The sequence below is a fragment of the Amblyomma maculatum genome, chromosome 10 (assembly GCF_055883805.1).
Source record: "Amblyomma maculatum isolate TAMU_Amacu chromosome 10, ASM5588380v1, whole genome shotgun sequence".
NCBI classification, from domain to species: domain Eukaryota; kingdom Metazoa; phylum Arthropoda; class Arachnida; order Ixodida; family Ixodidae; genus Amblyomma; species Amblyomma maculatum.
The window spans coordinates 58,794,299-58,866,387 of record NC_139353.1 but is presented as its reverse complement, the minus strand read 5'-3'; the positions used below and the strand labels follow the sequence as shown (position 1 = coordinate 58,866,387).

The following is a 72,089-nucleotide window of genomic DNA, read 5'->3' as shown; positions in this document are numbered from 1 at the left end:
AAGCCTGACGCGCCTCGAAGAGACACAGCACGCTCCGATGTAGAGCGGCTACGTTGAAGCATAAATTTATTTTTCATTATTTTTTAAGCATTTTTGCGCTACCCCAATTAGTTATGGTAAGAGGCTCAAGATACGTTAGATAAATTCGTATTAAGTCCCGAAGGAGCATAGAGCGTTGCCTGTCTAATCGGCTTAACTGACTAAGGGATCACGAAGAAAAAAAAAGATATGCAAATGCTAAACGGAAAGGAAGCCGATTTCGCTTCGGAGGCGACTTTCAAAAACAAGAAGATGGAAGGAGATGAACTACTCCGTTTCTCGGTGTCACTTCGCGACCGAATTATGGAACAAGACGCCCGCTTGCCATATGGTTCCATTATAATTTACGTCGACGCAAGCATCAAAGCCTGTGAAGTGATAACAGCAGTTTACTGTCCTAGCAAATCTTCATTGAACAAGACGTCAACATTTCAATTACCGGAACCTCCATCTTCTTTTTGTGCGGAACTGCTTGCAGTGCAAGAGGCGCTTCGCTCTGTGACCGCCATTCCCATGCTTCCCACGGCCCGTATTATCATACGTACAGATGCCCTCCAGGTGACAAAGCTACTTAGACGCGTTAGTAGTAGCCCGGAAATCTGCCAGAACATAGTCTAGCGGCTCGCATACCAAATCCAATTCGTATTGAATGGACCCCGCGTGACCTTTTAAGTGCTCAAAGCCAAGTGGATTCTGCGACCCGCCTTTCAAACTCAACCTCGACATCGCCAAATCTCATAAAATTGGACAGTGCCACCCTGCTTTTAACAAGAAAGGAGCACCTCCGGCGCCGTACACGTGCTCTTATACCTCCGTGTACGGTAAGCCTCCTCCGCGGTCTAACCCCTGCAGAGGAGGTGGCGCTTCGGAGGATTAGAGTTGGGGTGGCCCTAACACCAGCAGTGATCCGAAAGTGACCACAATTTCGGTATTTATATCCACACCCTGGGTGCCCCATCTGCAAGTCTAGAAATATAGAAGCGGACATCCATCACCTACTGTGAGATTGTCCAGCGTTGAAGCCAACGCGGATCCGGCACCCCCATAATCCGCAGTCATATGCTGTTTGGACACTGGGACCGCATCATCGTTCACTCCTCAATTTCATTGCATTAGCCAACCTTTTTTCATTTATTTGACCACACCCTTCATCCATCATAACATCCCTTTTATGCCCTGAGGCAATAAACTTCGCAAAAAAAAAACTACTCCGTTTCTCAGTTTATGACATCACTTTTTTCCCACAACGTGCTGGGGTTCTTTTAGCCGTCGAGCCTCCTCAGAGGTCTTGACAGCGAATTTTGGGCTTCCCGTAGCGCACGCCGCGTGCTGCTGTTCGCGGAGGCAAAGCGATAATGTGAGGTAGGATACAAAACAAAATATGATACTTTTCCCGGAAACAGACGTTTATTGCGGTTTCCCGAAATCGCCAGCTTCTGTGTTAGGTTGAGCTGCGACCCTTGCCGTCTGGCTTGGTCGCGCGGCTGACGAGGACAAGATGGTGACAACAAAGATTGGTTTGGGTTGTTTTGTGGGGTTTAACGTCCCAAAGCGACTCAGGCTATGAGAGACGCCTTAGTGGAGGACTTCGGAAATATCGACCATCTAGGTTTTTTTAACGTGCACTGACATCGCACAGCACACGGACGCCTCTTCGTTTCGCCTCCACCGAAACGCAGCCACCGAGGTCGGGTGCGTGACTGCGTAGTAATTTTTTATTATAATTGATTCACAGGAAGGGAAAGGAGCAGTATCTGTCACACTTGTCTTTGCGACACCTTAACCGCGCCGTAGGGGAAGGAGGAAGGTGGGAGTTAAAGTGGAAAGAGAGAAAGAGTAGCCGTAGTGGAGGGCTATACCGTCGCCGTCATGCAGAAAGAGGAGGAGGGGGTCCCCCCTCTTACTGCGGGGCGGCGAGGGTGGTCTCCGGTTGCCGAAACGTGCGTGCATCCCGTTCTCACTCGCTTCCCTCGCTAGCGGCGTCAGCGGCATCAGTCAGTCGCTGCTATCTGTTCGTCGTGCAGTGTTCCTAAGGGCCCACGCGCTACTTCCCGCAACCTCCCGATAACTCAATTGCTCTCTTCTTTGCTCCTCTTTCTCTCTTTCCACTTTCACTCTCACCTTCCTCCCTTCTCTTACGGCGCGGTTGCGGTGTCCACAGAAAACAAGTGAGGCAATTACCGCGCCTTTCCCTTCATATAAATAAATCAATCATGACAGCCAAGAACGCACACACTGGTACACAAACCCCGCTAAACAAAGCCTAGAATATAAGATGCGAAGAAGGCAACTTTATTTGCAAGTTGGCGCTTCGCAACATTCATTAGCGTAAAAGCCGCCATGACAGCTACTGCCATGGCAGATATCCGCCGAGAACTGCCGCATGAGCGCTACCTTCGTTGCAGTCTTAGTGTAATTGACAATTTCAAGCAGAAATACCGATATTTAACTTGTGTACACCATTATAAATTTTGACACTGTGCCAAGCATACACACACACGTTGCCAGGGCAGAGAGAATATCGACGGCACATCAATGTAAAGTACACAATGCTGCTATTCCTGTTTCTTTACGTGGCCTGGCTCCACCGCTCTGACTTTATCCTCTTTACGTGGCCTGGCTCCACCGTTCTGACTTTATCCAATGCAAGAAAGCAAAACAAGGTCCTCCTGAGTTTTGTTTACAGAAAACATGTTGGGACACACAGCACGGTATTGTACACCCGGTGGTTCGATGCGATCGATTCAAACAAAATACACCGGCAGAAAATGACATGACACATTTCCCCATGAAACAATAGAAGTTACACTAAAAGGGCAACATATAAAAATTCATCGCGTTAAAAGAAGCGACTGTACAACCGGCACTGAGATTTCCGAGAACCGCAGCACAAATGAAGCGAACATTGCGTCTAACCCCGATCGGAGCTGAGAGCTTTGAGTTTTGCATGTACTGGAAAATAAACGCGGCTTTCGCATATAACAGATAGTACAGGGAAAATTCCTTGAACTTTTAACAACCTTTAAACAGCAGTTTGCTCGACTGTTCCGTAGTTCTACTTCTCGCTGGAAACTTGAACATAACAAGCCCCCACCGCGATGCATCAAACCAAACCATTCACTTCCAAAGAGGTGCGATCCTACTCGCCCTCGATTCGTCAGATGTAGTTGCACATGTCCAGAGGTCTCACACTAGATCCGTTTGCACATGCGAAGGCTTTAAGGAAAGGGGCAAACCTGCTGAATGCTGTCGTACTGTCACAATTATGGAGGCCGTCGGCAGCGACACCGTCATAACACTCGCCGCGGCATGTGGTCATAAAAAAGAGCTGGTTAACGCTGTATAATTCGAGGCCTTTCAGAGGCAGATCTGTGGCTTCATCTCGAAAGCGAACGTACGCTGAATAGGCAATGTCAACGGCTTGCAACTCCGGAAACAGCCGATTGCGGCGCTCGGCGCGAGGACACCAAAGAGGGCAGGGTATGCTTTTTGGGGCAAATCGGCTGCTTTTGTTAGCGTGCGAAGGGATTTGACCGTCTTTCAGCAGGCACAACATTGTGTTGATAGCGTAAAGCAACTCTCTGGCATACATGTATCCAAGGCCCGCATAGACCATCGCGCTCGTGCCGCTGGGGTAGTAATACGGTGGCGCAAGAAGTGCCATGGACATAGATATCACGTCCAGGCCAGGGATATATCGGCCCAGCGACTCTGCGTCCAACCTAAACACGCTAATCGCTTCAGCATACTCATTTTTGCTCATAGCGCTCTGCACGCGCTCTCGTGCATGGATCCATTCACGAAAGAAGCCCCCCGAATGGTTGGAAGGTGGCCCATAGAACATTTCTAGCTCTTCGACGGTTTCGAGGCCTTTGCCAGGCCAGAAGACTGTCCTTGTTTGATTGAGCATATGAGTGAGCGCTGCTTTTGTTGCTGGATTCAATCTGGACGATTCACGCACTTTTAACAATGTGACATCTTCGATGTTCCGCAGCACACTATTGATGAAGCTTTGCTCAGCAGTTGGAAGACTCGCCTTGAAAAGAGCCGCTAGAAGAGGGCCGTACGAAGAGTCTAGATGGAAGACGCAAACTGCACTATGGAACGACGGCCACTGTGGATGCGTCTTGGCTATCGTGAACAGCGAGTCACTGGTTAGGAGGCCCATAATTTGCACAAACCACCAAGATATGTGGAACCAGATCTCTTTTGATGTGTACGCTCTGAAGATAGTGTCCATCGCCAGCAGAATCGTTTCGCTTGCCAGGAGCAAGCTATCACTTGACAGCGGATTAATGAGGACAGACCGCAACGCTATCTCCCAGTCCACATTCAGGTTACCGATCGACGCGAGCCCTCGCATCGGGAAAACTTTGGGCACGTTGTATCGGACATCGGAGGTTGCGCTGATGTTGCCAAAGACGTCATTTTGCATCTTTTCACTTTTCCGAAGGAATGTTTCGAATGCAGGGGCGCTTGGCCGTTTGCTGAATATCAGATTGATAAACGCGTCGACATAGAAAGAGTAACCTCTATCGTGGAACGTAATTTCATCTTGAATCTGCTTAAAGACTACCGCCGGTGGCGATGGGCTCAGGATAACCTGAACACGTTGTGGTCTTTCCAAATTCGGCAAGAGGTCGACGTAAAACCACAAGGGCAGTCCCCAGAGCACGGCCAGCTCCACTAGCGCCCGTAGAGGTCTCCAGTACGGGACCACTTCTTCCTCCCAGTCACGAGTCGGCCACGCGAAGATGCGACCATCGACAAACTTGATCAATTCCTGCACGTTGTCGCTGCCCTCGTGGTTTCTCTCCTTCTTCAAACAGCTGTGCATCAACTTCAGTGGTCTGTCCATTGCGGCTGTCTTTACGCCCGTCTGTATGCTGAGCTTCTGTATGCGTAGCAGCCAATTGGCTATGGCCTCTCCGCGCACGCTGAACACCAAGTCGCGGTATTTCCTGGTCCATCCCGAGCAAACAAAGCGGCCGAAGTTGAAGCATAGCTCTGTTCCCTGGGTCAGGTTGACCATTAGGATGTACGCATGTTCCACGCAGCCAACTGTCGAGCAGACGCTTTTCCTATCACTTGGGGCGCCATCAGAGTTCCGCTTTAACACGGCTATCAAAACTGCAGCGGCAACAACGAGAACTGCCGCACAAATGCATATCATGATGATTGCCTTGGCCGCACTTCGTCCTTTAACTTTGGCTGGCGGCCTACTGATCTTCGCTTCGGTGATAGGCTGAAACCATTAGAAGCAGAAATTGAGACAAACTTAGAAGCACATGGAAAAGGCTCGTTAATATGGTAATATAAATTTCTGTGGTAATAAAGTATTTTCTAGCATTACTGCACGAATATACTATAAGCGGAAACAACTGCTTAAATTTTTGCACATGATATTAGCGCCAGTTTAAGAGCTTGCGATAGCATTATCGCCACTGAACCACTCCAAGGTGTGGCGACAAGGTGCATTACCGAGATTATAAATTGGTAAACTGTAAATTGTTTTATAGGAAACGGTGGGAGACTATACTGGCCAACTCAGACTCATTGACGCAAGTTCGGGTAACTGAGTGGGCTCAAAAGGTCGCCGAGAGCAACGGACATGAGGCCATCTAAGTGTTGCACCCACAAATCGCTCATTGCTGACAATAAATGTTTTTCAATCCAATCCAAAATATAGGCAACGAAAGGCGCTGTATGTGTCACAGTGACACCTCTACGGCACCGTGGGGGAAGGGAGGAAGGTGGAAGTGAAAGCGGAAAAAGGTGCCGCAATGGAGAGCTCCAGATCAATTTCGACCAACTGAGGATATTTAACGTGAGCTGACATCGCACAGCACAAACCGCCCGGTCAGATGGCTGTTCCTATCTGGCTCTCCTGGACTGGAAAACAGAGTGGGGTTCTTGCCACTGGTGAATCTGTTATTGTTGTGGCTGTAGGAAGAAGGAAAAAATGCACGGGCCTGCTACTGGCTCTGTAGCCGAGCGGCGTATTTGGGTTTGTTCGGTACGGTGGCTTCGCAAGAGAGAAAACGACAGAAGAGACGAAGAAAGCAGGCTGTTCCGACTAGCATGTATACTGCCCCCAGGAGCCGAGCAGCCTAGCGATTAGCGGCGCTTGCTTTTTCAATGGGCGTCATATTGGACGCGGCACTACTTTCAGAGAGCAAATAATAATAATAATAATAATAATAATAATAATAATAATAATAATAATAATAATAATAATAATAATAATAATAATAATAATAATAGAAGCAGTTGTAGTAATATAACTGTTGTTATTATTATTATTATTATTATTATTATTATTATTATTATTATTATTATTATTATTATTATTATTATTATTATTATTAATTGCTTCACAGGAAGGGAAAGGAGCAGTATCTGTCACACTTGTTTCTCTGGACACCTGGGACACCTGCCTCTGGGGGCGGTAGCTGCTAGTCGGAACAACCCGCTTTCTTCGTCTTTTTGTCGCTTTCTCTCTTGAGGAGCCACTGTACCGAGCAAACCTAAACACGCCTCCGGGAAGCCCATTTGACAAACCAATATACACGTCTCCCGAAAACATCGTCGGGTCGCCGCCTTCTTGCCCGACTACATATCCAACACCACTCTCATAGAAGAGCGTGTACGCATTCCAATCCAGTGAAGATGCCCCCTTCACGGGCGCCCTCTTCCCGCAAACATGACCCGTGAGGACCATAATGGCCGGCGTCTGGCGCAGGCGGAAGCCCTGGCTCGTCACTATGGATCGAAACCCGGCGTATTATACGTAGACGCCTGCGATCCCCACCATGCTGGATGGTATACGGCTGCAGTCGTCCACCAATCCGAACTAGTGAACGGGCTTACTTTTCGAGCTCGTAACATAACACATGCGAAGGAGGTCGCCATTTCATTAGCTGCAGCTCATCTCACTTCCAAAAGAATTATTTCCGACTCGCGGGGGGCCTGTCGGAACGTCGCGTAGGGCTGGGTACCGTACCTAGCCTATCACCTTCTCCAAAGCAGCGTCTACACCAAGGACCCCGTTCACCGGAATATCATCTGTACTCCTGCTCACATGGGCCTTGAGGGAAATGAGGCAGCTGACGCCGCCGCCTGCGCGCTCTCTCACCAGGCACTCCCCCCCCCCCCCCGACCTCGGTGATCAGGAACTCGAATTCACTCTAGCTTATTCTTTCAAAGATATTGTTTTACTATATAAATCTGGCCACGGCATTTATCCCCGCCCATGTAAAGGCCTCTCAATGACAGAGGAGCGGCTTCTGCTGCGCCTTTATACAAATACTTTGCTGTGCCCGGCAGCTCTAAAACACTTCGACCACTCTTTCTCGGGCCACTGTCCGCACTGTGCGGAGAACTCTTCGCACATTTACCACGTGATGTGGGCCTGCCCCTCCAACCCTGCTATTCTCCCTTAACCCAACCCCGCCCGGTAGGACTGGGAGGCGACCCTGCTCGGATACTCTGACCTACATGCCCAAAATTCCTTGGTTGAGCACGCCTGGGCAACGGTCGATGCCACTGGAGTCCCGTACTACGGACCCCACCTAGTAATTGCGAGGACTGGCCTCTTAAGGGCTGGTCTAATCATACCTCCCTGTGAATGGTCTTTCGAGTCAATAAATGCCTTTCACCACCACCACGACCTCTCGCACTGGAACTCCGTAGCCTCACTTTACCACCTCCTGCAATCCCTGAACACGCCAACGACCAAGGCATCCAAGTGACCTCGGCAGTCGTTTCTGCCGGCTGTCTAAGCCAGCGGGACCCCGCCATCTTAAGCGGCATCGATGACCATGGTGTGGAGGACTAGCTCACATCCTATCAGCTGGTGCGCTAACAACGAGTGGGACGCGAAAACGAAACTTAGCATTATTTTTTACCTGACTGGCCTGGCGAAAAACGAAACTTAGCATTATTTTTTACCTGACTGGCCTGGCGAAGTTATGCCGGAACCATGAGACAGACATTACGATATGGCCAGTTTTCAAGACAAGCGTATCACAGGCCTTCGGCCAGCCGGTGTCCGAAACCTCCGCGCGGAACAGCGTTTCCGAGCGTGGTGTCAGCAGGTCGACGAGACGGTTACGAGTTGCATCGAGATGTCGTCGACCTCTGCAACCGAGTCAACGCACAGATGACACTAGCTAAAAAAATTAAACCCGTTCTCAAAGGAAACGATGACGATGCATTTCAGATGTTGGTGCGAGATATGAGTGCACCGTCGTTAAAGTCGTCAAACTTTGCTAAAGCTTCGACGAACTATGCAAGCAGCGGGTTCTGTCTGGCGAGAACACAACGCTTGCCGAGTCACTTGCTGCACTGACAGATACAGGTGACCAGTCTTCGCTCCTGCCGCCCGCAGATCAAGAGCTTCATTTGATAAGTTGATTGGCACCTCTCTCTCATTAACCGCCATCAAAAGCCTCCAGCACACCTGGATCCTAATCTGCGCCACCTTATTGAAGAAAAGGTCGCTGAGACCCTTCTTTCATCTCCTCACCCCCCCCCCCCCACCCCCGCTTGTTGCGCGACTCCACTGGCGTATGCGGAAATTGCTGCCAGACCACCTACCAACGCTCCACCTCGACAAGCTACTATCTATGCTCCGACCCATGGAGGAAGGAAACAACTTAGGAGAGGCCCTTGCCATTCCCAATGCATTGGAGAAAGTGTGGCGGAAGTGACGTCAAAAGTTAGGGTTAGCCAAGTCGGGCCATTAGCAACGGCGACGCTGTTGCTATGAAAACTCGGGCCACTAGCAACAGCGTTGCTAAGGGTCCTAGGTACGTGAGCGTCGCGGAGAAAGGGTAAAGGAGGAGGAGAGACGTTGCAGTGTCCGGTCGCGGCGCGGCCGCGCCGGCTTAAAAAAAATGACGTCAGGGCCTCTCCTAAGCTTTCCTTCCTCCATGCTCCGACCCCTGTTTCCGTTAGAGCACCCAGAGTTTTACTCGGCATCCTACTCAACTTGGACACATCTGACGCGTGAGGGACAGTCGACCCACCTGCTACTTTTGAGGCTTTCCAGGTCATTTGGTGAGGAATCACCACCGTCACATGATCATCTCTCTGCCTACCGAAGTTTCCGGTTACTGACACCAGAGTCGGTACTTACTACCTTCTGAGCCGCCTCTAAGCGGTCCTCGGTGGCCTGACCGTAACACTTCTCTGGTCGTCGTTCACCTTCCCCACGTTGTCGCCCCATTTATCCGATAAGACGTCGCTCCTCCGCAGCTCAAGGGAAAGCTAGGTGCCGCAGTTTCCGAGGCAACCGGCGTGACGTCGAAATTTGGAAGGCCTCGTTTATCTGCTGCTAACTTAATTGATGTATTCGTCAAGGGTGTTTCTGTGATGGCGCTTGTAGACCCCGGTGCTTCGGTCTCTGTGATGGATGCAGCGTTTTGCCGCTCTTTGAGGGAAGAGAAGGTGCCCTTTCTGAGCTTTCGTTATGGACATGCGAGTGCGCATCATATTCAACTGTCAGTGGCGTGTTCTTCTCGAATACTCATTCAAGATATTTTATACACGATCCATCCAATTCCTCGTTTTGCCGTCATATTCACATGCGATAATCTTAGGATGGCTGTTCTTATCGTTCCACGACGCGGTTATCGATTGTGCGCGGGCTCAAGCAGCGCTATCAGCGCTGCCTAATCCCGTACCGGGCGCTGAACGTTGCAGTGCCACTGTTTCTGCTAAATCTTTTGTTGCTGAAGGTGCTGATATATCTGAGTGCTCATCCTTATTGTGCCCCTCTCCTGTGACTTTCGCAAGCAGGTGTTGTCATCACGCCGCCTCATATTTTTCTTCGTCGTCACTATCTGCCGTTGCCCTATGCTCTGCTCACCATATCAACTAGCCTCACCTCATAATGGGTCTAGAACCCGTTTTCGAACGTCTTCGCTTTACGCCGCTCTCAGCCCACCTCCCACTACGCCCGCTCCATTGTCGATCGGCCTATTCCTTCGCTGCATTGACACCTCTCTTCCTCCACGTCAGCGAGTGGAAATGACTGGTTTGGTTTGGTTTGTGGGGTTTAACGTCCCAAAGCAACTCAGCCTATGAGAGACGCCGTAGTGGAGGTCTCCGAAAATTTCGACCACCTGGGGTTCTTTAACGTGCACTGACATCGCACAGCACACGGGTGCCTTGCTTTTCGCCTCTATCGAAAAGCGGCCGGCGGGGCCGAGATTTGATCTCGCGTCCTTGGGAACAGTAGTCGAGCGCCGTAACCACTGCGCCACCCCGGCGGGGGTGAGTGGAAATGAGTAAACATGCTCAGGTATGAGTGATAATGACCAAAATGACTAGAAATGAGTCAGCATGAGTAGAGGACGACCGTATGTCAAACGACGATTGTAATGGCGTATATAACTGACGACATAAGCAAACATGCTTTGTTATGAGTGGATAACGACTAAAATGACTAAGCACGACTCAACATCACAATGGAATGTCAAATGATTCATGATCATGTCAAATGACTTCTAATGGCCGAAACTGACTGAAAATGAGTAAATACACTTAGCTGAGAGGAGTAATGACTATAATGACTAGGCATGATTCAGCATGACTACTCAATGACCAGTATGTAAAACGACGACTAGTAATGGTCGCAACTGACTGCAAATGAGTAAATACGCTCAACTGTGAGCAGTAATGAATATACAATGACTAGGAATCACTCAGCATGACTACGTAAGGGCCACACGGAGCACAGTAAAGGAAGAGACTGCACAGGACAAGCGCTCGTGCTGTATGGTCTCTTCCTTCAGTGTGCTCATCTTTTTTGCACTTTAGTTTCCATTACGAATATTTACCTGCATGCCTAACGTTTTGCCCTCCATCGCATAAGATGTCGGGAATTAAGCATCGAAATTACATTTCTGGTCATACCCAAGCAGTAGTCGGCACTTTAGGATAACGGCCTGGGGGGGGCGAGTTGGTGCATGATGGAATTGAACGGCGGCGCAACACGGAAACGGACACAGACAAGACGGGACACCACATGCGCACACTACCAACTACCACTACCAGTTGGTAGTGTGCGCATGTGGTGTCCCCTTCTTGTCTGTGTCCGTTTCCGTGTTGCGCCGCCGTTCAATTCCATCAGGCACATTAGGAGTGCATTGAAACCGCAATGAGCAGCAACGCTGTCGAAATAGTGAAAAACGACGAAGAGCCGAGAGCACGTGTCATAGAAACTACGCAGTCAGGTAAACGTGCTTCGTTGTTGGTATACCAAAAGTGAGCGAAAAAAAAAAGAAAAATGGCTTAGCTCTGGTATGCCTGGATATACGTAGTGAAAAGCAGTGACTACCTCTGGTTCCGAAGAATTTATTTTCTCCAGTCTTCTGCGCCATTCGCCAGCAGCTAAACTCTCCTTGGCTTCCATGTCGAGCGTGTCTAAGTTCGCTGGCGTTCTATGTGACGTCATGATGCCGCCACATCCGGTCATGACGTCACGGCCGACGACGTCACAACATGACGGCTATGGACATCTCGAAACGTGAAACCATTACATAGGTTAGTGATAGTTAACCATTACTTGCACTTTAGGAGCACTAGTTAATGTCTGATTAGTGTTAGTTAAACACCCCTTAACTAGTAAGTGATGGTGAGTGATAGCTACGATGACCTCCAAATTCCTCGGTTCCTATGGGCATCTGTAACGCAGGTAGAGCTTGGCGAAGGAGCTGCGCAGCTGCCTTGGCTGTGACGAGCATACGGCATGCGCATCGGTCGCAGCATACGGCATGCGCGAAGCTCGGCTCCGACCATCGTAGTGAAGCTTTTCGCTTCAAAACATGTAACCTACGAGCACGGCTGCTGCAACTTTTGCACATCCAAAATGAAGCCGGTTTGCAGGGAGATAATACCGAGTCTGCTGCGAAGTTCCTTAAACCACTGTCATACCTCTCTCTCTACACACGTATTCTAACGACGATTGTAACCATTCTAATACGCTTCCTGGTAGTCTACAGCTCAGCGTAGAAGAGTGACATGAAGAGGGACTGTGTGACAAAAGCGTCTTTTTTTTTTTCAGAAGACGTGGTTCTGACCTGTACGAGGATGCTCGTCGCTATCATAAGACAAACTTAGAACATGTCAACTAACCATTTATACCAATAAATTTTGACCGGTCACATGCAGCAATAGGAATTCGCGCAGTACAAACTTTAATTAGTTTTTTTCCACGCGCTAGAAGACAGTTCTCATTGTACTGATCATAACATTTTATGGTATCCAAGAGTTTGCTAAGAAATAAAAGTTAACTCTCCATGAACCAAGGTCGATTTGACACTGCTGCAACATTTTGAGGCTACAGATGCCCGAAAAAAGCATTATCTTTAAACTGTGCAGGAAGATTATATTGAGAGGGCAGGCCACGACACCACTGACTGCGAAGCTTCTCGTCGAATACCAATTTCCGTCCCTCCGTATGAGCCCTGAAACAGCTCTCTTCTCTCTGGACCGCCACAACATCCCTTGCTATCAATGACGTCGATAGCATTCGACATTAAAACAAGCATAGCAATGACACGTGACTACCCTCCAACCCCGCACAATGAATCTAGAATGCATCTCCTCGTTTTCCGCCTTCATGTCTTAATCACTGTCCAGTGGCTTTTTAAACAGATCCGCTAATTTAGTGTTGCTTATGGCGCAACCCCTCTCTGGAGCACGCTATGATACCGCTGCATAGCTACCACGACATACTCTCTGCGCTCTGCTCGCATCAGAGCCGCGCTTTAAACATTGCTTGAGTCTCCAGCATGCACGGCAATTCGTCATGGACTGACCGGGTGCCGGTATTTGGCCCAACGTTGAAGTCCTAGCCAGGTGTCCTGGGCCGACTTGGAGGAGCCTTGGGCCGTACTAGAGAACAATGTTCCTGGAAGAGTCTCATCGTGGGAGGTCATTTTTGTCGCCCCCGACATCGCCACGTGGATTTCGGAGTGTGGTCGATTTTCGTCCGCTGAAGCTGCACAAGTAAAAGATCGTGTTCCAAAGAGCTATATAATTTTGCCGTTTTGCAAAGGCAGGACAATATTTACATTTATTATCTCTGCTTCAGTTTCTTGCTATGTTCGGTAAGTGGTAAGCAGCGTTGTATAAAGCACTCAATTAATGTTGCGTTGAAAGAAAAAAATATTAAGAGGGACTTTAGCGACTAAAGTTGTGAAATGCGAAAGCTTCTACGCAACTGGCGCTAATAAATAATTAGCATTAAGTAGGTAATTGAGTACTGACCTAATTACTAAGTCATAATTTAGTAAATTATGAATTCCTTAATCACTCATTATTAGTCATTGATCATTCATTGGCTTATGGACATATAATTCATGCATTCGTGCATACTGTGATGGTGCTCTGCGATTAGTCGAGACCTCTGTGACGTCATCCCACCTCAGCCAATCAGAGGCGCTGCAAAAGCGGGACACATTTTGTCCACGACAGCCTGAGCCATTAAAGGCTTTCGCCTTAATTATTATATTTGGCGGGTACGGTTAACACAGCCATGTTGTAATGTTGCGTGGCCGGTTTTCTTTCACTGAGGCTTTTTCCACGAAGTGGTTCATGTGTGCGGTTGGTTGTGCACAATTACTGGGCTACAGGCACACGCTCAAAACTTCGAGTGGCACAGCTATTAGAGGAGACGAATCACACTGTGGCAGGTGTTTAATCTCCATTTTGTACTCGCATTTGTCACGTCCTTATTGCCCTGGCTGCTAAACGATCCCGCTGCGGCCTCTCAACTATATAGCGTACTGGCTATAGTGTCGTTACGGCGGCTGATTCCACATTAAGGGGGATCAGTCAAGTGTCACCACGCGCGCGCCACTACTCCCGCTCATCTGTCCGGCTTCCTCCGAGTCGAAGCCCAAAGGGCTTTCTTTTGCTTTATAAGAGCCCCCTCCGTACATGGAGGGGGCTCTCAAATGCCATGAAGGAGGCAACGCCCCCACCCTCTGTAATATTGGCAGTAATTATTTATACCACCACCACCAAGTGGGTTCCCCCGGCTGTCCACGGGCGCTTCGATCGGCGCCGACTCAAGTTAGCGTGGGCAATTAAAAAGATATATATATATATATATATATATATATATATATATATATAGGGTGGCGTCAAGATGGCTTTTTCACCAAGCGAAGCAAAGAAGCTGGCAGCCCAGATGATTGGTTATACACTGCGCACCAAGCAGACGGGCGAGCGAGGCATACGGGTGGACAAGGTGATGGTCACCGAGCGCCTCTACAACCGCCGCGAGTACTACTTTGCCCTCATGATGGAGCGCGAGTACAATGGCCCCGTGATCGTGGCATCATCCCAAGGTGGGGTCAACATCGAGGAGGTGGCCAAGGAGAACCCCGAGGCTATCCTCAAGCTCCCTATTGACATCACCCAGGGCATCGATAGAGCGCGCACTGCCGAGCTGGTCCAGGGACTCGGCTTCCACCCGGCCGCTGTCGATGGGGCGGTGTCACTGATTGAGAACCTGTACAACGTGTTCCTCAAGTACGATGCCACATTGCTTGAGATCAACCCTCTCATTGAGGACAACAACAACAAAGTGTACTGCCTGGATGCCAAGTGCCGCTTCGACGACAACGCGGCATTCCGGCAGAAAGAGCTGTTCGACCTGCGGGATTGGGCGCAACAGGACCTGCGTGAGAAAGAGGCCCATGAGAGCAACCTGAACTACATCGCCCTGGACGGGGACATTGGCTGCCTCGTGAATGGTGCAGGACTGGCCATGGCGACCATGGATATAATCAAGCTACATGGCGGCAGCCCAGCCAACTTCTCGGATGTGGGCATATATATATATATATATATATATGCAAAGAAAACCTTTTTTTTTTGCCGATATTAGTTTCTATATTAGTTTAACCCGGTTGGGCTGGGCAGCATTATATATATATATATATATATATATATATATATATATATATATATATATATATATATATATATATATATATATATATATATATATATATATATATATAATGCTGCCCAGCCCAACCGGGTTAAACTAATATAGAAACAAATATCGGCAAAAAAAAAAGGTTTTCTTTGCAGAAAACAAAAAATGAATAAAAAGGGAAAAAAAGGGGGCGGATGTACGTCGAAGCGATGGAGGTGTTGGAAGATTACATTTTCCTTGTACATGTCTACCCTCTCTTTTTCATATCTGGGTTGCCTTCCCGCTTGTGTATTTTACTATTGCTGGATAATTAGCCCTTTGGCTCGTTCATTGCTTTTTTTCCTTGAGTATAAATCATTTTACGTTTGTGTTCCCGAATTATCTTCGTCTACCTTGACTAAATATTACTAGGAGCTCGTCGGCACATATTTATTCCCTGATGCACTAAGCCACTCTACCCTTGGTTTCTTAATATCATATATTCAGTTTTCTTATCATGGTTCGCTGCTGTCCTCAAAGTGCATCATCCCGGAAGCCTCAATAACTGTCTCCAGATTGCGCATAAGGGTATATGGTGTAGTTGTTACATACGTTTCTCTTTAGGGATACTTCAAAACTGCAGTTCGTCATCTTAACAAATCACAGCACCTTATCCCTATTATTAAAGCTACTTTCTACTCCCGTTGCCCAGATCTGAACCCACTACCTGCCCTTAGTAAAGGTAGGACCTGCGCGGAGTACACGACATATGGTGGCTCGCAAAAAAGATGAAGCGCCACTCAGCTAAGAACGCCATTCTTGGCACCCGTTACAAGTGATGGTGCTGCGCGTTCGATCCACATACACCGAGCATCTATCTTGGCTCATCATCATAATCATGAGCAGCAGCCTGACCATACCCACTGCAGGGCAAAGGCCTCTCTCATATTCCCCCAATTAACTCAATCCTGTGCTAACTGCGTCTACTTGATCCCCGCGAACTTGATCCTTAACCGCATCCGCGCACCTAACTTCCTGCAGCCCCTTGATACGCTTTCCTTCCCTTGCAATCCAGTTTGTTAAATCTCTTTGCACTACATGTTATGCTCATGCCCATTTCTTCTTGACTTTCCCGAATCTCAGTAACACGAGTTGTATCTCTGACCCACTCTGCACGCTTCCTATCTCTTAACATTACACTTGCAATTTTTCATTCCATAGCCCTCTGCTTTGTCATCAGCTTAAGTAGAAACTTCATCGCTAACCTCCACGTTTCATCCCCTTAGGTGAGTACAGGTAAGATGCAACTGTTGCATACTTTCCTCTTGATACCGTTAAGCTGCTAGTCATATGTGCGAGTGCTTGCCAAATGCGCTCAATCCATATCTTATTCTGCTTATTTCCCTTTCATTGTCAGGATCTGCGGTTACTACCTGTCCTAACTAGACATATTCGCCTACTACTTCCAGTGCTTCGCTACCTAACGTAAACTGCTGTTCCTTCCCGAGGCTTTTGGACATTACCTTAGCCTTCCGCATATTGCTTTCTTATCTTGATTACTTGTGCAATAAATCTCCCTATTCTGTTGCTGTCCCGGCAAAGTACAAGAAACACTATGGTACTAACCTGACATCCCCGTTTTCTGGAGTGTCTCATTGTGGACTGCTGGGCCTTCTCGTGAAGTTGGTTGCAGGGATAATTCCCTGGATTGCCTGACTGCCGGTGGTGAGTCCGGACCACGTACCGCACTTTGACGGCCGCTAGCCTCCGGTTCTGGAGCTGGCGTCCAGGTCTCGTCTGCAGCCAGCTGCCAACGTGGAGCTATAGGTGACTCGTTGGAGTGCTGCGAGGACTGCAGACAGAAAAGGGTTGTCTTCAAACCGAAAGAGGCACTTTTAATCCAGGAGCGCCTTAAATGTTGATTATTTCCGTCTTACACAACTGAAACTACAAAAACTAAAATATAGGTAACAGTATCTTTCCGCACATCAGAGCAAAGGCATATTTTTAGAGAGATTAACTTTTGGAAACTCATTATGCTATGATGGCATAAGGGGGGATGTCTTTAGGAGATGGCACGTTCCGGAAAGTCTACTCGCACCACCCCTAGCCGCCTCTACACTAATCGACTTGCTCAGCATCAAGAATTGGTGTTCTTGGCTACGACATGCCACTAAACGCCCTTTATCACGAAGAATATTCCCATACCTTTTTTCTCCCGGAAGAACTCTTGTCGTTACATTTAATTAAGGCCCATTTCTCATATTAGCTCACAGGTTTGTTAATGTTCAATTATCATATTAGCTCACAGGCACTCAGTAAACGATATCCTATAGAGCAAACGGCGTCGCAAATCAAACGGTCCTTAACTATACGGAGGCGTATTGCTCACTGCATGGCGTCAGGATCACACTGACGAATAGTGATATATCTATATTTGGCCATGGCACCAATGAGAGGCATCGGTCACGTGACTATCTTTAGCTGATATAATTAACCGTTTTAGCAATACAACCTGAATTGTCAACGCCCGTCACATCCGAAAAACTGTCGGATTAATCTCTTCCTTATTCCTATCTCCTTCCCTCATCAGATTGTTAACTCTCGCAATTACGGCTCAGGCTCAACTATTAAGATACCTCCATTGTTTTTGGCATTGTGCGTAGAATGTAAACGAAGAGTAAAACCTGCTCTCCTTTTAAATGCGGCGATTCGTTAAGCCCCGAAATTTCGGAAACCTCACGTCAGATTTTACGTCCCCTGCAAAGCGACGATCACGACACTGGTGGCGGAGTTGAAAGTAAATCCCGGAGCGGTGCCGGCCGCGTCGTCTGCTAGCCGTGTGTTTCTATGCAGTCCTCGCGTCATGGATTAGGTTTCCCGCGGCTTTTGCATCGTTGTATAAACGGCATCCGCTCCCTATTCACGGTGACACAAACAACGGGGAATCTCCAGCAATCATTTTTCCTTGGATCTGCATGGTCGAAAGCTATAAACATTGCGCTCCAGATTGTATTTACTCCTCCCTGCTCGGCAAGCAATGCGACCGAGTGGGCACTGTTCGGGTTCAGGATATTAAGCCACCTGTCATTCCTGTCTTATATTTCGATATGAAATCACTTCAATCAATATCGGCCCATTATCGGGAATTTTCTGACAACTGTTACCATTCGCGGTTAGACACAGGAAAATATATGCTGGTTAGTGCATAAAAGTGTAATAGTTGACTCCCTTAATTCAGTGCTGCGTATTTTTGTGGTGCTTAATTTTTGTAGCGATGTTTGTTAGGAGCCGCGTCTCTATATTTTGTGCTTTTACCTAAGCGCATAAGCTTTGAGAAGCGGAGGTTGTAAACGCTTGCTTTTCTCGGGGTTCCCCCATTTCCGACGGTATACACTGTAAAACATATCATTGCCACGATCCAATCTGTAGTTAAGGCCAACCCTTTTGAGGATGCTTTAAACATCTGGGTCTTATATAAGTATCGCCTGTTAAAATCAGAACACGACTGCTTTGTCGGACCTCGTTCGCATCGCGATTTCAGTAGGCCAACCTTTATTCAGATTGAACCAGAGAGCATTCGCGACCTATGAGCGTGTGTGTGTGTGTCTATCAACCGGAAAGGCTTGGGTTCGACTTCTACCCCCTCAAAGTTGACTCAGTTTTCATTTCTGCCCAATTATATTCCTTAAGTTACAGAGCATCCTTGAGAAATGAAGCGTTAATCTGAACATTTCCAAACTGCTCTTGAATTTTCCAGCGAGCTTTTTCGTTGCCGGCCAACGACAACGACGACGACGCCGAATTTTCTGAGACTAGGGTCTCTTAGCGACACCGCATTAAAGTGTGAATTAGGACGATAAAGTGATATGAATCTAAGGCAGCGGTACTGAAACGATATTGCGGCAGTTGGCGCAAAATGTCTATATATTAGATTGAGGCGCGGCATCATGAGCACGTATCAAAAGAGCTTGCAAAGCAAAGACAGTGCAAATGAAAAAGAAAAATAGCGATTACCCGATAAAGTAATTGGTCAGTCAATGCAGCATACCCACAGTAAAGCAGGGCTCAAAAATGCAGCTGGTGATTTAGCACTTGATGGTAGAAGGCACCCGGCGCATGTACGCACTAGTTTCTTCCATACGGCTGCAGATAATCGTTTTCGCTTCTAACCTTAACTTAATACTTGAGGCCGGTGTGGCGACACTCGGTAAGAGCTGAAAAAAAAAAAAACGCTGCCGCTAACATCGCCATTTCTCGCAGCAACGCATGAGCAAAGGCAACTCGTATCCCGGAAGAACTTTTGAAAACGACCGCTAGGCGGCTTTCAGTGCACATCTCGTTGAATACCTACATTTACCAGGCTAGAGACACTTCTCACACAGGATCATAGCCTTCTTTCAAAGTTGAATATGACACTCGCCTCATGCTAATATTTTAGGCTTTTCAATGCTCACCAGTTGCGCGTGCCGATCGAGCGGCTCTGCGGCGACGCTTGGTTCACTTAGGCCCTTCGTAGTCGATGGAGGTCGTTCTGTTGAGCCACTAGGATTGCTCGTCTCTGGCGCCGACTGCCGCGACGTGTCGCTCGGTCGGGTAGATTGGCTGGAAGACGAGGATGACGGGTGCCGGTGCGGTCGACGCTGCATACGGGATCGCGTCTCAGGTGTGGCAGCCGGAGCATTTTCTGAAGCGGACAGAACTGTCGTTGTTTGTGTCGGTGGAGACCGCCCTTTTGAGCCACCGGGCTGCTCGCCCGAAGAATGGCTCGGCGCTGGCGCCGAATGCCGCGACGACGTGTCACTCGATGGGGCAGATACGTTGGAAGACGCGTGTGACGGGCGTCGGCGCTGTCGACGCCGCATGCGGGATGGCGTCTGAGCTGTGGCAGCCTGGGAGTTTTCTGACCCGGACAGAAATGCCGTGGTTGACATTCCTGGATCTGAGACGAGCGACGGGGCTTCAAGAGGAGGCGCTTCCGCAGCTGGCGCTTCGGACCGGTCCGGAGGCGAACTTGTTCCCGGGGGCGCCATTCGAAAAGGTGTCTGTTCGGAAGTCAGCGGGCAATATTTTTTCGGGGCGGCAAAAATAAAATGGCGGTGCTAGCCAGTACAATGCTTCTTCGTTCTGAAGCACGCGAACTCGAGACAGCGACGAATTGCACGCGCACGCGGTAGCATGTCTTTCTCTTTATCAATGGGAGCTTGACAGAAAATACCTGGATTTCCTACCATCGCTATCGGTAATGTTTATATTCCATCTGGAGTTCTTAACGCGCGTCCTCTAGATTCCCTAATCTCCTTCAGCAGGTCGCAGGTGCTTTTGGTAGGAGACCTCAATTCACACCTTACCACTTTGGGATTCCGAACAGATTAATGTGGCTCTCGTTTATAGGAAAATAAAGTGCCGTGGACGATTATGGTTGGAGGTTACCGAAGCAAGTACTTTCTTTACAAGAAGAAGTACGAGGTTTGCGAGGCCTGCGGTAGACTTGGTCACAGAGCGGGCGTTTGCCCGGATCCGGCCAGGGTCCCATGTAGAGGGTGCGGCATGGAAACCCCACCTGACGGCCACACTTGTACACCGAGATGCCAACTTTGTGAAAAGGAGCATATTCTTGGAGACAAGAAACGCAAGCAAATCCACAGGACTCCCTGCGAGCTCAAGAAGCGGAAATGGGAGAAAAAAACAGAGACAATAGGAAGAGGCTGCAGCGAGAGCAAAAAATCTGCAACAACAAAGGGACCAACACCAGAGTCACTCCAGAGTCAAACTGGGTGGCCCGTCCACGGCCAAGGAGAAGCTGTTTCCGAGACTTGAGGAGGCGCGCAAACAACGGAACCAGTTCAAGGGAAGAAGCGCCTCGAGGGGAGGTGCGCCTGGAGCCAAAGCTGATACGAGAGGACCTGCTGCGTGGAGCGAGGTCGTCACAGGAAACGTCTAGCAGGGTGGGCAATGCAATGGCAAGGCCTCCCAGGCAGGTGTTAAAGATGATAACGACATAAAGATTGAAAAATTAGAGAAAGAGAGTAGGGAACTTCGAGACCAAGTGGCAACGTTAAATAAGAAAATGGATGAAATGATCATGATGGCAAAACAGGGGGGATTGAGCAGGAACAGTAACTTGCCCAAAAGTCTCAATAGCACTGCAAGCCGGATGCCGTTAGTCAAGGATGGGATGGGAGATATTAAGGTGACTACAGGGAATAACCCTCCCCCTCAAAAGAGGAAAATTAGATAGAAGTAAAATGAGGAGTCTCTTGAGGACAAAATAACTAGAATAGTAGGGGCCATGGGGTCTTTGGAAGCAAGGCTGGAAGGAGCCTTCGCTAAGATAGATTATAGACTTAATTTCATAGACGAGAGCAATAGAAGAAGAGATGAAGAGATGGCTGCTATAAAGAGCAGAATAGATGAAATCACTATTCAAATTCAAAATGGACAGAAGGCCCAATAAGAAGTGCGTGGCTGAAATCTGGCAGTGGAACTGTGGCGGTTTCTGGCGCAAGCGGGGGATAATGCAACAGATTTTATTCAGACTAGAGAAGAGACCTCTCGCTATTGCCTTGCAGGAGGCAAGGGGGGGATGAAATTAATAGGGTACAAGGGCTACCATAGTGATAAAAAGAAGAACTCGAGAGTTACTACCTTTGTAATACGTAATGTAGACACAGTAGTGCATGACCTAGGAGATAAAGATGTGGAAAACGTGTTTGCAGAAATTCTTGCAGGCAAGAAGGGCGACTCTAACACTTTCATTCTAAACATATATAACCCGCCTAGGCAACAAGACTAGGATTAGGGCCATTATTGGAAAAGCCTTGAAGGTAACGGGAAAACAGCCCCTGATAGTTATGAGGGACTTTAATGCATGCCACCCTGAGTGGGGCTATGATAGAGAACAAATTAAGTAGAGAATGTTATGGGAGGATTATTACAATTTGGGATTAACCCTCAAGACAAATCCGGACTTCCCAACGAGGGAGGGTAATAGTGTATGCAAAGACCCGTCTCCAGATCTTAAGTTAAGCAAGAATGTAGGTGAATGGGAGTGATCACTGTGTGCTGATAGGGCGGATTTGAAAGGTAATCTTAAGCATAGGAAGAAGGCCCCTTTGTATGTGACAGAGTGGGATAGCTTCGATCAGAGAGATTAGAAGCAACAGAGATGATGAGTCCAAAATTATAGACTATGAGCTGTGGTGTGACAACCTCAAGAAGGATGTCAAGGATGCCACCAAGAATATTGAGAGGAATAGCGCCCCGGATGTTGCAGAAAGTCCGCTGCTGCATATGTGGGAGGCCAAGGAGAGCATGGAATGCCATCTGAAAAGGCAAGGCAGGCGGACTCCCAGCTTGAAAAGGCGCTTGGCCAGATCAGACTCAACAAGGAGATCGAAGCTATGCCTTCAGGCTATGCGAACAGCAATGGTACAAAAAATGTGGAGATACGGAAAGAGGCATGAATCTCCCTAAAACATGGGACTTGTTAAGGCGGTTGCTTGACCCAGAAAAATCCAAAGGGCACACAAGGGTAAACATGGCCAAAGTTAGACATGCGCGTGGGGATCTCAGTTATCAGCCATTCATTGAAAAATTGGTGGATACATATATAAGGGACACCAGCTCGACACAGCTTCAAGACTACGAGGGGGAAGAAAATTTGGAATCAGATTCGGGTTTCGCAGAGGCGGAGGTAAGGGCGAAATAGTTAGACTTAAGATTAGGTCGGTACCAGCCCCGGATGGCATTACTAACAAAATTCTAAGAAATCTAGATTATAGCTCTATTAGAGATATCACTAGATTTATGAACGTATGCTGGATGAAGGGGAAAATTTCTGATTAGTGGAAAATGGTGAAGGTGATACTAATTCATAAGCCAGAAAAGAAACCTGGAATAGGAAATCTTTGTCCAATCTCATTGACCTCGTGCACCGGGAAATTGATGGAACATGTAGTGCAGACTAGGTTATCTAGATTGATGGAGAGGAATCAGCTATGGCCGGATGAAATGTTCGGTTTTAGGCCGCACCTTAGCACGCAGGATGTTATGCTGCTCTTGAAGCTTGACATTGTGGAATCTAAGACGAAGGATGCGAAGGTGATATTAGGGCTGGATCTAAAGAAGGCCTTCAATAATGTAAAGAACTCGGCGGTCCTAGATGGACTGAATGAGGTAGGAGTAGGGCTAAGAACCTATGCCTACATCAAGGATTTCTTGAGAGAAAGGAGAGCCGAGATAGTGTTTCAGGAGAACACTTCGGAAGGGATTCAGCTAGAAAGTAGGGGGACACCACAGTGGGGGGGGGGGGGGGGGGGGGGAGGGGTCCTGTCGCCTCCTGTGGCCACGAGGAAGTTGCCAGGGCAGCTAAAGGCGCTTGGTCACCCGAATCTTAAATTCAGCATGTATGCAGATGCCATTAATTTGTGGATAGATAAGGGATTGAGATTGAGCAAACTCTCCAGGCTGCAGCCGACTGTATTGTAGCATACGCGGCGGAAAGGGGCCTGGAATGCTCTCCGGAAAAGTCGGAATTATTCCTATACAAGGACAGGGCGGTTAGAAATAAACCGGCTTCAAAAAATCAATTTCTAGTAGGTGGGTTGCAGGTTTCGGAGGTGGAGACTATTAGGATCCTGGGCTTACATCTGCAGGCGAATGGCCATAATGCAGTTACCATCACAAAAGCTGAAGGCTATGTCATGCAGGCTTTGGGTCTCTTTAGGAGAATATCAAGTAAGAAAGGGTGTCTTAGATAGAATAATTTTATTAAATTGGTTCAGGCTTTTATTACGAGTAGAGTGAGGTATGCGACACCTTACTTGAACTTAAAGGCTGCAGAAAGGAGCAAAATTGATGCGCTTATGAGAACGTGAATCAAGAGGGCTTTGGGGCTGCCAATGACGGCATCCACAGAGAGATTGTTGACTATGGGAATACATAATACTTTGGCGGAACTGATTGAGGTGGTAAATGTCTCGCAGCTAGACAATGTCAGCACCACAAGGGTGGGGAGGGTAATTTTGGAAAAAGCGGGGCTGAATCCGGTTAGGGGAAGTGGCATGCAGGCCACCATAGGGTGGAAGGCACGAGAGTGTATTCTAGTCCCCCCATTTTCAAGAAACATGCACCTGGAATACAGTAAAGAGAGAAGGCTGAAAAGGGCTGAGGCTCTGGAAGGCATATATTCAAGCAAGCCGAGGGAGCAGGTTGCATTTGCAGATGGGGCGGCCGGAAATAGGGGAAAAGGCATCTTAGCGGTTGTGGTTGACGGGGGAAGGGGCTCGATCTCGGCACTATCGATTAAGAGTGATGATATTGATGTGGCAGAGGAGGTCGCAATAGCTCTTGCTTGCGTCGGCAGGAAGGCCACGTAATGTGTTGGGCGACAGAAAAACTGCAATTCAAAATTTTGGGTAGTCGGAGTATATCTCCCATGCCATGAAACATTCTGAGACAAAAAGGATTGGTTAGGACAATTAATCTGATTTGGACCCCAGCGCACGAATTTGTTAGTAGCAACGAGGCTGCTCACAACCTGACTCGGGATCTCTACTACCGAGCAGGTCGGAATGAGCAACCTGAGGAAGGCTACAACTGAGAAGGGCGTCTGCTGTCGTATTATCATGTGACGCAGTATTACAGAAGGCAGCGTTTGAAACTAAGATGAAGGGCTCCTTTCGGTGGAAATAAAGTTTTCATTCATTCATTTACCCCCTCCAGACAAGACACTAGAGGGGAAACAGATGACGGCATGGAGGCGTCTGCAAACAGCTGTTTATCCAAATCCGGTTCTAAATAAATATATATTCCCAGATTTTGAAGATGAGAGCTGCAGGATTTGCGGGCAGAGGGGCACCCTTAACCATATAATATGGGAGTGTTTGCATTCCCCAGGCAGGGCAAACAAAATTGATCGTAGAGAAGCCTGGGAGGCTTTGCTGGAAAGCCCTATCCCGGAACACCAGCTACTGGCGGTTCGACTGGCTGAAGAGGCCGCCGAGATCCAGGGGATTTTGGCCAGCATCTGAAGCGGATTCTCACCGGCCCCAAGGCGCCTCTCGTCTAGAGGAGAAGACCTAGGGTAGAAAAGAGCCTTTTCTGTCGGACAATAAAGTTGACTCACTCACTCACTCACTCACTCACTCACTCACTCACTCACTCACTCACTCACTCACTCACTCACTCACTCACTCACTCACTCACTCACTCTCGTTTATAGGAGTAGACCTGTGATAATAGCCTGAACTGTGAGAGCTCGGGTTGTTCAACTTTCCGCAGGGGCCAATCGCGATCAGTGTTAGATTTAACTTGCTCCTGCACGGGAGTACCAGTCTCTACCTGGATGCCTATAGATTCTGCAACAAATAGTGATCATGTTCCAGTCAGGTTTGAAATTGTGTGTTTTATAGTTTTCTTTGGTAGACTCAGGTACTCTAATCAATTATCAGAATTTTAAAAGATCACTCCCTATCGAACAAAAAAACAGTCCCAAATTTTTCTACTGACTGTAGGGCGTCAAGCATTTGCTCCGCTATAGATCGAGTGCAAGAGCAACCTGAATTTGTAGTTTGGAGTGATAAAAACATTTTTCCTAGCCCTTGGTGAAACGCAGAATGTACTCGGGATTATAGATGGCAAAAGGTAGCTTGCAAAACACGAATTCAAAATCAATGCCCCCAAAATTGGATAGATTATAAATTTATTGCCGTTTAAGTGAACAGTCTCTCGGGCAAAGGAAGAATATGATGAACCGAATTATGAGTATTTATCTCGATCAGAAAACAGACGAGCCATGTTTCGCTTCCTGAGATGAAGGAATAAGTTGCCAATACCTTGCAATACACCCTCAACTATCTTAACCCCGGCGGAACTAGGAAAGGCATTAAAAGAAATAGGGAGAGGTCTGGAGCGTAACTTTTCTGTGGTTGTTCCCCGATCCCTCAAGGTAGGTAATCATTATGACGACTTTGTTAAAGTCTCTATTTCTGAGCTCTTCTAAAGTTGTGAATAAATTATCTGCTACCGCTCCTGGCCCCGACTGGTTCACCTCTCGTATGATTAAGCTAATATTTTACGAATCACCCAACGATTTACTAGAGTTTGTAAATTACTTTATTAGGACCCCATGAATTCCGGATGTCTGGCGTCTATCAAAAGTTGTCCCTGTTCTTAAAAAAGCAAAGTCAAGGGTTAGTCTAAGATAATATTAGATTATATTTCTTTATTATCGAATATAGTGAAATTGGTGGAACGTGTGCGGTATGGCCGAGTCATGCCCCTCATCACCGAAAAGGCAGTGCTGAGTTTCTGTGAAATTGGTTTTAGGCCAGGCTGCTCAATATGGTGTGCGCATACTGATCAAGAAATCCGCGTCCGATTAGCTCGCCTTCGTCACCAATATGCCGCACTCGTTACTCTGGACATCAATAACGTGTATGACAGTGTTGAACATAGGCCCCAAATGAGCAGACTGGAAGTTCTAGGCTTGCCAAATTACTTTGTTGGATAGGTATCAGCATTCCTGACTGACAGGATATTTTACAGCTGTCAACGTGGTACCCTCACCAAATTTCAAAAACCCGTGGGGGGAATTAAGGTGCGGTTTTCTCTCCCGTGCTTTTCAATCTTTCTTTTACTCAGTTATATTCCGACCACTCCTGATGTGTCTACATATGTGTATGCTGATGACAGAGCTTTTTTGCAGAAGCGGGCGACTTACATTTCCTTTACAGGGTGTAGCACACATACTTAGATGACCTTGACCAACGATTACCGGATATCCACCTAAGCCTTAATGTGCATAAGTGTGCATTATTAGTTTTTCCCATTACTAATCAGGCTCAGCAAGTTAACATCTCACTAACGTACCGGTACAATGTAATACCACGATGTGCTCTATAAAGTATACCTTAGTGTTACATATGACGCCTATATTACTTGGCAGACTCATACAGAGCAAGTTACAGCGAAAGGAGTCAGGGCGCTTGGAATGCTTTATAGGCTGAGTAGCCCCCGCTGTGGTATGCGTAGGCACGCTCTGTTGATGATGTATAAAATGTATATTCGCTCAATTTTAGGATTTGGCTGTGTCCTGTTTTCTGCAGCGGTTGCATATAAACTCCGCCTTCTTTACTGCTACAATCAAAATCTCTCTCTCTCTTACTTTTCATATCTGTTTGGAACTCCCTGCGTTTTTGTCCAACAATGTTTTATATCTTGAAGCACGGGTACCATCTCTCACCTCAAGGTTTCGGCTTGTGACGGTCCAAGCATTCTTGAAAATATGTGATTCGGAGCGGCATGTGACCAGGTTGATTCTCACTCATTCAGGGGAATAATTTCGTGTAAGGTGATCTCACTTTCGGTGTCCTCAAATTTGTTTCGTTGAATCCTTGCTGGGACCATTAAATGTGATACTGCCTGAAATTATTCCGGTGGGATCAATCACATCATTTGTGAACATAATCTCCAATTACATTTAACCACATAATGCCAAATCACTACTTTTCCACTTGATAAACGACATACTATAGGTCTACTTGAGGACCTTTCTCTCACATGTTATATTTGCGACCGATGCCACAACGTGTGAAGAAAAAGCAGGTGGGGGCATTTTCTCTCAGTCCCTTGAGTGCTCTTTTTCCCTCCATCTTCCAGATTTCACCTCTGTTCATTTTTGAGATGAGAATTCCAAGCCAATTTTGTTCGTCTCTTCCACCACCATTCGGCCCTGGCGTTTCATCTCGAACGCCGCCGCGACCAGTGCACAGGTCAGCTGTCACGTGATCCTCTCCGAGGCGATCTACTCAGCCTGACACGAAGCGTCACACAGCGGCGTGGTCACTGGCGGCGGTGACACGCTGTCGGCACTCGTCCAACTTACTTCTAACACCGTGGTCCAACTGTTCATTCGGGGCAGGCAATTCGTGGCGCTGGCCTGCGTAACGTCTGTCTTCAGTGCGTGGCAGCGGGACCTGACGAAAAACTCACCGTGCTGCACGTATTCACGCTGGGGAGCTGTGAGAACGTTCTCACGAGACCGGTGCACGTCAACGGGACGGAGAAGCTGGTGTTGGAGCGCTGACGGCCTGACTTCCGCGTGAAGATGGCGAAGCAGCTGGAACCGCAGAGTGTCCAATACTTCGTCCCGGAATGCGGTGAGTGCTGTTTCTTTGCGATCACTCTACTCCGTGTAACTCTCGTGGTTGAACACCAACTTGTGCTTTGTAGTCTTTATCTTTGGCATTTTCCTATCCAGCAGGAAGCGCAGCGTTCTGTAAATGAACTGCAGAATAGCCCCCACTGCGCTTATTCTGATACAAAAACAAATGTTTTCAAGCTGAAAGCTGAGCGAACTAGAGCGAAATGTTTCGAAAAATTACAATGAAAATTGGTTTAGTAAGGGAAAGAAAGGCGCTATACCTGTCTTAATTATTGGTGGACGAGCCAGCCGCAAAGTGAGGAAGGGAACAAACTGGTTTAGTTTGTAGGGTTTAGCGTCCCAAATCCACTGAGGCTATGAGAGACGCCATAGTGGAGGACTCGGGAAATTTCGGCCATCTATCGTTTTTTAACACCCACTGATATCGCGCAGAACGCTGATGCCACTCCTTTTCGCTTCCACCGAAACGCAGCCGGCGACGGTCGGGTTTGAACCCAGGTACATCGCACAGTATTCGGGCGTTTAAACCACAGTCAAAGCGGCAGCATAATTAAGAACCTGCCGAACTTATTTGAAGCGAAAAGCTTCACTACGAGGGTCAGAGCCGAGCTTCGCGTGTGCCATATGCCGTGTGCCGTGACGTCACAGCCAAGGCCAAATGGGCAGCCCCCTCACCAAGCTCAGCCGGCGTTGCCTAGCAACGCTTAAGAGGTGTCTGACTCCTCCTCAATAAAAAAAAAGTTAGTATCCATCCGGGAATCGAGCCTCCTGCCCTTGGATCCCCAGCCAAGCGCTTCACCGCTGTGCCACGCCGCGTGTCATGAAGCGCTGCTCATAATTCCGCTTGGGTACCGTGATCCATTGTTAATTTAAACAGCGCGAGCAGGAAGACACAGGACCAGATACAAGGAAGCCACAGTACAAGCGCTGATACACAACTCATCCTAAGCCTTTACTCCGAGGCCCAGATAAAAACAAACATGAAGGAAACGAAGCAATCACGTGAAACAACCCCTGGGTTCACCTGCTAGACAAAAAGTCAATCAAAGAAGAAATCTCTTTGCTTGAAAGAGCAAGAGAAGTCTTTTTGACGCAGTTATTGCTCCTTGACATAGTTTAAAATAACAATGGATGTTTACCAACTCGCCCAACAAAGTATCTTGGGAAGTGTATACCGTGAAGATGATAGCGAGATCCCGCGCGTGACAGATACTGCAATTGGCGCGCAATTTGAAAGTACCAAAGACTAAAATAGTTACGTCACTCAATTAGGGTGACGTCAAGGATGTGATGTCACTCATCTGTCGTCAGCTATGAGGACCAAGCGGGAATGAGTGCACTCCAACGCCACCGGGCGGCGCTTCTTGCCTTCCACGAGTGACATATGCTGCGCCTTTCCTTTCCTGTAAACGAATTATAGAACGCCGGTGAACTTAGACGCGCTCGACACGGAAGCCAAGGAGAGTTTAGTTGCTGACGAACGGCGAACTGCAAAGGAAGGGATGACGCTTTGGGTGAAAGCAGAAAGAGGAGACGTGGTGGAGGGCTTTGGAGCGATGACGACCACCTGGGAATCTTTAAAGGTGCACTGACATCGCACAGCACGCTGACGCCTCTCCCTTTCGCCTCCATCGAAGCGCAGGCGCCGGGGGTCGGGCTCGAACACGGGTGCTCCGACACATTAGTCGGGCATTTTAACCTCCACAGCAACAAAGCACGACGCAAACTGGGGGGTCATATTCTCATGTGGTAGTTACAAGACCATCGGCAACATTCTAAGAGGCCGGTACTTTACTGAAAAAAAAAAAAAAAAACTCTTCAATGGGCTGACTTACACCCGCAAAAGAACTAAGCGGTTAGGCGTCGACGATAGCAGAAAGTTTGCTTATTGGTCGGCAAAGTACGCCTGTCAGAGCTCAGGTTAGTCTGCGAAGAAGCATATAGGTCATATTTTATCCAGTTTCCTCTGGTCATATTAAATTAAGACCAGAGGAAACTGCAACACTATGGAAACGGGCGCGAGTGTCTGGGACCATTTGAGATACACATCGGCGCATATTGCGCGACAAAGGAAAGGGCAACGAGCATGAACAAAGGGTACAAGATTGGTCCGTGCGCTGTCCACATTGATAAGGCTGCATGCCGGCGGCTGTTAAAAAACAGCAAAGGTTTATTGGTTTGTGGGGTTTAACGTCCCAAAGCAACTCAGGCTATGAGAGACGCCGTAGTGGAGGGCTACGGAGTAATTTCGACCAGCTGCGGTTCTTTAACGTGCACTGACATCGCACAGCACACGGGCGCCTTGCTTTTCGCCTCCAAAGGTTTATATGGTTCGCGGCATAGCACTCCTGCCTTAAGAAAGAACCTCCTCGATGCTTCCAAAATAAGAAGAGAAAGATAAACAATAACATCAGCCATTTAAACATCTAGGGCCTTCCTTAGGGCGCCTAATAGTGCCATAGAGAAATCCTTTCTCTGTGATAGTGCTCGAGACGCACATGTACGATTCCTGAGCGCTCACTGCTTCACTGGGATGTCGTCAAACCGTCGGGATGACTTCGTATTCAAGTTGCCCGATGCGCGGAAGAACGTTGTATGGGCCGAAGTACCGCCTCAAGAGCTTTCCGCGTACCACCGTATTTTTTTTTTTTTTTTTTTTGTTTTTTAGCGTATCGGCCTCCAAACCCACTCTTGGTCTCCTGGCGTTTGCACTGCTTTGTGCTGACGCAAGTTTTGTCGTCACGTGTTGCTGGTCTTTAATATGCAGCCGGGTGATTCGTCGGGGTTCCTCTGCGCGCTCAAGATATGCCTCGAAGGCGACATTTACCTCCTCTGTCGCATGCGACAGCATCACGTTGAACATAATCGTGGGCTCCCTGCCGGACTAACATTCCAAGAGCTCTGTAGAACCAACACTTCAGAAATCAGAAAGCCTAAGCGATGTTGATGCACACTGTGCATCATGTTTGCTCAGCTAAATGCACTGTCATTATCACTGTTAATCTCATCATTGTCGTTTATAACTGATTGCTGAGTCATTGTCATCACTACTATCATCTTCACGGTAGACAAGGATAATTATGATGAGCTTTGCGCGATCCCGGGTGGGCCGCACTTAGTTAAAGCGCTCGGCTTGAGATCCATGTGGTAGATGTTGGATTCCCGCTGGAGACAGGATTTATTGATTTCTTGATTTTAACTATATTGCTCATGGTAGACAAGGAGAATTGTGATGTGCGTTTCACAATCCAAGGCGTGAAACAGTTGTTTCCAAGGGATGGAGATTCAATTCCCGGTGTAGACAGGATTTTTATTTTTCTGATGACGTCATTTGAATGACAGCTATAGTGTGGCCGAACGAACGCCGACAGTATGAGCCCCTTTAAAAGATGGAATGGAGTCGACCTGGTGCATTCCTGCGGTGGGGGGAACGCCTTTATATACACATTGTGTGCGTCAGCAGAAAGTGTAGCACACAACCTGCACTCAAAGGATGACGATGTTCTGTTCAACTTTTCAAGAAAAAAGCATCCTCGACAGGGGACATCCGAGCGTGTTAACCAACTAAGGCACTCCGGGCACGTCAGAAAAATGTATCTTTTTCTAGCCTTCCTGCCGTCACCGTGGCAACATGGCAAGGCAAAAGGTGCGTGCTCATGGCGACGTCATACCAGCGCGGTTGTCATGAAGACCGCCGCTGCTGACGTCGTAGTGCATCCTTACAACGACGTAATGTCACGGGAGAGGGCGGCGGATCAATAGAGACTTTTCGTTTCGCGCTACCGCTACCGCGCGAGCGTCAGTACGCATGCGCAGATCACCCCGATGGCGACAGATGGCGCCACGTTCCTGTAAAATGTATAGAGCCTGGTCAAATTTCGGCGGACGCAGCACGGGGGTACCCATCAGCGCGTGCTGTGTTCACGGTACACTGTAGCGGTAGACGGCGGCGATAAGCGGCAGCGCTAAACTAAAAGTCTCTATTTACATGTAGAAGAAAACCTAGGCATCGAAAGGGCGTTGAAATTGTGGTCGGTCTACACAACCGGAGTGCCGATCGTTAACAACACGTTTCTCAGCCGGTTGCGCTCTCGGCTAAGAACGCCGTTCTTAGCACCCGTTAAATGTGGTGGTGCTTCGCTTTCGACGCAGATACGCCGAGCATCTACCTTGGCTCATCGTCATAATCATCAGCAGCAGCCTGACCATACCCACTGCAGGGCAAAGGCCTCTCCCATATTACCCCGCCGGGGTAGCGCAGTGGTTACGGCGCTCGACTACTGTTCCCAAGGACGCGGGATCGAATCCCGGCCTCGGCGGCCGCTTTTCGATGCAGGCGAAAAGCAAGGCGCCCGTGTGCTGTACGATGTCAGTGCACGTTAAAGAACCCCAGGTGGTCGAAATAGTCCTCCACTACGGCGTCTTTCATAGCCTGAGTCGCTTTGGGACGTTAAACCCCACAAAACCAAACCAAGCCTCTCCCATATTCCTCCAATTAACCCGGTCCTGTGCTAGCTGCGTCTCTCCGCAGTGCATGACAAGGGCCGACGTGAACGCGGAGCAGAAGGCCATCTACAAGCACTATGACGAAAATTTTAGATCAATGTGACATTGAGATTGAACGCTCTTGTACAACGAACAAGTGAAGATCAAAATTAATAACACTATTTTTTGCTTTTATCAGCACAGGTACTCGCGAAACAGCAGCGATTTTCAATTATTTGCTTAGCGCTTGTGCAGAAAACTCCTTTGAAAAGTCAGTTACTGTCGCTTGAATTTTATTGGGCACCATTTTGCGCTTCTCGAAACTCATATAACGTGCTACTTTATTTTACATATTGGTTTCTATGGAAAGCGAAAACAGTCTTCTGGTGGGCGCTAGAAACGATACGATTTTTTCTAGCTCTCTAAGGAGCAAATATGCATCTAAGAGGGTTCCAGATATGTTTTTTTGTTTTAAGGCATCTTCATTTGCACGAATTCTTGATTTTCCGGAGGTGCTGTCGCAATGAAGCTAGCAATGCTGTTTCGATCGCATTAGTCAATTAAGATTGCAGTTGCCGGTGGTTTTGCAGTGTGAAATCATTTTGGTTGGTTGGTTGGGTTGGGTTGGGTTGGGTTGGGTTGGTTGATTGGTTGGTTGGTTCTCAGGAAGGGAAAGACGCAGTATCTGCCACACTTGCTCTGTGGACATCTGAACCGCGCCGTAAAGGAAGGGAGGAAGGTGAGAGTGAAAGTGAAAAGAGAGAAAGGGGAGCCGTAGTGGAGGGCTACGGAGTAATTTCGACCACCTGGGGATCTTTAACGTGCGCTGACATCGCACAGCACACGAACGCCACTTCGTTTCGCCTCCATCGAAACGCAGCCGCCGAGGTCGGGTTCGAACCCGGGAACTCCGGCACAGTAGTCGGGCGTCTTACCACTGCGCCACCCCGGCGGGGCTTGTAAAAATGACCATAATCAAGTTTTTTAGAGACCATCAGAGATTGCATTACGGTTTGAACAGCGCTTTATTTCCTACCTGAAGAGATCACTGTTGTGAAATTGTATTTTTCCCGGTGCTCTCTCCAGCGGTCCGGCATACTCATCGGCGGTTAGCTCCAGGCCTTCAGCGCCGACCCGATACGCAACCACGGCGCGGTCCACGTGGCGCTCGTGTCGATCCTGCTGCTGGTCGTTCACGTTGTCGCAGGAGTCTTCCCCAGGGCCTATCGCCACCTGTGCGTCAATACCGCTCGAGTGGCGGTAGACGCCTGTGTTCAGTACTTGGACGTCCCTTGGTGATGTGCCAGATGTCGGCAACGATCTTCTACCTTTGGTTGGTGGACTTCAGCGCTGACCCGATGCGCAACTACAGAGTGCCCCACCTGGTACTCATGCTCATCATTATGCTGGTCCTTCAAGTCGGCATAGGAGACTTCCACAGCGTCTATCGCCACCTGTGTGTCAACACCGCTCGAGTGGAGGTAGACGTCTGTGGATGTCAGTACGTGGATGTCACCTGGTGGCTGTGCCAGATGTCGGCAACATTCATCGACCGTTGGTTCGTCGAGTTCAGCGCCCACCCGATAAGCAACGACAGCGTGGCCCACGTGGCACTCGTGCTGATCATACTGCTGGTTGTTCACGTTGTCATAGGAGTCTTCCACTGCGCCGATCGCCACCTGTGCATCACCACCGCTAAGATGGCGGCAGACCTCTGTGTTCAATACGTAGATGTCACCTGGTGGCTGTTCAAGTGGTCGGCAACATCGTTGACTATTAGCACCTTGCTTTCAGCCTCGACCTGGCAGACAGTAAGCAGTGGCAGGCCTGACGTGGCGCTCGTGGCGATCCTGCTGTTGGCAGGGTATGCTGGCGTAAGAGTATTCAACATCATCTATCGGCAGTTATTCCACGCCGCTCCTCTCGTGCCCCTGGATGTGTGTCCAAGAAATGAATGTCATCCCGTACCTGTGGGACGAAACAAACGCTAAATGCTTATGCTTGGCCTTCACCACCGATGTGTATGTCCTCGATGGCAGGGCGCCCGTACTGCGTTATGTGGCGCTGCCGACGGTGCCGCAAACACGAATTATTTTATTTGGGGACTAATTATTTCTTTAATTCCTTCTTCTTAGCCGATTCTCCATATTTTTGTTTAATGCATCATTCACCACCTTGCCTAGTATATTACTTTTATCATTGGATTTGTTGTGAGATTTATTTTCTATTTTATTGTAGAATTATTCTTTATTTGACGTAATAATTATTTAATCATTGCGAATAAAGTGCATTGATATATGTTAGTTGAATATTCCTACTTTCTTCTAAATTGTGTTCTTATCTATAATTTGAGAATACTTTATTCTCGTGCACCGAAAACCTTCCGTAATATGATTTTTTTTATATTGCACGAATTTGTCTTGAAATATAAAGTCGAGCCAGGATATAACGAATTATTCCTTATATCGAACTCTCAGTATATGCTCTTGATACCCCCATGCAAAAGTATGTGTTGTCCGCAGTTATCGCACTCCTGTTTGAAATGCACGCCATGCACCTGCAAGGATTGCACCTCCTAATGGCACTCCCAGGCCACCTTCCGCGCGCACAGCTGGGACGGCAATGAAGCCCTGGACATCTGCTGGTAGTACTCAACGAGGCAAAAACCGATCAACGAGGCGAACGTCGAATGCTATTGAAAGAGGCCTATGTTCTGGCTAGCTTGTTTTCGGCGCGACATCGCGTTAAGGCTTAAAGCGAGGTTTGATGGACTATTTCTAGTCCACTGAAATCAGCCTTGCTGACCCAATGCTTGCAGAGGTTTTCGCATGACTTACCTGGCTGATGAAGGCGATAAAGATATAAACTGTACTTTTTTTTATATAAGTTGCTATTGCATTTACTGTGCACAAGCAACAAAATTACGCCGCTTATTATTACTGATGGCTTTTAGCATGGAACTTTCGACGCCAGCTTTGATGTAAACCCCAAGCTTAACGGCAAAGCGGTAGTGGTGGTGAACCAACGGATACAGAGGAGTGACCTGAATGTCCTCTTCCAGCCCCCGCTTAAACAATGGCCGCTGTCCCTTAGACAGCGGCGATGTTTTCAGCCAGCGGGAGGAGCTTGATCTGTGTCGCGTATGAAATTACTCGCGGTAAGGAGTGTGGTAGGAAGGAAGGAGGGAAAGACTTTATTCTGCCCTCTATTATTTTGGCGGTTTTGGGGCGTCTTCAGAGGTGTCTCCTTGTATCCCTAGGAGTCTTCGTCGACCTCGTCCACTCATACCCAGTGGTCGATTGCCCTAAGTCCAGGGCTACGCTGGACACTGCCGCCCGTTAAGCTCGCTGTACCAGACCTTGCTGGTCTCCGCAGCGGTCGCTGGACAGCAGTCTCCCATTGCTCCGCACTTCGGTTTCTAACTGTGGGGACCAGGTCAATGTTTTGACAGGTCCATGTGATGTGGCATAGTGTGGGTGTTTCGTCGCACCACGGACATCTGTCTGCGTATATAGTAGGGTGCATTTTGTTTAGTAATTGTCTCCAAATGACAGCTTCCTTCCTGTTGAGAGAACTGTGCGGTGAAGGATATCGCATTATTCTGCGTCTATAGCTATCTAGTATGGCTGAATATATCTTGGGCGCTGGCAAAAGTTCCGTGGACTCGTCGGATGCTCGGAAAGTAGTGTATGCTCGAGCAATCCTGTCGGCCTCTTAGTTCCCTGCCACCCCCATGTGCCCCGGTACCCACATAATTTTGTGTGTGGCCTTGTTTTCTTCGTGGTTTTTAATTTTATGGCTTGTTTCGAGGAGTATACGAAGCGCGTGACGGCCTATCCTACCGTTCATGTAATTTCGACAGGCTGTTTGGGAGTCCGTGAGTATCGTTAGCCACCGCCCGGTTCTATAGCCCTCCGCCACCGCTAGAGCAACGGCTACTTCCTCGGCCTCTGCTACCGTGCAGTGTCGCATAGAGGCGCTGGTCACTTCGCGTAGAGACGAATCGTCCAGCGTGGCCACTGCAATTTTCTTGTGTCCTCCTCTTGAGGACGCGTCTGCATACACGGTCGTGTCTTGAGGAGCGTATGTTTTTTGAATAAAATCAGCCCTTGCTTCCCTTCTGCCTCGGTGGAGGTTGGGGTCCATGTTTCTCGGGATTGGAGCTACCTTGAGGGACTTGCGAAGTTCGTCGGGGACCGTTTCCGTCCTCGCTATTTCTCGCATCTGCTCGCGGTATCCGAGTTTCTGTAGGAGCGCTGTTCCAGCTCTTCGGTGTTTTGCAATCCAAGATTCATGAGTTTTTCTGTCAACGTGTTGCGCGGTAGTCGGAGTGCTGTCTTATACGCTTTACTCGAGCTCAGAATTTGTGTCTCTAGAGAACTCATCCATGTGGCTTACAATGACGACCTGTATTTAAAAAAGTATGGGAGTCATGTTACGCTATAGTCTCATCGATACACCTATGTGCATCATGTCTAAATGAAAACAGCATACACAGGATAGCTCTATTCCATGTCAGTTTACCAAGCTTAAGAACAAAGCCACTGCCACTTCTCGAGTGAGGCAAACAATATTTAAAGGGCTGCTAAGAGGTTACTTCCCTTCAGAGATCACTACCTACTGAGACGCTGTAGATGAAGTTGTGTAATGTTAGGAAGATAGTGAGAGACCGGAAGTCGGAGTGCTGTCTTATACGCTTTGCGTACCAGGGCATCCGCTTGCTGTATTTCGCTCTTGTTGAGGCACTGGTAGGGTAGGCTGTACATAATTCGGCTCACTACCAGGTTTCTAACTAGTTTTAGTGTGTCCTCTTCGCGCATGCCACGCCGCCTGTTGGTGATACGGGAGATCATGCGTGTCAGCTGTAGCGTTGTTGCTTTGAGCATGGTAAACGTGTGACTACTGCGTTGGTTGGATTGAACCCACATGCCCAATATTCTTATTGTTGTCCTTTCCGGGATGGGCATTCCTTCCAGGTAGGTGAGTTTCAGGTCCTCACTGGTTGGGACGGTCAGCTTTTGTTTGCCTCTCCACACTCGAAGCAGCTCCGATTTATCGGCCGAGCATGCCAGTCCTCTTTCTCCGAGATATTTTTGTACACAGGAGGTCGCTTCTTGTAGTTTTTCTTCCTTCTCCCTAGGGAACCGATGTTCGTCCAGACTGTTGTGTCGTCTGCACACATGGCGCGTCGATGCCTTCGATCTTCTTTAGTTTTTATGCTAGACCTATCATAGCTATATTGAGGAGGATATGTGAGATTGACCCTTGGGGTATTCCTTTGTTTGGCGCGTGAATTTTGTTCGATCGAAGGTCTCCCATGCCGATGGCGGCAGTTCTGACAGGAAGGCTTTGACGTACCCGTGGATTCTGCGTCTGCAGTCCAGGGCGTTTAGGCCTGTAAGAATCGCTTCGTGACTGACGTTATCGAATGGCCCCTTGATGTCGAGGACCATTATGACACTTTCACCCGTTCGGGGTACGTTGCGGAGCACATCTTGTATTTAGAGGAGCACGTCCTGTGTTGAGAGTTTTGCTCCGAAGCCGAGCATGATATGGGGTATACGGTCATTATCTTCCATGTAATTTTGCAGTCTGAGCATCACCACCCGCTCGTAAAGCTTGCCAAGACACGACGTGAGCAAGATGGGTTTTAGATTTTCAATTTGGAGCTTTTTGCCATGTTTAGGCATCGTAATTACTTCGGTGTGTTTCCAGTCTTCGGGAACCGTCTCCGCCTCCCGGTGTGTTTAGAAAGCTTACTAGCTTTTATGAGGTCGTCACTCAGGTTGCAGACCAGGGCGTTGTCGATTCTGTCCGCTCCTGCTGCCGTGTTTCTGGTCGTATTCCTTATGGCCGCGTAAACTTCTTCCACAGTTTTTGTGCGGTCGAGTCTCTTGTTTTCGGCTCCGCGATAGGTTGCTTGGTATCGTGAGGGGTGGTGATCACCAAAACATTTTTTTCGTGCCTTCTCTAAAACGTCGGTGTCCGAACCCTCGAAGGAGTGGATGAATCTGTGAGTGCTTTTATTGTTTTCTGATTTGATTTTGGTCGGATCGATTAGTGCTCTTAGGAGATTCCAGGTTGGGGCCGTGCCCAAGTTCCTTTAAGTGAGTCGCTGAATTGTTCCCAATTTTGTCTCGTAAGTTTCGCTGCGTATTCTTCAGAGTTTGCCGTAACTTCTGCTATATTTAGGTTTAGTTTCCTGTTGTGTTTTTGCTTCCGCCATCTTTTGGTCAGACTGCGTCTGGCTTCCCATAGTCGCAGAAGATGCCCGTCTGCTTCGGGCGTTGTTAATTGCCTTACCCTTTTGTGCATTTGTCTCGCGTTTCTCTCAACATGCCGCTCCATTCTTCCAGTGATTGGATGCCGCCTTCAGATTTTTCGCAAGCCCCGCGAAACGCGTTCCAGTCTGTGAGTTTTGCTTGTCCGATCCGGCGTCTTACTCTGTCCGATGCTATTCGCGTCCGCAGGATAAAGTGATCGCTGCCTAGATTTTCTATCATGTTTTCCCACTGTGACTTTCTGCTCTTCTTTGATATCTTGTTTCCGGTATCCCCAACTCGTGTCCATGGCGTTGAAACCTCCTGCGATAATGAGTGCATTTTCTTTGGCCAGCTTGTGCGCTGCGTGGAAGAGTTCGAAGAATTTGGCTTTTCTTTGTCTTGGCGGGCTGTACACGTTCAGTACGAATGTGCTCCCTCCCTTTAGTTTTCCGGAACGATTTCCACAAGCGCGTGCTCGATTCGATGTCTGCGTCGGCGATGGTATCATGCCTGATGGCAGTGTTGGCTTTGCTGACTAGAACGGCTGCTTTACCTCCGTTTCGGCTCTCGTAAACATCGTATCCCTGTAAAGTGGGCTTGGTTCCAATCTCATGGAGCGCAATCACATCGGTGGGTGTAAGCTGCGTGTTTTTAAATTGTTTTATGAAGCCCTGTTTTTTGCGATAGTCTCTGCAGTTCCATTGCCAAATTTCTAAGTATTCTTGTTCTTAATTGCTGACGATTCTTGGTCATGTTTACGTGTTACTGCTGTTGCCTTGTTCGACAGTGAACACTGTTAACGCTGGACGGTTGTACGCCGTTTCCCTAATGTTATATTTCGAAAGCAATACTATGTTTCGAGCCTTCAGCGTAGCGCGGCGGTAGCCACGTCTTACCCACGGGACGCTGTGACGTCACATCCCACGTGACACTAGAGTGAGAGCTGGGCTACCAACTCAAGCGGTCGGCGTAGCGCGGCGGTAGCCACGTCTTACCCACGTGACGCTGTGACGTCACACCCCACGGGACACGAGTGAGAGCTGGGCTACCAACTCAAGCGGTCGGCGTAGCGCGGCGGTAGCCACGTCGTAACCACGGGACGCTGTGACGTCACACCCCACGTGACACTAGAGTGAGAGCCGGGCTACCAACTCAAGCGTTCGGCGTAGCGCGGCGGTAGCCACGTCTTAACCCCGTGACGCTGTGACGTCACACCCCACGTGACACAAAAGCGAGAGTGGGTTCCCAACTCAAGCAGGTCGGCGTGGCGCACTCGGAGCCGCGGCTCAGTTGGCAGGAGCTGCCAACTTGGGTCTCGTTTCATCGGACGGTTAAGTCAGACTGTCTGCCAGGACCCTTGCATTCACGTCACCCCTATAGGCCACTAAGGCACGTTCATACGGCTTGGTTAAAGCGAGGCTTTATATGTGGGCTTAGGAAGAAGAAAAAGAGAAGAACACTCGGTCACCCACAGATAATGCTTTCGCTCAATATTTGGTTCAGCGGCGTTGAACTCTTGTAACATTTATTTTTCATTTGTTTGCAGTCTTCCCGAAACTAAGCTGCATAACTGGGGATTTGGAAAATTATTAATTAAAGGTATAGTGAATAAAAAAATCGCCGCCGGGATTTCTAGCGCTGAGAGTGACCAAAACAACACACTTTATGAAAATAAATGAGCGGATAGTAAGTATTTTAAGGAAAATGTCTCAAATCGCCACACCTAGCAGCCTCCTGTGAAAGCTCTGACAAAACCGGATATCACGTCACTTGTACCTGCCTCCCTCATGCCCCCACCGCGAGCGATCGCACCCGCTGATTTTTCCCTTCCTCCGTGGCACTCAGGATTCACAAAGCGCGTGGACGGACGTGTTTTATTAAAATGCAGCATGTCCTAAAACTGCTGCTCGTGTTCCTACGGGACAACGAACACAACGCGCAGCTTTAAACCACGCGCAACCGGTCCTTTGACTGGTCCCCACCACCACACAACTCATCCTTCCCTCCCAGCGCTCAACATCTGAGGGTCGCACCTGTGGTTATAAACACTTAGGTTATAGGCGCTTAGTGAGGCTGAGGCGGCAAACGGTGATATTTTTACAAAGAAAGCGACGCTCACTGAAAGGCATAAGTTAAAGCAGACGTCGCATCATTGAAATGGGTTTCGCACCAGATATCCCAAGTCTGATTTCTAACTCCTCAACGCGCAGAGAGATACAGTGGATCGCACATCGAACAAAAATAGGAAAAATCTGGCTTTGCGACAATGAAGGACACACACTGATACACATACCCAAATTGATAAGCAAAGTGTAGCTTATACGAGACAAAGAAGGCCCCTTTATTGCAAGTTTGTGCTCTAACTGTCATTGGCGCTACAGCCGCCATGACAGCTACTCACTACTCAGATGAAAGCACCTGCCGAAAGCTTCCGCATGCGCACTACCTTCGTTGCGGTCTTAAAATGTCATTGACAATTTCAAATATGATACTGACATTTCCCTTGCTGTACACATGTATATTTTGACCTTGTACCAAGCATACACACAAGCACATTGCCAGGGATGAGAGTACACCGAGGGCACACCACTTTCAAGTACAAAATCTTGCTATTCCTGTTTCTTCACGTGTGTGACTTAGCGGGGGTAACGTTCCCCAATGCGACAGCGCGGAACAAGGTCCTCTTGGGTTTGTTTACAGGGAACATATAGGGACACACTGCACTGTACTAGAAACCTGGTGGTTAGATGCGACTAATTCTTACAGAAAATGCCACACATAGAATTTCGCATGACACATTTCCCAATGACACAGTAAAATATACGCAAAACGGCTTCATATAAAAAAGTTCGCAACTAAAAGCAACTGCGTAGGACATTTCCCCATGACACAGTAAAAAGATACCTCAACGGTTTCATATAAAAAAAAAATTCATCTCAACTAAAAGCAACTGCACAACCGGCATTGAAATATGCGATAACCGCAGCACGAATGAAGCGAACATTGTGTAACATCGCAGCTGAGAGCACTATTTTTTGAATGCACTGCAAAAAAAAAAAAAACAAAAAAAACATAGGTTTCTCACATAACAGAGAACATAGTGGAAGTTCCTTGAACGTTGTAAGATCCTTTAAACAGAAGATTGCTCAATTGTTTCACTTGCACAAAACAAGGGAATAGCTGCTCCGACCGCGATGCATCAAATCAAAGAGCACTTCCAGAGAGGTGCGATCCTAAGTGCCCTCGGTTCGTCAGATGTAGTGACACATGTCCAAAGGTTTCACAGTGGATCTGTTTGCACATGCGAAAGCTTTAAGAAAAGGGGCAAACTTACTGAATGCCGTCGTACTGACACAATTATGGACGCCGCCGGCAACGACACCGTCATAACACTCGCCGCGGCATGTGGTCATAAAGAAGAGCTGGTTAACGCTGTATAATTCGAGGCCTTTCAGAGGAAGATCTGTGGCTTCATCTCGAAAGCGAACGTACGCTGAATAAGCAATGTCAACGGCTTGCAACTCCGGAAACAGCCGATTGTGGCGCTCGGCACGAGGACACCAAAGAGGGCAGGGTATGCTTTTTGGGACAAAGCGGCTGCTTTTGTTAGCGTGCGAAGGGATTTGACCGTCTTTCAGCAGGCACAACATTGTGTTGATAGCGTAAAGCAATTCTCTGGCATACATGTATCCAAGGCCCGCATAGACCATCGCGCTCGTGCCGCTAGGGTAGTAATACGGTGGCGCAAGAAGTGCCATGGACATCGATATCACGTCCAGGCCAGGGATATATCGGCCCAGCGACTCTGCGTCCAACCTAAACACGCTAATCGCTTCAGCATACTCATTTTTGCTCATAACTCTCTGCACGCGCTCTCGGGCATGAATCCATTCACTAAAGAAGCTCCCCGAATTGTTTGAAGGTGGCCCATAGAACGTCTCTAGTTCTTCGACGGTTTCGAGGCCTTTGCCAGGCCAGAAGACTGGTCTTGTTTGACCGAGCATATGAGTGAGCGCTGCCTTCGTTGCTGGGTTCAATCTGGATGATTCACGCACTTTTAGCAAGGTGACCTCTTCGATGTTGCGCAGCACGCTATTAATGAAGCTTAGCTCGTCAGTTGGAATACTCGCCTTGAAAAGAGCCGCTAGAAGAGGGCCGTACGATGCGTCTAGGTGGAAGACGCAAACTGCACTATGGAACGACGGCCACTGTGGATGCGTCTTGGCTATCGTGAAGAGCGAGTCACTGGTTAGGAGGCCCATAGTTTGCACGAACCACCAAGATATGTGGAACCAGATCTCTTTGGATGTGTACGCTCTGAAGATGGTGTCGATCGCCAGCAGAATCGTTTCGCTTGCTAGGAGCAAGCTATCACTTGCCAGCGAATTAATGAGGACAGACTGCAGCGCTACCTCCCAGTCCACATTTAAGTTACCGATCGATGCGAGCCCTCGCATCGGCAAAACTTTGGGCACGTTGTATCGGACATAGGAGGTTGCGCTGATGTTGCCAAAAACGTCATTTTGCATCTTTTCACTGTTCCGAAGGAATGTTTCGAATGCAGGGGCGCTTGGCCGTTTGCTGAATATCAAATTGATGAACGCGTCCACGTAGTACGAGTAGCCATTTTCTCTGAGCGTAATTTCATCTTGAATCTGCCTAAAGACTGCCGCCGGTGGCGATGGGCTCAGGACAACCTGAACACGTTGTGGTCTTTCCAAATTCGGCAAGAGGTCGACGTGAAACCATAAGGGTAGCCCCCAGAGCACGGCCAGCTCTACTAGCGCCCGTATAGGTCTCCAGGACGGGACCATTTCTTCCTCCCAGTCCCGAGTCGGCCACGCGAAGATGCGACCATCGACAAACTTGATCAATTCCTGCACGTTGTCGCTGCCCTCGTGGCTTCTCTCCCTTTTCAAACAGCTCTGCATCAACTTCTGTGGGCTCTCCAGTACGGTGGTCGTTACACCCGCCTGTATGCTGAGCCTGTGTATGCGTAGGAGCCAATTGGCTATGGCCTCTCCGCGCACGCTGAGCACTAAGTCGCGGTATTTTCGGGTCCATCCTGAGCAAACAAAGCGGCCGAAGTTGAAGCACAGCTCTGTTCCCAGGGTCAGGTTGACCGTTAGGACGTACGCATGTTCCACGCAGCCAACTGTCGAGCAGACGCTTTTCCTGTCACTTGGGGCGCCATTAGAGTTCCGCTTCAACAAGGCTATCAAAACTGCAGCGGCAACAACGAGAGCCGCTGCAAAAACGCAAATCACGATGATCGCCTTGGCAGCCTTTCGTTCTTTAACTTCGGATGGTGGTCTACTGATCTTCGTTTCGGTGGTAGGCTGCAACCATTAGAAGCAGAAATAGAGAGAAACTTAGAATCACTTGGAAAAGGCGCAATAATATGGTAATAAGCACATCTATGGCAATAAAGTGTTTTCTAGCGTTATTGCACGAATATACCATGAAGCAGAAACGACTGGTTAAAGTTCTGCACATGATATCAGCACGAGTTTAAGAGCTTTCGATAGTATTATCGCCAATCAACCACTCCACGGTGTGGCGACGAAGTGCATTACCGAGGTTATAAATTGGTAAATTGTTAATTGTTTTATAGGAAACGAAAGGCGCTGTATCTGTTGCAGTGACACCTCTACCGCGCAGGGAGCGAAGGGAGAAAGGTGTGAGCGAAAGCGGAATGAGGATTCGCAATGGAGTGCTACAGAACAATTTAGGGGGGAGAGGGTGGCTGTTCCTGGCCCTGCGGGGCTGGGACGGTAGGTCAACGCCGCTTGTGGCGGGGGCTAGCCAGCCATCGAACTTCTATCTGTTGTAGGCCGTCATTGCACTCGCCACAGCTTAGGTATAGTGCTTTAGGTATAGCTTAGGTATAGGCAGTTTGGTTGGCGCAGTGGTTACGGCGCTCGGCTACTGTTCCCAAGGGCGCGGGATCGAATGCCGGTCTCGGCGATCGCTTGTCGATGGGGCGAAAAGCAAGGTGCCCGTGTGCTGTGCAATGTCAGTGCACGCTAAAGAACCCCAGGTGGTCGAAATTTCCGCAGTCCTCCACTACGCGTCTCTCATAGCCTGGGTCGCTTTGGGACGTTAAACCCCACAAACCAAAGCAACCAGAATCTCCAAGAGTACTAGAGCTTAGTTGGTGGACGACAGCTGCTGCGGCACGCGTCTCCATCTTCTTTTATGCGAAGCATACTAGCCGCACAACCGAGCTCTTCCTTGCTGCGCCGCGCGCGGCCGCGTAGCTACCACTTGACCTACATCGGCGCACCACGTGATATGACGTCACAACAGCTGTGAAAGCTGGGGCTCAACTCGTGCGCTCGCTTGCGGACGCGCAGCCTCCGCCAGCGGCCTAACTCCCGCTCCTACCGCTAGGAGATACTGACGTCAGGCAATTGTACAAAAGGCGACGCACTCGAGTCAGTTGAGCAGCGGGATTTCGGCCAGGGAGAGGGGTAATATCTTGTTTATGAATGGCTAACCAGGTATAGCCAGGTAATGTTTAATTTAAGCCAGACCAATTTTTCTTCCTTTCTTTCTTTCCTTCTTTCTTTCTTTCTTTCTTTCTTTCTTTCTTTCTTTCTTTCTTTCTTTCTTTCTTTCTACTTTCTTTCTTTTGTCCGCACGAGGCAGCAAAGGTGGCTCAGCTACAGAGCCAGTAGCAGGCCCATGCATTTTATTTTCCTTCTTCCTACAGCCACAACAACAACAACAATTTTGACCAAGTGAGGATATTTAACGTGCGCTGACATCGCACAGCACAATAAAATTAAAGATGAATTATCTCTGCTATGCCTGGATATATGTAGCGAAAAGCAGTGACTACCTCGAGATCAGACAGTTTATTTCTCCAGTCTTCTGCGCCGTTCGCCAGCAGCTAAACCACGACCTACCGTGAGCTAAACTCTCCTTGGCTTCCATGTCGAGCGCGTCTATGTTCACGCCCTCCTTCAGACCTTAAAAGATCAGTACGTCACTACAACCCCCTCTTCCCCCCTCCCTTCTTACACCGGTTCTCCCAACCCTACCCTTGATGAGGAAATCTCTTCAGCTGAAGTCAGGGCGGCGATGCACCGCCTCAGGACGACATCAGCTCCGGGGACGGACCGAGTCACAAATAAGATGCTTCGTAACTTGGATGACCCGTCTGTAGATGCGGTCACGGACCTCTTCAACCAATGCTGGCGCACGGGAACCCTTCCGGCCCAGTGGACACACGCCCGTATCACATTTATCCCTAAACCCGGCAAACCACTCGACATCAAGAATCTCCGACCCATATCTCTAACTTCCTGCCTTGGCAAACTCTTTGAACATGTTGTGCTGGCACGCCTCCAGAACCACATAGATGACCACAACCTCTTCCCTGACACAATGGTCGGCTTCCGGCCACATCTCTCCACGCAGGATGTTATGCTGCAACTGTCAGAAGATGTCCTTCACACCCGCCACGCAAAGCGCACCCGAGCAATTCTCGCCCTATATCTCACAAAGGCCTTTGATAATGTCCGTCACGCAGCCATTTTAGATGCTCTCTCATCGCTTCAAGTCGGCTCGCGTGTCCACCAGTACATATCCGCCTTTCTTAGTCATCGCACAGCAGAAATCACCATCGGCTCGCTTTCATCTCCATCTTTCAAACTCGGTAGCATTGGCACCCCACAGGGTTCTGTCCTCTCTCCACTGCTTTTTAATATTACCCTTATCCCCATGGCACACGCCCTCAACCAAATCCCTGCCCTGTCCCACTCCTTATACGCCGATGATATTACACTGTGGACCACCACAGGTAGCATTGGCGCCATGGAAGATACATTACAGGCCGGAGCAGACATTGTTGTATCTTTTGCCGCAAATGTCGGCTTGGCTTGTTCCCCTACCAAATCGGAGCTTCTCATACTCCGACCTCCTAGGTGTCGTACAGACAAAGGCCCTCCTCCCCCCATCTTCTTGACAATTGACAACACCCGGATACCAGAAGTGGACAACATCAGGATTCTTGGTATTCTGATACAAAACAATGGCAAGAATACCGCAACCATCACTAAGCTGACGGTGATGGTTCATCAAACAATCCGCCTCATACGCCGCATAGCCAATCGCCATCGCGGCATGCGCGAGCATGACCTCAGACGCCTGGTACAGGCATTTGTCCTGAGCCGTGTTGTGTACTCGCTCCCCTACCTTTTCCTCACGCGGGTGGAGGAAGACAAGGTTAACGCCCTTATCCGACAGGCGTACAAGGCCGCCCTCAACTTACCCCGCTACACTTCCAATGAACGCCTTCTTCACATGGGCATCCATAACTCCCTAGCTGAGCTCACACCGCTCAGCCCAGTTGGAGCGATTATCATCTACCCTCACCGGCCGGAACATCCTTGCTTGCATCCATCTCTCACCTCCCGGTCACTGCTCTACACAACATACACTTCCCCCTGCGATACACCGCGTTCTTAAGGTGTATCCCCTGCCAAAGAATATTCACCCAGAGCACCATGTCGATCGCCGCAAGGCACGCGCAGAAGCTTTTCACAAAAACTATGGCTTCCAGCCAGAGACCGTTTACGTAGACGCTGCCTCATACCCCTCCCGCCCAGCGTTCGCCCTCAGCGCTGTTTCCAACTCTTTGCAACTGGTCGCGGCCGGTACAACTTTTGCCTCCACTTCCCTGGAGGCGGAGGAGGCGGCGGTTGCCCTCGCCATAGCTACCACCCGAGCCACAACCATCTTTAGCGATTCTAAATCCGCCGTACGGAACTTCGCCCGCTGTCGGATCTCTACCCCAGCCTTCCGGTTCCTCGCCTCCCTCTCCCCACCCGAACACCCTATTCAACTAATATGGGTGTCCGCTCACACGGGTCACCCAGGCAACGAAGCAGCTCACTCTTTTGCTCGAGGATACGTCAGCCGAGCAGGGACTGCCACTGCCTGGGGAGATGCTCGCGAGCGCATGGTATCCTATCACGAAATCTCTCTCCATTACCGTGATCAACGAACTATCTACCCTCCTCCTCATAAATCTATGACTAAGCTACAACAGGTGACGTGGCGCCAGCTTCAGTCCCGTACATTCCCATCCCCCGCTTTCTTATCTTTGATCCATCCAGGACTGTTCTCGCCGCAGTGCACCCTGTGTGGGGCACCTAAAGCTGATTTTGAGCATATTATGATCAAATGCTCGGAATTCCACCCTCCAGCCACTTGGCAACTCTCCGACCTCGAGCGATGGGAGGCTGCGGTGTCCAGCTCTGACCCGGCCGTTCAAAAGCGGCTGACAGACTGGGCTTTGGGTGTCGCTGGGAAGCACCAGCTTCCGGCCACAACACGCAGCCAAGAGCCGACCCGTCATTAGAATGTAATCCCTTAAGGCTCCCAAATATAAAGTTTTTCACCACCACCACCACCATGTTCACCGGCGTTCACAGGAATGCAAAGGTGCAGCATCTGTCACTCGCGGAAGGAAAGAAGCGCAGCCCGGCCGCGTTGGAACGCACTCGTTCCCGCTTGGTCCTCATAACTGACGGCAAATGGGTGACGTCACATCCTTGAAGTCACCCTAATTGAGTGATTTAAGTATATTTTAGTCGATTTCTAAATATTCTCTGTGTTGTGGCGTTCGAGGAAGCGCCAAACGAAAGGCGCTGCACGGACACTGGGATGGAACACCCGGCGGGGTCATCTTCGTATTTGCGTGAGGTGACGAATGAATTAATGAAAACTTTATTTCCACCGAAAAGGAGCCCTTCATCTCGCTCCCCCGGCCAACACCACCCCGGCACGCAGGCTGGGGGGAGGGGGGGGGGGGGGCTAGGAGGGCCCCGCAGGCTGAGGTCCAGGTGAGGTTACAAGAACTCTTCACGGCCTCAGCCGCCAGGCGGGTCGCGTGAAGCTGAACGGTGGGATCTCCGCTCCGCGGCCAAACATCCCAGGCTTCTCCACTGTCAATGCCGGCGCCTGGGGAATCGGCGCATTGCCATATTATATGATCTAGCGTGCCTTTTTGGCCGCAAGTTTTACATTTAGAATCTTCTTCCTCTCCGGTCTGTGGAAAGAAAACCCAGACAGGGCAGATGTATTTACCGGCTTGTAATCGCCTCCAGATGCGTGCTTCATTGTTAGTGAGAGACCGATCTGGGGGAGGGAGCACTTTTGGAACTAGTTTGTAAGATTCAGTGATCTCATTATATGTGATAGCGCAATCTTTAATTCCCTTGCATTCAGGCTGCTCTACCGCTGCCCGGTGGTAGAGATCTCGCGCCAGCAGGTGCGCAGCTTCGTTACCAGGGACAGACTCGTGTGCTGGTATCCATATGATGGATATGGTTCTAGTAACGGGATTTGTGAGAATTTTTTTGGCTTCCTCTGATATCTGTCCTTTTGCGAAAAATCCAGACAGCCGCTTTGCTCTCGCTGATTATAGTTTCGGCCTGTGTGCCAGTGCATGCGAGCGCTATTGCGACCTTTTTAGCTGTGCACAGCTAATGTCACGGGTGCGTGTCGAGGCCGCAATTTTAGGTGCACCTTCTCCATTTACTACATCCGAGACGGCTGCTCCGTGTCGTCCGCATGATGCGTCTACATAAGCAACTTCCTCGACTGCTTTGTGTTTCATTCTTTCAGCTATGGCTTTGGCTCTGTGTTCTCTGCGTTCTTTGTTGTAGTCAAGGCGCACGCTTTCGAGATAAGTTTGGTTTGGTTTGGTTTGTGGGGTTTTAACGTCCCAAAGCGACTAGGCTATGAGAGACGTCGTAGTGGAGGACTCTGGATATTTCGACCACCTGGTACCAGTATGTGTTCTCTTATTTTGGGTGGGATAGATGTTTTGTTTGTGGGGCTCTCTCTGATTGTAGTCCGACCCAGTCTAGGATGGTTCTGCCTGTCTCCGCCTGACATATGTTTTCCCCTTGAGCGGTTCTGACTACTTCAGTGAGCTCTTACCATGTGTTATGAATCCCCAATTTCTCTCGCTTCTCTGTTGACGTCGAGATAGGAAGGCCTAGTGCGCGTTTAGCGCATTTTCGAATTATGACGCCGATTCTTTCACGTTCTCTGTTTTTGAAATGAGAAAAGGTGTGGCATAACATATGCGACTGATGATGTAGGCCTGTGTCATTTTGCGTAGACTGCGCTCCCTGAAACCTTGTCTTCTAAGCGCTATACTCTTCTGAAAGTGCCCGTAACTTTGGCTGCGTAGTTCTCTAACGTTTTGATGGTGTTTGTGTTCTGTCCTCTTGTTTGAAGGACCATTATCGTTCCACGACGTGATTTTCGATTGTGCACGGGCTCAAGTAGCGCTCTCTGCGCTGCCTAATCCCGCGTCAGACGCTGAATGTTGCGATGCCACTATTTCTGTCAAACCTCTTGTCGCCTAAAGTACTGATGTCCCTGCGTGCTCATCCGTATTGTGCCGCTCTCCTGTGACTATTCGCAAGTAGGTGTCGTCATCACGCCGCCTCATATTTTTCTTCGTCGTCACTGTCTGCCCTATGCTCTGCTCACCATCTCAACTAATCTCACCTCATAATGGGTCTCGAACCCGTTTTCGAGCCCCTTCGCTTTACGCCGCGGCGAATGCATCGGTACCGAGCAGCTATTCGACCTTGTTGTCAGCCCAGACCACACTGGATCACCACGGCTCGTCATGAATGCTCTCAGCCCACCTCCTCCAACGCCCGCTCCATCGTCGACCGACCTACTCCTCTGCTGCATTGACACCTCTCTTCCTCCACATCAGCGTTCATCGTTATCACTCATACCTAACCATGTTTACTCAATCGGAGGAGCTTCTTGTGCTCCTCCGATTGAGTAAACATGGTTAGGTATGAGTGATAATGACCAAAATGACTATGCATGAGTCAGCATGAGTACAGCACGACCAATATGCCAAACGACGATCCGATGGTCGTACCCAGTCGGAAAAAACTACAGCAAATTTTATATTGTTACGACAGAATTTCTGTGCGGTTTCTGACAGAAAACTTGTGACAACAGAACGTTCTGTTGTAACATCAGAAATTTTTGTAGTTACAACATAAAATGCTACAGAACTACAGACAACGGAAATATACTACAGAAAAACTACAGAACTACAGAAATGTACTACAGAACTAAAGAAAAATTTGACGTTTACGCCAGAACTATAAAATATTTTGTCGTATTTTGAACGCGGTTCTTTATTTTTTTTTTCGATTGGGTTATAACTGACGTAATGAGAAAGCATGCTTTGTTATGAGTGGCAATGACTAAAATAACTAGGCACGACTCAGCATTACTACGGAACGAGCAGTATGTCAAATGACTTCAAATGGCCGTTGAGTAAATATGCTCAACTGTGAGTGGTAATGACTACAATGACTAGGCATCACTCAGCATGACTACCCAACGCCCACACGGGGCACAGTAAAGGAAGAGACTGCACAGGACAGGGCTTGTTCTGTATAGTCTCTTCCTTCAGCGTGCTCGTCTTTGCGCTTTAGTTTCCATTATGAATATTTACCAACGTGCTCAACTTTTTGCCCTCCATCGCATAAGGTGTCGGAACTCAGGCACCGAAATTAAATTACTGGTCATAACCAAGCAATAGCCGGTACCTTAGGAGTGCATTTAAACCGCAATGAACACAACGACCCAGCAGCTACGCTGTAGGAATAGTGAAAAACGACGAAGAGCCGAGAGCACGTGTTATGGAAACTACGCAGTCAGGTAAACTTATTTCGTTGATGGTATACCAATGGTGAGCGACTACGGTTGGGGAAAAAAAGTTACCTTTTGAGTTTGATACGTCCTCCAATTTGTTATGCATACTCACGTGTATTAAGATCCAAGCCATTTTCCAATACATGTATGTCAATGGTGGAATCATGTTGGTGGAGGTGCCCAGCAAAGGCTATCGAAGGCTAAGGGGCCGCTAACATTTTTTGCGGCGTGGTCACAGTAGATGCCCTTGTTGTTGGCAATTTGCGGGAGTGAAGTTCCAAATTGCCTTACCCCACCAGTGTTCCCCGCATACGCTGTCAATTGATACATGTGGGTTATTAAGAAGAAAACTCTATGGCAGGAGATTAAGTAGTGATGGGAACCCAGCCTGCTCTCGCCAAAACCAAGACCCTCGCTCTCGGCCTGCATTTCACCGTATTTCCCTTGTCGCAAAGCACTGCCGCTGGTTTATTTTTTAGTCATTACCGAATTTCTCCACACTAGGCGGTCCCACAAGTGCCCACAAAACTATTGTAGCCGTAATATAAACAGTTTCTCAGCGTGAATGTTTTCTGTGGTCCATGCTAAATTTGTTTTTGTGCCATTAGAAACGACTGGAAGCATTCTTCAAACGAAGCACGTTCGGTCAGACTTCGGTAAAAGATAATCATATAAAAGATGGGAAAATTCGGCACTATTGAATTACTTGGATACGAAATCTGATTCACATAGAGCAACCAGCTCCTGAGTCTAACGAAAGCGTTGATCTTCTGTCACACTTCAGGACATCCTATCGTGTATCATCACAGTACGTACTCTATGACTTGCAAATGAAACTTAGGGCGTAAAAGGTAAGCGTTCTTTAAACTTTCTGAAAAATAGTTGTGGTCATCATGATGACCGCGAGGTCTAGGGAAGATATACGCACTTCCATGCGCCACTTTCTCGACCAGTCTACTCTTTCGTGGCAACGCTTATCACGCCGTTACCTTAGAACAGTGCGAGTTTCCTAATGATGCGCGTAGTATTAGCATCGCGAAGCATAACTGCTTCAACAAGAAAACTGGCTTACGAAGTTCCAATTCTTTTACTCAACCAGCTAACCATCAGAACGCCGGTAGCTTGTATTACCAACGAAAAACTAACCTACGGAGTTTGGCAAAGACGAGCATGGCTGCTGCAGCTTATGCACATCCAAAATGAGGCGGGTGTGCAGGGAGGTAATACCGAGTCTGCTGCGAAGTTTCTTAAACAACTGTCATACCTCTCTCTCTCTCTCTGCACACGTATTCTAACGACGATGGTAACCATTCTAATAAGCTTCCTAGTAGTCTGCAGCTGCAACGTAGAAGAGGGACATGGTTAGGTTATTTTTTTTAAATAGAAGTGGTTGGGGACCTGTACCAGGATATGCTCGTCGCTACCATAAGACAAACTTAGAACATATTCATACCAGCAACTTTCGGTCGATCACATGCCGCAATAGGAATTTGTGTAGTACAAAGTTTAATTCAAAAGTTTTTTTTCTCCACGCGCTAGAAGAAGACACTTTTCATTGTACATCATAACATTTTACGATATCCAAGAGTTGCTAAGACATAAAAGTTGCCTCTCCACCAAGAAAGGTCGACGTGGCACTCCTGCATCATTTTATGGCTATAGGTGCCCGGAAGAAAAAGAAATTATCTTTAAACTGTGCAGGAAGATTATATTGAGAGGACAGGCCACGACACCATTGACTGCGAAGCCTCTCGTCGAATAGAAATTTCCGTCCCTCCGTATGAGCCCCGAGACAGGTCTCTTCTCTCCGGACTGCCACAACATCCCTTGCCATCAATCACGTCGATAGCATTCGACCATAAAACAAGCTTAGCAATTACACATGGCTACCCTCCAACCTCGCGCAATGAATCTAGAATGCCTCTCCCTTTCCGCCTTTATATCTTATTCACTGTCCAATGGCATTTCAAAAGAGGGTTCGTTAATTTAGTGTTGCTTATGGCACAAGCCCCCATTGGAGCACACGATACCACTGCATAGCTACCACGACGTACTCTCTGCGTTCTGCTCGTATCAGAGATGCGCTTTATACATTGCGTGTGTCTCGAGCATGCATTTACGGCTCGTTCGTCGCACGGCACTTCGTCATGGACTCACCGGGTGCCGGTATTTGGCCCAACGTTGAAGTCCTAGCCAGGTGTCCTGGGCCGACTTGGAGGAGGCTTGGGCCGTACTAGAGAACCACGTTCCTGGAAGAGTCTCATCGTGGGAGGTCATTTTTGTAGCCCCCGACATCGCCACTTGGATTTCGGAGTGTGGTCGATTTTCGTCCGCTGAAGCTGCACAAGTAAAAAGATCGTGTTCCAAAGAGCTATATAATTTTGTCAATTTGCAAAGGCGAGACAATATTTACATTTATTATCTCTGTTTTAGTTCTTCAATATAACCGTGCATTGTACTGGCTATTATGTTCAGTAAATGATAAGCAGCGTTGTATAAAGCACTCAAGTGATGTTGCGTGGTAAAAAAAATTACGAGGGAATTTAGTGACTAAAGTAATGAAAGGCGAAAGCTTGAGTGGCGCATTCGGCTACGCAACTGGCGCTGATAATTAATTAGTCATTAGGTAAGTAACTGAGTAATAACCCAATTACTAAGCCATAAATCAGTTAATAACGAATTACTTAAGCAGTCGTTATTTAGTAATTTTTCATTAATTGCCATATGGCCATATAAGACAGGCATTCGTGCATACTGTGATGGTGCTCTGTGATTAGTCGGGACCTCTATGACGCCATCCCTTATCGGCCAATCAGAGTCGCCGCAAAAGCGGGACACCTTTTGTCCATTACAGCATGAGCCAATAAATGCTTTCGCCTTAATAATATTCGATGGGTACGCTTAACACAGCCATGTTGGAATGTTGCGTGGCCGGTTTTTTTTTTTTTTTTTACTGAGGCTTTTTCCACGAGGTGGTTCATGTGAGCGGTTGGTTGTGCACAATTACCAGGCTACAGGCACACGTTCAAAACTTCGAGTGGCACTGCGATTAAAGGAGGCGAATCACACTGTGGCAGGTGTTTAATCTCCGTTTTGTACTCGCATTTGTCACGTCCTTATTGCCCTGGCTGCTAAACTATCTCGCTGCGGCCTCTCATTTATACAGCGTACTGGCTATAGTGTCGTTACGCCGGCTGTTTCCACATTAAGGGGGATCAGTCAGATGTCACCACGCTTGCGCCACTTCTCCTGCTCATCTGTCCGGCTGCCTACGAGTCGAAGCCCAAGTAAGTTCACCCGGCTGTCCATGGTCGCCTCGCTCGGATCCGACTCAAGTCAGCGTGGGCAGTTAAAAAGTAATAAATATAATGCTGCCTAGCCCGCACCGCTGAAAGCACTAATGGCTTAAACTAATATAAAAACAAATATGGGCAAAAAAATGTTTTTGCTTTGCAGAAAAAAATCAGAGTACAAAAGGGGAAAAAAATTAGATATAAGTCAGAGCTATGGAGGTGTTTGAAAATTTCATTTTCCTTGTACATGTTTACCCTCTTTTTTCAAATATGGGTTGTCTTCCCGCATGTGTATTTTACTACTGCTCGATAGTTAGCCCTTTGTATGTTCTGGAAAGATGGACTGTGATATATTCAATAACATCAATGTAGAACTACTACACTTGCATGCAGACTGACTATTACTGAATGAAAGAAGAGGCCATGGTTAAGTTATACACTCATAATTTGATTACTTTCCTATGGTGTCTTGTTGATTCCTCCTAATCGCATGACAACGCGTTTTCATTCGTACTATAATACCCAATGCTATTTTGGTCAATATAACTACATTTTTACAAAGATGATGAGATTTTTTACTGTTCCTTTTACGGACCCTCAGGGGGACAACCATGATCGCCGACGCAATTTTGCCTTCTTGAATAAGGAATTAATGCTTTAGCGTCAAAAAGTAATAATGAAGCAGGTACTGAGATTCAAGGTCTAAAAACTGAAATATTGGTTTTTCAAAAAGCAACGGCGAGAAGTCACCTCGGTCTTATATAACGGTCATTATCGCCATCAGAAGCGGCGCGAAGCAGCATGTTGAGGTAATGCTAAATAAATGGCTCAGTAAGCCATTTAAAGATCCACTGCACCAACTGTGTATTGAATAGATGCTGCGGCGACAACCCTAGATGTTCAGCATCCTCACTGTGCAGGGCGGCACCCAGGGCAATGCACTGTGGCACACGGGCGGTCAGGAGAAGCACTTCTCTTCTGACTCGACGCTCGCTTAGTTCCTAGCATAATGCGATGTGATGTACATAAAAAATCTTCCCTGTGAAGTATGTTGAATCGCATTTGTGTTAAGGTATGGATGCCCCTCAGTATTTTCGCCGTTATTTGAATGCTGATCCTCTTTTACAATTTGCAACTTGGTCAAATGGGATGTATTATATTTCACTTTGCACGGTAGTACCTGGGCACACAACTTAAAAAACAGATGCTCTATTTTTCTCTTCATTTGTTCCGTCGAACACCGCTAGAGTTCACTGGACAAGTGGGTGCGCGTCTGTAGATCTTGCATGTATATATCATTCGGCTCGTTCATTGTTTTTTTCCTCGAGTAAATGGATTTTGCGTTTGTGTTCCCGAACTATCTTCGTCTACCTTGACTAAATATTAGTAGGAGCTCGTCTACACATATTTATTCCCTGATGCACTGAGCCATTTTATCCTTGATTTCTTAATATCACACATTCACTAATCTTAACATGGTTCGCCACGTTGTCCTCAAAGTGGATCATCCCGGAAGCCTCAACAATTGTCTTCAGGTTGCGCGTAAAGGTATATGGTGTAGTTATTACATACGTTTCTCTTCGGGGACACTGGAAAACTGCAGTTCGTCATTCTGGCAAGTCACTGCACCTTATCCCTATTATTAAAGCTACTTTCTACTCCCGTTGCCCAGATCTGCACCCACTACCTGTCCTTAGTAAAGGTATTAGCTTACCGCTTCCAGCCACTCAAGGGACCTGAGCGGTGTACACGACACATGGTGGCCCGCAAATTGAAGATGAACCGCCACCGCTCCGCGCTTCGCTCAGAGCGCTCTTCACCATTCTGAAAACCAGCCGCCGCCTGAATGCGTTTATTATTCACCAGAGCTCTTTTCTACAAAGAAATGTAGTCGTAGTCGTGGTCGTTCAAATTTCACGCGCCATATGTCTGGTCTAAAGAACCGCGCCTTCTCCCTGCCCGACACCAATGACACAAACCACATTTCAAACCTCCTTTGCCCACGTCAGGCTCGCGCCATTTGCGGCCTGGTTCCGCCCCATCGCATCTGCACTCGCGTTCAACTACGTAACAATTCGGGACTATAAAATAATAACCTTCTTTACTTGTCCCAGGACGTGTAACAGTTCACCACTAGGCATCTGGACTCACATGTGAACTTCGGGAGGTCATGCTTTGACCCTTCAGAGCCGTGTCCACCAACTCCTTGAGATGTCTTCCACTCCAAGGGCGAGACTCCGGTGCTCCACTGCCACAGGGTATTAGCCGTTTCTTCTCCAGCTGACAGACATTCCCAGTCGGTCAGTTTTCCTCGAACGTTTTGCACCAACCATGCTAGGCCCCATGCTTTCCATATGTTTTGGTAAGCTTCACAACCATGACATCCGTGCTATGAAACCCTTTGGGTCACCGGGTAACTCAGGCTAAGCTATCTCTACGCTCTATTCACAGCGGTGTAGCTTGAAACGTTTCCCATTGGGCCTCAAACCGCTCTTTGAGGCTTTTTCTAGCTACACCCTGTAGGTCCAACTACTGTACCAATGTCCGACCGTAGTACCACCACCAGTCGTAGTTTGGGAATCGGCGCAAACCATTGTTTCCTGTAGCGTGCCCATACTCTGCCTGCTGAGATCACTGTTACACCACTGCAAAGCCTCAAAGGTCATCTCATCTGGTTTATTACATATGTTGCATCCAAAACAGAAAAAGCGGTGGTCACATTTACTTGGAGAAGAAAACCTAGGCGTCGAAAGGGCGTTCAAACTGTGGTCGGTCTACAGAATAGGAGTGCCGACCGTTAATAACACGTTTAGGAGCCGGTTGTACTGTCTACTCAGCTAAGAACGCCATTGTTGGCACCTATTACAAGGGATGGTGCTTCATTTTCGATGCACATACGCCGAGCATCTATCTTGGCTCACCATAATAATCAGCAGCAGCAGCCTGACCATACCCACTGCAGGGCAAAGGCCTCTCCCATATTCCCCCAATTAACCCGATCCTGTGCTAGCTGCGTCCACTTGACCTCCGCAAACTTCTTAACCTCATCCGCCCACCTAACTCCTTGCTGCCCCCGCTACGCTTTCCTTCCCCTGGAATCCAGTTTGTTACCCTAGGCGACCATCGGCTATCCTCTCTTTGCACTACATGTTATGCTCATGCCCGTTTCTTTTTTACTTCTCTGAATATCAGTAACATCTTTTACCCACTCTGCACGCTTTCTATCTCTTAATCTTACCCTTGCAATTTTTCATTCCATAGCCCTCCGCTTTGTCATTAGCTTAAGTAGAAACTTCATCGCTAACCTCCACGTTTCATCCCCTTAGGTGAGTACAGGTAAGATGCGACTGTTGCCTACTTTCCTCGTGAACGATACCGTTAAGCTGCTAGTCATATGTGCGAGTGCTTGCCAAATGCGCTCAATCCATATCTTATTCTGCTTATTTCCCTTTCATGGTCCGAATCTGCGGTTACTACCTGTCCTAAGTAGACATATTCGCCTACTACTTCCAGTGCTTCGCTACCTAACGTAAACTGCTGTTCCTTGCCGAGGCTTTTGGACATTACCTTAGCCTTCTGCATATTGCTTTCCTATCTTGATTACTTGTGCAATAAATCTCCCTATTCTGTGGCTGTCCCGGCAAAGTACAAGAAACACTATGGTACTAACCTGACATCCCCGTTTTCTGGAGTATCTCATTGTGGACTGCTGGGCCTTCTCGTGAAGTTGGTTGCAGGGATAATTCCCTGGATTGCCTGACTGCCGGTGGTGACTCCGGACCACGTACCGCACATTGACGGCCGCTAGCCTCCGGTTCTGGAGCTGGCGTCCAGGTCTCGTCTGCAGCAAGCTGCCAACGTGGAGCTATATGTGGCTCGTCGGAGTGCTGCGAGGACTGCCGACAGAAAAGGATTGCCTTCAATCAGAAAGTGGCACTTTTAACACAGGACCACCCTAAATGTTGCATATTTTCATCTTACACAACTGAAACTACCGAAAATAAAATATAGGCAACAGTATTTTTCTCCACAATCAGAGCTATGCTTCTAGGTATGCGGCCAGAAGTGTTAGAGGCACACTCCGCTATCACCGCAGTGGGCAAGGACATATTTTTAGAGAGATTAACTTTTGGAAGCTCATTCTGCTATGATGGCCTAAGGGGGTTGTCTTTAGGAGATAGGACGTTCCGAAAATTCTACTCGCACCACCCCTAGCCGCCTCTACAGTAATCGACTTGCTCAGCATCAAGAATTGGTGTTCTCGGCTACGGCATGCCACTGAAACGCCGTTTATCACGGAGAATATTCTCATGTATTTTGTTTTCCGGAAAACCTCTTGTCGTCATCTTTAATTAAGGCCCATTTATCATATTAGCTCACAGGTTCGTTAATGTTCATTTCTCATATTAGCTCACACGAAATCCTGCAGAGCAAACAGCGTCCCATATCAAACGGTTCTTAACTATACGGAGGCGTATTTCTCACTGCATGGCGTCAGAATCACACTGACGAATGGTGATATCCTATACAAGGCCATTGCACCAATGAGAGTCATCGGTCACGTTACTATCGTTCGCTGATATTATTCACCATTCTAGCAATACAACCTGAATTATCAACGCCCGTCACATCCGACAAACTGTTGGATCAAGCTGTTTCTTATTCCTATCTCCTTGCCTTATCAGATTGTTAACTCTCGCAATTGCGGCTCAGGCTGAACTATTAAGATTCCTCTGTTGTTTTCGGCATTGTGCGTGTATGGTAAACGAAGGGTCAAAACTGCTCTCCTTTTAAAAGCGGTGATTCGTTAAGCCCTAAAATTCGGAAACATCACGTCAAATTTTACACCCCCTGCAAAGCGACCATCACGCCACTGGTGGCGGAGTTGAAAGTAAATCCGGGAGCGGGAGGCCGGCCACGTCGTCTGCTAGCCGTGTGTTTCTATGCATTCCTAGCGTCATGTGTTAGGTTCCCGCGGCGTTTGCATCGTTGCATAAACAGCATCCGCTCCCTGTACACGGTGACAGAACCAACGGGGAATCTAGAGCAATAGTTTTTCCTTGGGTATGCATGGTCTAAAGCAATAAAAATTGCGCTCGAGATTGTATTTACTCCTGCCAGCTCGGCAATCAATACGACCGAGTGCGCACTGTTCGAGTGCACTTCACGTTAATAAGTCACCTGTCATTGCTGTCTTATATTTCGATATGAAATCACTTCAATCAATATCGGCCTATTATCGGGAATTTTCTGACTACTGTTACCATTCGCAGTTAGGCACAGGAAAAGATATGTTGGTTGGTGCGTAAAATTTAATAGTTCCTTCACTTAGTGCAGTGCTGCGTATTTTTGTGGTGGTTAATTTTTGAAGTGATGCTTGTTAGGAAGCTGCGTCTCTATATTTTGTGCTTTTGCCTGAGCGCATAAGCTTTGCGAAGCGGAGGTTGTAAACGCTCGCTTTTCTCGGGGTTCACCCATTTCCGACTGTATACGCTATCAAACGTGTCATTGCCACGACCGAATCCGTCAGGGGCTAAGCCCCTCGAGGATGCTTTAAACATCGAGGACTTATTTAAGTATCGCCTGTTAAAATCAGAACACCACTGCTTTGTCGGACCTCGTTCGCATCGCGATTTCAGTTGGTCCACCTTTATTCAGATTGAACCAGAGAGCATTCGCGAAATATGAGCGTGTGTGTGTGTCTATCAGCACTAAAGTCCTGGGTTCGACTTCTACCCCTTCGAAGTTAGCTCAATTTCCATTTCCGCTCAATTATATCCCTTTAGTTACAGAACTTCCTTGAGAAATGGAGAGTTAATCTGAACATTTCAAAACTTCTGAAATTTCAATCGAGTTTTTTCGTTGCCGGCCAACGACGACGACGCCGAATTTTCTGCGGCAAGGGTCCTTAGCGACACCGCAGTAAAGTGTCAATTAGGCCGATGAAGCAATATGCCTCTAAGATAGCGGTACCGATACGATATAGCGGCGGGGGGCGCGAAATGTCATAGATTGAGGCGTGTCATCATGAACACATATCAAAAGAGCTTGCAAAGCAAAGACAGTGCAAATGAAAAAGAAAAACAGCGATTAACCGATAAAATAATTGATCGGTCAAATCAACATACCCACAGTAAAGCAGGGCTCAAAAATGTAGCTGGTCATTTAGCGCTTGTTCGTAGGAGGCACCTGGAACATGGACGCATTAGTTTCTCCCATATAGCTGCAGATATACGTTTTCGCTTCTAACCTTGACTTATACTTGAGGCCGGTGTAGCGAAAATTGGTAGGAGCAGAAAAACAAAACGTCGCCGCGAACATCGCCAATTCTCGCAGCTACGCACGAGCAGAGGCAACTCGTATCCCGGAAGGATTTTTGAAAACGACCGCTAGGCGGCTTTCAGTAGCGCTCCTATAGACCGTTTTATCATGGGCGCTGCCATTTTGTGTATGTGGCGCCATCTAGCGGCCGATTTGTGAACAACCGCCATGCTGGTATGTTGGGTCCCATCCGCGGAACAGGCGACAAGTAGCGTAAATCGGCATTTTGGAGCTTTCGCGTGCAAATTTTTGCTTTCTGAAAGTACCTAGCTGAAATAAAAAAAGTTTTCAGTAGCAGCGAAGCAATTCGGTCAGAAATGACAAAACAAATTATGCTCCTGATCAGGTCGGCTGAAGGCTACAAGCCTGATTACAATTAGTGTGTAACTTTTATGTAGCACAGAGAGGCGGCGGCTATAGGCAGCTTGCTATAGGCTGCTATAGGTTGCTATAGGCAGTGATGGCAGCTTTCGATCTTTTTATTCTTAAATGATTTCTACAGACGGCTTACCGTAACAATTTGAGGAAAAAAAGAAAGCGAATGTAGCCGTTTCATGTCACGTTTAGGAGTAATGCTAATCGTGCTAGATTTGTTGGGTCAACCAATCATTCATAGACTCTTTACTGCTTGAGCGGCTACTGCGGAAGTTCCCACACCTCCACTGGGGTTCTATTCTTAAATATCCATTATCCATTTTGAATCCATTTACTCTACCCTGGCTACTTTTGTTGGGTGACAGCCAGGCAGGGTGTTCAAGCGTCCACTACCAGGCACTCGGATTTCAGCATTGCCTACATGACTCAACCACCTGTTCGCCGGTATGTGCGGGGAGTGGCAATGACTTGTCAATGGCGGGAGCTGCTATCCTGCGATTTCTCTGACTGGGCGTTAGTTGCGTTTGTCTGACGCTGCCGTCATGCTGACATCCAAATACAAGATAAAATGGTCAATTGATACCTATGAAATAGTGACCTTAAATTATGTCCCATAATGACCTCAACAAAAGTTGCTTTTGTCAACAATTATATAGTCCATTTCTCGTCGCAAGGTTTGCTTACTGCAAGCAATGGCTGCTATTACTATGATCATATTCTCCTTTATTATCGGCACCAAAATCTTACGAGATGCGTGTTTAAAAAAAAAACATATTTTAGCGCTGTTTCACTAAATAAGTTGGCAACCAATTTATTAGTATATCGTTCTCTTCAAGTGGGACAGGTTCTTTCATACTTGCATTAACCTCAGGTGACTGAATCGAAATAGTTCTTTACCTGGCGGCATCTCGTAAATATTTGCCGCATGGAATATCATCCACTTGTTGCCCAAAATCTGCCGTTGTTGCACGGGTATTCAGTTTTTTCGGTCCCTACTCTACAAACACAGTGTTCGTAACTCGCACGAAAGGCTGCCAAAGCAAAACATATTCGGTTGCGGCTTGAAATTCAGAAGCTGCTCGTCTTCGCCCAATTCAGTGAGTTGCAAGTGGAACAGTGTAGAGCAACACACGCGCATACCACCGCTATTAATCTTTTACCTTCTGTTAATCCTCTCCTTTTGGTTTTTTTTTTTTTGTTAATGCAAACAACTGAGTAAAAAAAAAAAAAGATTGCGTTAACCGCGGCAGCTCTTAGCAGCTAAACTGCGGCCCGCGGAAATGAAATGATCAGGGAAATGAAGGAAAGAAAGGGGCGAGAGAAGAAAGAACAGGGAAAGAAAGCACATCGCTCACATCAGCTAATCGGCTTAGATACTTTGCGGCTATTCAAGACACTCAGTGTGCAAAAGACTGCAACGTGTGCCCTTTCTCAGTGCAATGCCCCGCCGCCCCCGCTGCTATCCCCGCGTCCCCACATACCAGACAGGAGGAGCCGCGCAGCGCGTTCCGGTTCGAGGCCATTTTCCTCCTCGCCGCGAAAACGGTCTTATCGAGTACCTACATTCACGAGGCAAGAGACACTCCTCACACAGGATTATATCCTTCTTCCCCAGTTGAATATGACACTCGTCTCATGCTAATATTACTAGCTTTGCAATGCTCACCATTTGGGTACAGTAATTTGGGTGTGCCGATCGAGTGGCTCTGCGGCGACACTTGCTTCACTTACTCCTTTCGTAGTCGATGGAGGTCGTTCTGTTGAGCCACTGGGATTGCCAGGTGCTGGCGCCGACTTCCGCGATGTGTCGCTCGATCGGGTAGATGCGCTGGAAGTCGAGGATGATGGGTGCCGGCGCTGTGGACGCTGGAAAGCTGTTTGTGTCTGTAGAGACCGCCCTGTTGAGCCACCGGGCTGCTCGACCGAAGAATGACTCGGCGCTGGCGCCGAATGCCGCGACGAAGTATCGCTCGATCGGGTAGATACTTTGGAAGACGCGTGCGACGGGCGTCGGCGCTGTCGACGCCGCATGCGGGATGGCGTCTCAGTTGTGGCAGCCTGGGAGTTTTCTGACCCGGACAGAACTGCCGTGGTGGGCATTTCTGGATTTGAGACGAGCGGCGGAGCTTCCAGAGGAGGCGCTTCCGCAGCTGGCGCTTCCGCAGCTGGTGCTTCGGACCGGTCCGGAGGCGAACTTGTTCCTGGGGGCGTCATTCGAAAAGGTGTCAGGTCGGAAGCCAGCGCGCAATGTCTTCTAGACGGCAGAGAAAAAACGCGGTGCTAGCCAGTACGATGCTTCTTCGTTCTGAAGCACGCGGACACGAGGCAGCGACGACTTGCGCGCGCACGCTAGCATGTCTTTCTCTTTATCAATGGACGCTTGGCAGAAAATACCTGTATTTTATCCCATCAGTATCGCTGTTTATTTTCCATCTGGAGTTCTTAGTACGCGCCCTTTAGATTCCTTACTCTCCGTCAGCAGGTCGCAGGTGTTTTTGCTAGGAGACTTGAATTCACACCTTGCCACTTTATGGGACTGGACCTGCGATAATAACCTGAGCTGTGCTAACTCGGGTTGTCCTACTTTCCTCAGGGGCCAATCTCGATCAGTGTTAGATTCAACTTTCCCCACCATGGGAGTACTAGTCTCTACCTAGACTCCTATAGACTGCAAAAAATAGTGATCACCTTCCAGTCAGTTTTGAAATTGTGTGTTCAATGGCTTTGATTGGTAGACTCACTCTCTAATCAATTATCAGAATTTTGACAGATCACTCCCTATCGAGCTAAAATAGTCCCGAATTTCTCTATTCAATGTAGGCCATGAAGCATTTGCTCTTCTATAGATCGAGTGCGGAAGCAATTTGAATTTGTTAGTCCGGAATGGTACATTCATTTCTCCAAGTCCTTGGTGGAACGCAGAATGTACTAGGGTATATAGATGGCGAAAGGCAGCCTGGGAAACCAATTCAAAATCAATTCCCCCAAAATTGGAGTAACGTTTAAACGAACAGTGTCTCGGACAAAGAAAGAATATGATGAACAGCATTATGAGTATTTTTCTCGATCAAAACTCCATGTTTCGCTTCCCGAGATCGATGAATAGGTTGCAATACCTTCCAATACACCCTCAACTATCTTGACACCGGCGAAATTTGTGAATGCATTAGAAGAAATAGGTAGATGTCTGGAGCGTCGCTTTCCTGCGGTTGTTCCCCGTCCTCTCACAGTGGGTAATCATTATGACGACTTTGTTTAGTCTCTCTTCCTGAGCTCTCGCAAATTGGGAATCAATTACCTATTGCCGCTCCTGGTCCCAACTAGATTTACTAGAGCTCGATTTACAAGAGATAGATGATTTACTAGAGCTTGTAAATTACTCTAGTAGGACCGCTTGAATTCCGGATGTCTGGCGTCTATCAAAAGTTGTCCCTATTCTTAAAAAAGCAAAGTCATGGGTTAGTCTTAGATAATATAGATTAATTGCTTTATATATCGAAACTGGCGAAATTGGTGGAACGTGTGCTGTATGGCCGAGTCATGCCTCTCATCACCGAAAAGGCAATGCTGAGTTCCTGATACTTATCTAGAAAGTCATATCCAATTAGCCCACCTTAATCATCAATATGCTGCACTTGTTGCTCTGGACATCAGTAAAGTGTACGACAATGTTGAATATAGGCCCCTGCTGCGTCCACGGAAAGTTGTAAGCTAGCCAAATTACTTTGTTGCATGGGTATCAGCATTCCTGATTGCAGGGAAATATCACTGCTGTCAACGTGGGGTATCCTCACCCAAATTCCAACAAACCTGAGGAGCGCCTAAAGGCGCGGTTTTCTCTCCCGTTCTTTTCAATTTTTTACTCAGTTATACTCCGACCACTCCTGATGTGCTTTTTTTGCAGCAGAGGGCGACTTGCATTCTCTTTAGAGGGTGTTGCAATCATACTTAGATGCCCTTGACCAATGGTTCACGGATATCCACCTAAGCCTTAATGTACCTAAGTGCGCATTGTTAGGTTTGGTTTGGTTTGGCTTGTGGCGTTTAACGTCCTAAAGCGACTCAGGCTATGAGAGACACCGTAATGGAGGACTCTGAAAATTTCGACCGCCTGGGGTTCTTTAACGTGCACTGACATCGCACAGCACACGGGCGCCTGGCTTTTCGCCTTCATAGAAAAGCGGCCGCCGAGGACAGAATTCGATCATTTTCCCATTTCTAATCAGGCTCAGCAAGTTAATATCTCACTAACTTACCGGCATAACGTAATGCCACGGGTGTAGTCTATAAAGTACCTCGGAGTTTCATATGACGCCTCTCTTGGCAGACTCATATAGAGCAAGTTAGAGAAAGGAGGTAGGGCGGTTTGAATGCTTTGTAGGCTTAGCAACCCCAGCTGTGGTATGCGCAGGCACACTCTGTTGATGATAAATAAAATGTTACACGTCCAAGTTTAGAATTTGGCTGTGTCCTGCTTTCTGCAGCCGCTGCATATAAACTCCATCCTCTTCTCTACTGCTACCATCAAAATCTCTCTCTCTCTCTTCTACGCTTAGAGAAAGAAACTCTTCATATCTGTTTGGGACTCCCTGATTTTTTGTCCAACAATGTTTTATATCTTGAAGCACGGTTACCACCTCTTACCTCTAGGTATCGCCTTCTGACACTCCAAACATTCTTAAAATTATGCGATTCGGAGCGATATATGACCAAGTTGATTTTACTTAATCATCCAGGGGAATAGTTTAGTGTAATGGAGTCTCGATTTCAATCTCCTCAAATTTGTTTCGTTGAATCCTTGCAGGGACCATTAAATGTGATACTGTCTGAAATTATTCCGGTGGGATCAATCACATCATTTGTGAATATAATCTCCGATTACATTTATTCACATAATACTAAATTACTACATTTCCACTTGATAAACGACATACTATAGGACTACTTGACGACCTTTCACTCACATGTTATATTTGCGACCGATGCCACGACATGTGAAGAAAAAGCAGGTGTGGGCATTTTCTCTAAGTCCCTTGAGTGCTCTTTTTCCCTCCGTCTTCCAGATTTCACCTCTGTTCATTTTGTGGAGTTCTTAACAGTGGTTCTTGCCCTGTGGAAGTTCCGCAACTCCTTTTCAACGGCTCTAATACTTACAGTCTCTTATCTTCTACACTTCCCTATCTGCGTCTAATGAGTCGCAGTTAGTTCGCACATTTAAATTCCCCATCAACCTTCATGTCCAATCGATTAGGATTGTTTGGGTTACTGGTCACAGGGGCCTTCATTTCAATGAGTCTACTGGTGGTTTAGCGAAAGCCGCCCTGAGTGGTCCGATCTTTGACCTCCTTCCAAACTGTGCGATCCTCACGGCAGCACGTTTTTGTGCCTATATTTTAATGCGAGAATTTGACACCTCGGCGCTTACCCCTGAATGATTCTCACCACCTTCTATTCCTTTGGAGGAGTAACGCCTGGCGTTCTCGAAAACTTGAGGTTTGCTTCACGCGACTTCGTTGTCGTGTCCCTCAGCTAAATATTTACCTTGAGAGGCCTGGGCCCGTATTCCGAGTTTGCGTCGTTATCGAAGTGTCGCTATCTCACGTGACCTCGAGCCATCTGATTGGTCGAAACGCTGGAACCGGGTGTTGCCACTGCGGAATCGGAAGAGGCGGCAACATGTTCCGGAGTTTCCACCATTCAGATGACTCGAGGTCACGTGAGATAGCGACACACCGATAATGACGCAAACTCAGAATACGGGCCTTGCTCTTGCAACCTCTCCTTTGTGCCAATATGGTGGTGAGCCAGAAACAATTTAAATTTTTTTGCTTTTTTGTCGTCGATATACACCGCTGAGAAAGGAGTGGGACAAGGCTGCATACTGTCGCCCTGCCTATTTAACCTATATGCTGAGTGCATCATGAGGAAGGCCGGTCTGGACAAGTCTTCAGCTGGAGTGAAGATTGCTGAAAAACGTATCAGCAACCTTAGATATGCGGAGGATACCACTTTAATGGCAGAAAGTGAAGTGGAACTCAAGAGACTTCTGATGCGCGTACAAGAAGAGAGTGAGAAGTTTGGGCTTAAACTGAACATTAAAAAGACAAATATCATGGCGTATCTTCAAGCTATACTGCATACACACAAAACAAGGACGAGGAAGGTACACAACAAGCGCAGGTACATACTGCGCTTGTTGTGTGCCTTTCTCGTCCTTGTTTTGTGTGTGCGCAGTATACCCTGAAGTCCTGGAGCATCAAGGGGCAAGAAGTGGAAGCTGCGACAGATTTTCTCTTCTTGGGCTCCAAGATTACCCCGGAAGGAGACTGCAGCCACGATATTAGGAGACGCCTGCTTCTGGTAAAGAGAGCCATGGCTAGCATTGACCGCCTAGTATAGAGCAAAGACATTGGACTGCCGACCAAGATCCGTATAACTCGTGCTATGGTATTTCCAGTGGATGCGAGAGTTGGACTGTGAAGAATGCCGACCGCCGAAGAATTGACGCGCTTAAATTGTGGTGCTGGCGGAGACTCTTGAGAGTCCCTTGGACTGCCAGAAGATCAAATCAGTCGATATTGTCGACCGTAAACCCTGACTGCTCATTGGAGGGTCAAATTCTAAAGTTTAAGCTCAGTTACTTTGGTAATCTGATGAGAAGAGAGGAGTCGCTGGAGAAAGATTTGATGTTGGGAAAAGTTGAGGATCACCGGAGAATGGGTAGGCAGCAAACGCGATGGTTAGATGGCATCCTCGAGGCACTGGAGATGAAGTTATGTGATGTTAGGAAGATAGAGACCGGAAAGCGTGTCGGACACGACTGAACTGAACTGATACACCGCTAAGGAGGCGGTTTTAGAAACGCCATTACAGAAACTTAGCTTGCACTTGTCGTCAGCGGTTGTTCTGTCCCTTGGCGCTTCTATGCTGGGACGTGCCGATGAGAATGCATGCTCTGCCGTTCGAAATTTTCTTCGAGTTTTCCATAGTAACTGGTTGTTATAGTTTCTTGTCCTTTATTATTAACATTCTTTTGTTATTCATAAATATATTTCCTTATTATTATTATTATTATTACTATTATTATTGTTATTATTTCTAGCCTAAATATTGTATTTACTTCACTCTTTGCTTTTTAGCCTGTTTAATGGTTTCTCGAAATGCTTTTTATCCGTTTATATTTTAACTTAAACTTTATATTCGAATCTTACTGTCCCGCATTCAATTCTATCTATCATATTTCCCTGTTTTCCTTGTCTGTGTTTTAGGTACCACACACTTGTTGCGCATAGAATGGTTGTTTATTTTATGTATATTTCTATATTACTATTGTCAATGACAGTTATTTGTTGTTGCTTTTTCTTCCTGATGTGCTCTCCAACTCTCACACCGTGTATACAAGACATTCTACTCAATTATTTCTTTATCTCTGCGGCTCTTTTCGTCTCAATTTCATTTCATGTGTTTTTGTTTCTTCTTCTGTGTTCTATCTGTGTTTGCATTTTTTTATTTCTGCTGCAGCACGAAGACCATATAGTTGTTCCTGCGCACATTAAATAAAGATTGATTATTATTATTATTATTATTATTATTATTATTATTATTATTATTATTATTATTATTATTATTATTATTATTATTATTATTATTATTATTATTATTATTATTATTATTATTATTATTATTATTATTACTACTACTACTACTACTTCTATCTTACAATTTAAATGTCAGCAATCTAATGCACTACCCTCAACCATCACTATCAATGAACAGGATTTGCTCAAATTTCTGATCTCAGTCCTGCAGAATTGAATCTCAGAAAATATTATCACCGCCTAGTCGTCGCCAATCCCACGAGCCTGCGCCGCATGCATGCACTTGTAGGTATCCATCTTGTACAGTAACAAAGACAACAATGTCATTGCAGTGATCGTTCCGCAGGCTAGCAGTCATAACGCCTTCTCGGTCCCAACGTCAACACACCTACAGGGGCATCTCGCTTCTTCACGGCATTCACTACGGTTGATACTGAAATGTGGTCGCCCCACTCATTATCTGCCTATGTGCTGCAGCGACATGGCAGTCCCATATCTAGTGGTGTCTGGCCCGAGCTAGCGACCCACACCAGTGGACAAAAAGTTTTATCTCTCTGTCTCTCTTATGTCCATGCGCATGGTTGCGGCCCCGTTTGAAGAGAGATCGGGCTGGGACAAGTAGCCTGCCATTGAATTTTTATCTGTTGTAGGCCGTCATTGCACCCGCCACCGCTTCGGTGGTGGTGGACGACGGCTGTTTTTTGCGGCGCGCGTCTTTCTCTCACTCTTTTTTTTTTCTTTCGTGTCTATTTTCTCTTCTGCCCGACGAGGCAGAGGAGGTGGCTCAGCTACAGAGCCAGTAGCAAGCCCGTGCATTTTCTTTTCTTTCTTCCTACAGCCACAAGACTCCATTTGAAGAAACGCATGAGGTCCTCCGCTGCTAAACCGGGTCCGCGTCGTTGATGGACCACGTTGCCATAGGCCATTGCGGGTATCGAAAGAGAAACTTGATGCACCCCTCCAACCTTCTTCATCGCTGCACAAGTGACAGCATCCATGAATCTGACGTCACCGCTGCGCAACTGGCGCAAGCCTTCAGCCGGGCAATGCTACCTGCTAATGAGGACGTGGAAGACACCTAACGTGCCCTGAGAAGCCGATGGCCGTACTTTCAGCTAGTACCTCCAAGACGATCCGTTAGCACTGCCCGGTGACTTGAACCGCGCCAGCAAGCGGACTGTACCCCCTTGCGACAACAGATTAGAATACAAGTTCAGAGCAGCAATGAACGACGATGGTCACGAAAGCGTTCTGCTCTCCTGCGTTGTCGACTAGAGAATTCTGTCCGTTCTAGGCTGGATAGCGTCCGCACTGGCCGTCGACGACTGCTGGGGCTGGAATAGGTTCTGCATCTGGCACATCGTAGTTGGCATCTTCGTACACGCGTTTGTCCACAATGGGCTTCAGTTCGGCCCCCCGCGTTTCATCTCGAGCGCTGTTGCGACTAGTGCACAGGTCAGCTGTCACGTGATTCTCTTTGAGGCCATCGACTCAGCCTAAAACGGAGCGCTACACAGCGGTGTGGTCACTGGCGGCGGTGACACGCTGTCGGCACTCGTCTAACTGTTCATTCGGGGCAGGCAAGTCGTGGCGCTGGCCTGCGTAACGTCTGTCTTCAGTGCGTGGCAGCGAGACCTGACCATAAACTCACCGCGCTGCACGTCTTCACGCTGGGGAGCTGCGAGAACGTTCTCACGAGACCGGTGCGCGTATTAGCAAACCATATCCCGTAGGAGCACTCGAGCAGACGACGCTCTGGCGCGTGATTCCTCTTTGCAGCGCCACTAGGCGACAAATAGTGCATATATAGTCTAAACGAATAAGAACGCATTTAAAGGCCATCGTTCCCATCGTTTTGGTGGCGCAAGCGACCGGTGCACGTTCACGGGACAGAGAAGCTGGTGTTGGAGCGCTGACGGCCTGCGTTCCGCGTGAAGATGACGAAGCAGCTGGAGCCGCATAGTGTCCAATACTTCGTCCCGGAATGCGGTGAGTGGTGTTTCTTTGCGATCACTCTACTCCGTGTAACTCTGGTGGTTGAACACCAGCTTGTGCTTTCTAGTCTTTATCTTTGGCGTTTTCCTATTCAGCAGGAAGCGCAGCGTTCTGTAAATGAACTGCTGAATAGCCCCCACTGCGCTTATTCTGACACACAAAAAAAATGCTTTCATGCTGAAAACTGAGCGAACTAGGGCGAAATGTTTCGTAAAATTACAATGAAAATTAGTTTAGTGAGTGAAAGAAAGGCGCTAATCTGTCTTAATTCTTGGTGAACGAGCCATCCGCACGTGAGGAAGGGAAGAACTTGGTTTAGTTTGTAGGGTTTAGCGTCCCAAATCCGCTGGTGCTATGAGAGACACCTAGTGGAGGACTCCGGAAATTTCGACCACCTGTGGTTTTTTAACATGCACTGATACTGCACAGCACACGGATGCCACTCCTTTTCGCTTCCACCGAAACGCAGCTGGCGACGGTCGAGTTTGAACCCGAGTATATAGCGCAGTATTCGGGTGTTTAAACCACTGAGTCAGCGCGGCAGCAGAATTAAGAACCTGTCTAACTTTTTTAATCCCTGAATATTTTAGCCTCCTAACTTAACCAAACGCTAATTCTATCCCGGCCGCGGCTGCCGCGTTTCGATACAGGCTAAACTCAATGATACAATGTATGTAAGTACTGTAATATGTCGATGCGCGCTGATGACCTTCTGGCAATCACAGTTGTCGAAGCCCTTCACTTTTGTGGCCCGCTGCCTGAATCACACAAGGACGTTAAATCCCTTGAGCCATAAGCGATGTTACCTTGCCACAGATGCTAGCTTGCGATTTGGCTAGAAGAGGCTTATTTCCGTCGAGCTGCGCCCCCTGATGTTTGCAAATACTGCCAATTTTTCTA

The 72,089-nt window shown here is 47.8% G+C and overlaps 1 protein-coding gene and 2 pseudogenes across 1 annotated transcript; 2 read left to right on the top strand and 1 right to left on the bottom strand.

Moving 5' to 3' along the window:
• Positions 1-6,742: 6,742 nt before the first annotated feature.
• Positions 6,743-7,790, top strand: LOC146176600 (uncharacterized; annotated as a pseudogene).
• Positions 7,791-14,192: 6,402 nt separating this feature from the next.
• On the top strand, positions 14,193-35,278 carry LOC146176599 (succinate--CoA ligase [ADP-forming] subunit beta, mitochondrial pseudogene; annotated as a pseudogene).
• A 6,895-nt stretch (positions 35,279-42,173) lies between these two features.
• On the bottom strand, positions 42,174-63,450 carry LOC146176598 (membrane metallo-endopeptidase-like 1). Its single transcript, XM_084581337.1, has 5 exons — positions 63,328-63,450; positions 58,571-58,796; positions 53,765-53,946; positions 42,291-44,232; positions 42,174-42,184 (listed from the first exon to the last, which is right to left on the bottom strand). The coding sequence occupies exons 2-5, from the start codon at positions 58,575-58,577 to the stop codon at positions 42,174-42,176; spliced, it is 2,142 nt and encodes a 713-aa protein (XP_084437463.1). The 5' UTR covers positions 58,578-58,796; positions 63,328-63,450.
• Positions 63,451-72,089: the final 8,639 nt, after the last annotated feature.

Bases quoted from the DNA above. Each gene is read 5' to 3' on its own strand.
- LOC146176598 (XM_084581337.1), bottom strand. The intron at 44,233-53,764 runs GTGAGTCCATGA...TAATGGTTGCAG, and splicing joins GGGCCAAATACCGGCACCCG to CCTACCACCGAAACGAAGAT.